The 71,098-nt window shown below is 46.1% G+C and overlaps 2 protein-coding genes and 1 long non-coding RNA gene across 3 annotated transcripts; 1 reads left to right on the forward strand and 2 right to left on the reverse strand.

Annotated features, from left to right (window-relative positions):
- Positions 1-3,950: 3,950 nt before the first annotated feature.
- Positions 3,951-38,194, reverse strand: LOC118526019 (uncharacterized). The gene is made up of 2 exons (XR_004912426.2): positions 37,979-38,194; positions 3,951-4,233 (listed from the first exon to the last, which is right to left on the reverse strand). It is a non-coding gene; the product is annotated as an uncharacterized LOC118526019 (long non-coding RNA).
- A 1,419-nt stretch (positions 38,195-39,613) lies between these two features.
- Positions 39,614-45,011, forward strand: DLX6 (distal-less homeobox 6). The gene is made up of 3 exons (XM_036076988.2): positions 39,614-40,248; positions 41,522-41,715; positions 43,566-45,011. Exons 1-3 carry the CDS (start codon positions 39,825-39,827, stop codon positions 43,815-43,817), a joined length of 870 nt encoding a protein of 289 aa, XP_035932881.1. The 5' UTR covers positions 39,614-39,824; the 3' UTR covers positions 43,818-45,011.
- A 9,349-nt stretch (positions 45,012-54,360) lies between these two features.
- DLX5 (distal-less homeobox 5) lies at positions 54,361-58,705 on the reverse strand. The gene is made up of 3 exons (XM_036076987.2): positions 58,149-58,705; positions 56,065-56,249; positions 54,361-55,035 (listed from the first exon to the last, which is right to left on the reverse strand). The coding sequence occupies exons 1-3, from the start codon at positions 58,501-58,503 to the stop codon at positions 54,706-54,708; spliced, it is 870 nt and encodes a 289-aa protein (XP_035932880.1). The 5' UTR covers positions 58,504-58,705; the 3' UTR covers positions 54,361-54,705.
- Positions 58,706-71,098: the final 12,393 nt, after the last annotated feature.

Consider the following 71,098-nt stretch of genomic DNA (forward strand, 5'->3'; position numbering starts at 1 on the left):
TTTGTGTTTTATTTTTGAAACTTCACAGGCTTCAGGGACTTCTCTTTTTCTTGATCTTCCTTTCTTCCTCCTGAAATCTCAGGATAATTAATTTTAACAAACTCTGGAAACATTCTTCTCTTTATTTTCTCTACTTTAGTGGCCTTCCTTACCTCCTCCTTTTCCAATGGATACCTTCTTATTCAAGTGTCTGACGGGAATGAATTCCCACCTTTGCACAGTCTCATCTTCACATTCTCTATCACTTTAATTTACTCCATACAGTCAGTCCCTGACCATATTTAACAATTTGTGTGGCTGCTGAAGTTCTCCCAGCCTGTGTTCCTGGCCTAGAAGGCAGCCATCTTGCTCCCACGATGCCCTTCAAATGCTGGCAAGAGAAGGGTATCCTGATCATCAACTTTATTAGTAGTAACACCAAGGGAATGGAAGTAAACATATTAATCAAGGGACAGCCTCATTGCATCATGCTAAAGGGAAGGATTGGGGCAGTTTCTCAAACTCTATCTCCCTATTGTACTCCTCTGCAGATCTGTGTTCATTTTTCAGGCTTATTGATTTTCCTATTCCATCACAAGTATGTTATGTGATGCCTTACACTGGGTTAAGGTTAGTAAATTGTAACCATTGAAACCTAGCATGCATTGCCATATGATTATGACTTCACTGTCATTCGAAGCTAGCCAAAGGATAGATCACTTGTGCAGTGGGAAATCCTGCTCATTAAATTACTAGTGGATTTCTCTGAGTTAATCCTTTCTTATATGATCCAAATCATCTACTCTTTTTTTCTAAAATATGACCCTCTTCCCCCCTCACTATTCTATTACAGTTCATACATAATGTCTCTGGAGGGTACAGTATAGTCTAATTTTCTTCATTATTTAATTTAGATCTTGTTAAGTGAGACAGGCATTCACTCATAAGAAGGAACATTTAAGTTTTGGCAAATAAGTTCATTAGTATTCAGAAAGCTTTGCACCCCTCATATTTAATAAACCTTTCCATTACAGAGTAAGAAACGCTGGAAAATAGTCAAACAAATTAGCAATGGAGCCACCAAGAGAGTACATTCAACCCTGATTCAGAGATGTCTCAGTTTATCAGTTTTCTGTCAATCATTAAACAACAAAGATAAAACATGCAATTATATACAAGGAGACAGAACTCCTAATTCTTTCATCCTAGCTGAAGCAGAAAAGTTTTAATTGCTTGGAAAAATAAGATTTTTATCTTCTCTCCAAAGGGATAAAGAAAACAAATGTAAATTGGCTTTGAGTCAATGGCTGGAGCTACAAAACCTCAGGTTACGCAAATGGGAGTTGGAACTACCAGCCCATCATCTGTAGTTTTTGTCCTTTACGAGAACCAGTATCCACATATTTGGAAATCTGAGATGGTCCACAGAATATTTTCTTTTCTGCTACAGCTCCTTTAACACATAAGGAAAAAAAAAAAAAGAATGTGACCTTTTCATTAGAATGTTTAGAGTCATGAAAATTTACTGATACCACTTCTGCTTAATGGGAGTAACACTCACTGAAATATTTGAATATGCTGTCAATTATTGCAGGGTCAACTTTCCACTTATGTGAGTTACCAAGCCCTTTATTTCTCTTCTAAGTCCTATCAGCCATCTGATATTGAGAAATATAAAATATATGTATTTAAAGAGGCCACCCGCCATAATGAATATATGAAGCACAGTATGCATGAAAGATGTCTATTTATTGAAAGAAGTTTTTTTAAAGCTTAGTAAGTAGTCACCTAGATTCTCCCCACCTGGGCAGAGTTGGTTGCAGGAGATGGGGTAGACAGTGGCTATCACTGTATGGAGGACTGTCCCTCTACAGATTTATCCCAAGAAGTAAATGATTGTCTCTTCCTTATATCTGGACATAGATCTTTTTATGGTAACCCTGGGCCTAAGTGAGTACCTAGATGTGGATATTAAGGCACCTCAAAATTGCTTGAGCAGAATGGGACCTCCGCCTATAACTGGTTGCCCTGGTAGGACCGACAGCACACTCCCCTGGGACATGGCTGATTCTCACCAAAAGAAAAGCTGGTAGATGAAAGGAAGGAGGGTTTTGTACCCTCTCCTGTGAAAGCTTCTGGACTGTGGGAAACTGTCAGGTTAACTTGTATCTCCAAACCTAGCACACACCTGGTACGTTTCACATGGTATATGCTCGGTGGAAGTGTGATCAGGGAAAGGAGAGGGAGAAAGGCACAGATGGGAGAAAGGGTACAGGAGGCTAGAGCCTCTGTGAGCTTTACGGGGAATTTTTCTAGAATCTGCTCAACTCCTAAGGGGAGAAGCAGATTCATTGTATCCTATAAGGTTGAGAAATACTCCTCCAAAAAAAAAAACCAGTCAAGTGATTATGGCAGATCTACCTGACCTAACAGCTTAAGAAAAGTTGAGTTAGAAACTGGCCAGTTGTCCAGTAGACTGGGGCCTGATGTTAGCATTTTTAGAGCTGGAAGGGATCTTGGATCACCTAAGAGGCCTCCAAGTGGAATGTGATATGACTTGCCCACAGTCACATAGCTCATTAGTATTAGAATAGAAATCTGGGTCTCAGAGTTCCCAGCCTAGCATTTTTCAGCCTGCAATTTCCCCACATAAAACAGAAGCAATAGCTGCTTCCCGAATTCTATCCCTTCATATTTCCTGACCCATGTCACTTGGTATCTCTCTCCCCCAGAAGCCCTAACTAAACCTAATCCCTTCCTCTGGCACCATGGGATTTTATACAGCTTGCTAGGGAAACAGTCTAGGCAGGTTCACAGAGCAGTTATAGAATGCAGATTTATAAGTCTTATAAATGCATGTTCACTAGGCTTGATTAAGGCCATAAGAATTGCTATACTAATTAGAATCTTGGACTCGAGAATATTTTTCTGTCCATTTGTTTGCTGTGGCCACTGCTCTTCACATCGAAGAGAAAGCTAGAATGTAAGCTCCACGATGTAGGAAACATGTTTATCTTATTTATTTATTTATTTATTTATTTATTTATTTAGAGCAAGTGAGCGAGCTCAGTGGGGGGCAGAGGGAAAGGGAGAAAGAGAATCCCAAGCAGGCTCCATGCTCAGTGCAGAGCCCGATGCAGGGCTTGATCTCACAACCCTGAGATCATGACATGAGCCAAAATCAAGAGTCAGATGCTCAACTGACTGAGCCACCCAGGTGCCCTGGAACCATGTCTATCTTACACCTAAGTCTCCAGTGTCCAGTAGGTACTTAACTATTTGTTGAATTTTTTAATATGACCACCAGTTCCATATTTCATGATTCTAAGAATGTTCCTTGACATCCTTATCTACAAATAATCAGTAATATTGCCCTTCAGCCAAATATTTTTAAAGATCTCAACTCTACCTAGTGTCTCCATTAATCAAATTAACTCAATACAGTCTGATCACCCCTCCCATAGGCAGGGAGTTCAAGCTCTATTTGACTTGATCTACTGTGTGTGTTAATCTTTACCCTCAAGTGAATGAAGACATACTAAGGACTAACATCCTAGAACTGGAAGATAGTCTATGACTATGTTCTCACTTTCAAGCCCTAGGGTGTGGAGAAATGTAGGCTAATAAATTGGTGTTTCCTTCAAACCACTACTTGCCAGATCTTTATTCAAGGACAGGCTGAGTTCTGTGTGGGGAAGAACCAAGCAGGAGGATCAGTGGGGTAGTCTGCCTACCCTCCATGGTCACAAACAATCCAGACGGGGCACCCAAATTATGTACCTCGGTAGGACAAAGAGCAGCCCTGTAGTAAAACATCCCCATGCTCCTCTACATTTGATTACGCCTTACTTTCTACCCCTAAGGAATTTATCAAACCATTCCTTCCAATTCCATACAGAATTCTCCCTAAAATAAGTGCTAGTATTATTTTCTTCTCTTTATATTTCCGTAGATGTTTTAGCACTCTATGGTTATTTTGGTGCCCTTCTAGGTTAGTCCTGCAAGCAGTTGTCCAGCTGGTCTGTCTTTAATCTGATCCTGATGGCAGCCATTACTTGAAATGAAGAAGGCAGTCTAGTTAGAAACTGCAGTTGATGTTCCTCCTCTCTCAGGGGATAGGTAGCCCATCTGGAAGGTCTTCTTGATGATGGTGTCTGGGGCCAGGATTCAGGAAATTCAGTGGCAGTGATGGGAAGCAATGTAGGAAAAGGTCATGCTCCTCTAAAGAAGTGCATTTTCCTTCTGTCTCAGCAACTGTAAAATTATAAATCAAAGATTAAAAAGTTAAGCCACTGCTCAAGTGAAGATCTTGGTAAATACACCACTTAAGCAAACCTGATGATGGATACATTGGCATCTAGATGAAGTCTGTGGTTTTCCAAACAATGGGGCAGAGACTACAGGGACATACAAAGTATGCCTAAGGATTCTCTATTTCTTCATTTATTTTGCTTTATCAAAGAAAGAGGAAAAACTGTAATTGCCATTAAATACAAGTGAATCTGCCTGCAGAAAGAATGTAGAATGAGTGGGCTTAGGAGGGACATACTAGGGAAAAAGGAAAGAGAGCCCACAGAATCCAAAAACAGCTGCTGTTTCTTCACAGCATTTCACGGAGCTGACTTGAATGGAGTTGTGATTCTGTGACCTAAGAGAGAGATGAATAAATAATAATATTTGGGGACAAATGATTTAAGACCCTATGAAAAATTAGAAGTACAGTCACCCAAGCCTTACTTGGTTCCTGGCATCCAAAATGACCGATTCTCACAGTCTTTAAGAAAATAAGACAGAATGATAAGAACCTCATGCAAAGACAGTCTAGATGAAGCATCACTAGTTTAGGGCGTCTCCACTAAAAGCATCACAGGAGATGCATTAGTGTGCCACTACATCCTCTCCTTTGCTGTACCACTCTGTCCCCTTCCTCAGGCTCCAGGAACCCAGTGTGCACGTGCCATTATCTACCCACTCAAATGCCTTTCATATGACAGAGACTAGCTTAAACCTAAGGTCTTCCAATTACTAGATCTGAATATTTCATACTAGAGTTTTAACACCTGGTGGCTTTAGCATTCCCATGGGCTATTTGCAATTTAAAATTACTTGTAATCTTAATTACTGGAATATGGGAAGAAGAAGAAGAAGAAGGGAAAGTGAGCAAGGAAATAGGAGGGGCTTCCTATACTTCTCATTTAATCTCAACACGATTCTACACCAACCATCAAAACTCCAAACGGTGGGCTTCAGCAACTTTCCCTCCATGTCACAAACGATCTGAACAGCTGCTAAACCCAGACTGAGAAAGTAGTTCTGTACTCAGAGCACATGAAGAGGATTCTTTAGAACTGATGTCTAAGCCTATAGAGAAGCCTCCTACAGATACCAGTGATCATGTCTGCAATCCAGGTATCTGCCCTGCTCCAAATCCCTCACTTGACAAGCAAACTAAAAGGTGAGTGGCTCACCCAGTGTCACATAGGGACTGACTGAAAGGTAGTCCCAGTCCACAGCCCAGCCCAAGTAAATCTTCATGAGCACAACACATTGTCTTTGCTCTAGACACGATGATCATGTTCTTCAAACTCTAAAGCAGTATTTGGGTAGTACCTGAGTAGTAATTTCCCCTTCCTGGACAACAGTCTGATTCAGTGGGTCCAGGGGAGGCACAGGAATGTTAACAGGTTCCCTGGGGGAGCCTGATTTGTGGGGTGTTGGAACCACCCCTATGCTTTGCTTATCACTCCTCCACTTATCAGCACCATGGAGCCAGCTGGAAGGTCCCCCTGACCTTCTGAGGGCATCCTCTGCTCTGAGGACATCCTCACAAGCCTGACTATCAAAGGGTTCTTGAAAATTAGGGCACAAGTCAGAGTCCTGAAGACAAACACCAGCAAATCCATGGAAACAGAAAGTGGATTAGTGGTTGCCAAGGGCTAGGGGGTAGGCTTGAGGGATGACAGCTAATGGGTATGGGGGTTGATGAAAACATTCTGGAATTAGTTGTGATGATTATACAACTTGGTGCAATCTGGATTATACGTTTTAGGAGAGTGAATTTTATGGTTTGCAAATTATATTTCAATTTTTGAAAAGCCCATATAGATGTGTGGGTACCGCATATCACATGCAGGTGGATCACCAGGTTCCCTGCGTCCTCACAACTATTGGGCGACGTCCCCTGGGCAACAGAGGCAAAATGTTGCCAGGGCAGCTGATGACTATAATGGCTACCATTTGCTGCATACTTCTTACGTGGCAGACACCTGTGATACTCAGCACATGGTTATCTCAAATGATAAAATCATAACCAAAGATGTGGATACCATTATTATACTGTTCTTGTTAACATTTTACAGATTATAAAATGGAGGTATAGTGAGGTTAAACAACTTGACTAGGCCCATAGCCAGTAAGTGACAAAAGTAATAGCTAGAAAGGTGTGGCTAAATAGGCACCAAAAGAATCTGCCCCAAATCATGTCCCTCATGATTCTGATATTCCCACTATTAGATTTTGGGAAAATAGAATAATAATAATAATAATAATAATAACATAGCTAGGATTTATTAATTCTTTCCATGTTCCAATCTTTCTGCTAAATTCTCTACATAGATTATCTCACATAATCTTCACAAAAACTCTGTGAGGTACATACTATCGTGGTGGAAGGTTAGGCAGAGAATCCTGACATAACTTGCCCGAGGCCACACAGCTAGCAAGCGATGGACTCAGGATTTGAACACAGACCCTACTGCTAAGCCACTTTGTCAGAGAGCCAAATTCAGGTGCCTGCAGGGTCCAGAATGATGAAAGAGTAAAGTAGGCCCCATATGTTTCTTAAAATACAAAATAGCATCTGCCCATCTTTTACTTATCCATAGAGATGTGGTACGATTTTCTCGTAATACTATAAGGCAAACAAAGCACAAGAGCAATGATAAATGACACTTTGCCTCAATGTTGAGGATACAAAACAGGGTGGCAAAAACTGGCAAATTGGAGAAAAGCCTATTTTCATCTAAAGGAGCAGCCACCATTCAACTCCCAACGCTCTGTTGCCAGGTGGGTATATGATGCAGTATTGCCATATTTTCTGAGAGAAACCAGAAAGATTTTTACATGAAATCTTTTGGTTTTAAAAAAAAATGGCAAAATGGGATGCCTGGGTGGCTCAGTCAGTTGAGCGTCTGACTCTTGGTTTCAGCTCAGGGTCATGGTTTCAGGATCATGGGATCAGGTCCTGTGTTTGACTCTGCGTGGAGCACAGAATCTGCTTGGGATTCTCTGCCTCTCCCTTTGCCCCTCCCCCCACTAGATGCGCTCTTTCTGTCTCTCTAAAATAAATGAATAAATAAAGTCTTTGGGGGAAAAAAAGGAAAAGGGAAAAAAGGTAGATATTATTAGTCCCACTTTATTATTTTTAAAAAAATCGCAAAGAATTCTGAAGCCTGAATTTGGTCTGTAGCATTTCACTCTCAACCTCTGTATATAGTAAATTGCCTCCTCAAGCAGTTCCATGTGACTGGAATTTAGGATTTGGGGTAAAAAGTGACAGGCAGAATCTGGAATGGTGAGGAGGGGCCATGGTATGAAGATTCTTGGTGCACACCTAAGGAAGGTAAATCTCATTCCACAGGCCAGGGAAAGCCAGAAGCTTTGTTGTTTTGTTCTGTTTTATTTAAGAAAAGAAAGACACCAGATCAGAAAGACATCCTGAGAATGATGTTAAGGGCATAATAGCTGGGAGAGAGAGCTAAGGCAGTGAGACTAAATGGGAGGTGACTATCAACCTCAGGGTAGTGGCAGTGGAAGCGAGAGAATGGACATAAGTCAATTAATAGCAGAGACCTTCCTTAGAAAATAATAGATCTGCTTATATCAAAAGAGCATATACACTCTATTATGTAGCAATGGCATCACTTGATAAAGAAAAGGCCATCATCATGAAGAGGGAGACATTAGCAAATAAGGAAGAAAGCTATGAGAAAAACAAGAGAGGGGTTTCAGGATACGACTTGTTTGAGGCTGGGTTTGGCATGTAAAAAAGGAAAGAAAATGTCCTTGGCTAGGGTAGGGAGGAGACAGCTTGAAAACTGCCTAAGAAAACAAAAAAGTGAATGAGAAAAATAAAAAGAACACATATAAGGAGGTCAGGTACTAAGATATTAAGAAGAAATATAAGAAACCAGGAGGGAAAAAAATAGTCAGGCAAGGACGAACAGTGCATGTCCCTAAAGTCCAGATTTAATGCAGATGAGAGAAACTGGGGAGAGCATTTTAAAAAGATGTTGTAATGAAGGCACCAAAGAGATTGCTTTAACAGAGACAGAACTCAAGAATAGAGACCACAATGGAGGTATTTATAAGGAGAAGAATAAAAAGATGTCCAAAATACGGAAAAGGATTTTAGCTATTGGAGACCAGAGGGAAAAGATGAGTTTTAGAGATGTCAGAAAGGAAAATATGACAGGATTTTGGAATATTCTCCGAGTGAAAATAAGGTCTATTCTGTAAAAAAATACAAAGTTCTCTCTCCACAAGTGCTTAAGAAGCAGCCCTGAGGACAGCCAAAGATAATACCAAAGCTGCATTCCGAGGGTATGAGGAGGAGAATGCAGTTACCAGAAAGTTCCTAAAGGGAAGGAAGCAAAGATTTTCATCTTGACCACGCTTGGTTTTCATTGGTTGTAACATCACACAGACCAGAATGAAGTATTCCACGGAAGCAACTTCAGAGGTAACCTTGTGATGGCGCAGAACACTCTGGGAGAACTACAATAGTTACAAAGGCAGAGGGAAAAGGAGGACCCTTTTCCATACACATGGACTAGGAATAAAAAGGACCAATTACAGTAACAAAAGATCTTATTTAAAAGCACAAAGTTGGGGGTGCCTGGCTGGCTCAGTCGGTGGAACTTGTGATGCTTGATCTTGGGGACTGTGAGTTTGAGCCCCATACGGGGTGTAGAGGTTACTTCAAAATAAAATCTTGAAAAAAAAAATAAAAGCACACAGTTGTACATTAAAAGAGAAGAAATACAAGTGAAGAGGAAGGAAGACTATTACAGTTAGGACAAGAAGGGGCTATCATTTAAGTGTATGTCATATAATATCTGGCAACTTAGTTACAGTATCCCATTTAAGTTCCTCATCAGATAGGCAAAGTTACTCCATTTTGCAGAAGAAAGTGTGGGAGTTATGTAAAATAATTACGTGGTAAAAAGTCACAAAGATAGTTAAGTTTTAGAGCCAACTCTTACTGGATTCTCAAGCTTAAGCATTTTCCACAATACCTCAGTCACTATGGGCCATCTTTCACCTGGATTTCTGCAAGAGCCTTCCTAACTAGTATGTCTCTCACCGCCTCCATCCTCCATCCAATATGTAGCCCAAGCAATAGATCAAAAATGCAAATTCCATTGTGGCACTGCCTGTTTAAAATCCCTTCAGTAAATTCCCTTTAGTCTTCAGTGGCATCCAGACCACCTAGCACTCCCTACAAAGGCCGTTCAAGGTCTGGCCCCACTCACCTCCCCAGCTTCATCTCAAGCTCCTCTCCTTGTAGGTGACAATTCAATGACTCTGAATATATATTTAAGTCCTTGGAATGCACCATGATCATTTTCACCTCCAGGGCTTGACACATTGTCCCTATGGGCTGGAGGAATCATCTCCCTGACCATCGAACCCCTCCCCTTGGCAGTCACCAAGGATGACTCCTGGGCAACAGTAGGACTCCTTTCTCACAAAAATTAACACACCTTATTGGAATTCTCTTTATCTGTTCTGAGATCCCCATACCCCCTCTACCATGAGCTACATGAGCAAAGATCCTGTTTCCATTTTGTTCACTCTTGATTCCACAACACCGAGCACGTGCACTGACATATCACAGGTGTTAAGTACCCATTCAGTTTTGAAATGGACAAATAAATCTGATGGGGTGAGAGCCATTACTGTTTACTAAGTGAAGCTGTATCAGTAGAGGCCAAACTCCTAGCTGACCCCAAAGCCCCTACTCTTGGCATCTGCAATTTACTGTCCATTGCTGAAGATTCTTTTCCAAATTCCAAAATTCAATTCCAATTCCAAAATTCCAAAAAATTCAACAACATTTTCTAGAACATAGGCTCTGTGTCCTTTCTGCACTCAGAGCCATAAATAATTCCAAGGACAAGACTTGCTTCTTGCCCTAAACAAGCTTATAGTCTAGTGGAAGAGCTTTCATTTTGTCAACATGTTGCAACTCACATTCTCTTTAAATTCTTTCAGAACTGAGCTGACAAGGGAACCTTGATAGTCTCTTAAGCATTTGGTAATAGGCAATTAACTCCTACAGGATAACAAGGGGCTTGAGAGCTGAAGCCAAATCTTACTCATCATTATCATCCTGGTGGTTAGCATAGTGCCTGGTATGTAACAATGGTTTTAAAACTGTCACCAAATGGGTGAAAGCAGAAACAAATGAATGAAGAAACAAGCAAACAAGTCAAGTCTTGGAATCTAGCTTTTTTTTTTTTTTTAAGATTTTTATTTATTTATTTGACAGAGAGAGACACAGCAAGAGAGGGAACACAAGCAGGGGGAGTGGGAGAGGAGAAGTAGGCTTCCCGAGGAGCAGGGAGCCCGATGCAGGGCTCGATCCCAGGACCCTGGGATCATGACCTGAGCTGAAGGCAGACGCTTAACGACTGAGCCACCCAGGCGCCCCAGGAATCTAGCTTTGGAATCTGGGTCAGAGTCTCAGCAGGAATTCTACTGTATCACTAAACAGATAAATGACTTGGTGACAGGTCCCTGTAGAGAAGAACGGGCCCATTAGACACACACATAATGGCCAAAATGAAGTCAGTGGAGCATGGGGGCAGGGAAAGAGAGGAGCAGGCTACTATTTTCAGTGGTTTTCCATTTTTCCATCACTGGACAGGTTCTCTTCCCTGTCCTCAGGTTTAGAGGGGAGACGCCTTGGGAGAGTCATACCCACGGAAGAGTATTGAGATGGCTTCACCTGGCTCTCTAGAGCCACAAACCTGCTCATTGAGACAGACTGGAGAGGTAGGTCAAAAGATAATAGGAAAATATATCAATAAATATAGTGTTCATCACATGTCTTCACTCCCTAGGAAGAAAACCCTTCAGTGACATTATTTAAAATGTGCATTAATAATCACCAACATGAATAAATATCTAACTGAAACAAAGATATTTGCTAGTTTCTATTCCTTTCAAAATTAGAACCAAAAATCTGTCCAGAAACAGCTATCAAAGAGCATCATTTTCACACACACACACACACACACACACACACACCTGAAATTTCCCCTACTGCCAACTTGTTAGTTATTTGAATAAACATTATTTCTGCCACATGCTTTAGCACCAAATAGTACCTTGTAGTCAGTTAAAAAACCTTTATCAAAGTTAGACTCTGGTATTATTTTGACACCAGACAGTCCTTTGCTTTTGTGTGGAATCACAGTGTTGCCTGAACAGTGTACGATTACGCCTTTGTGCAGACAATCAGCAGGTCATTAGCGTACCGTACAAATCACCTTGGACTCAGGATGGAACCCTGGGGACCTGAAGCTGCAATAGACTGCAGAGAAGACATGGTGTTGCTGACAGTTACCTCTGATGGCAGTTAAAAATGTATGATTGCAACCACATGACAGCTTAATACAACAGATCCCTGAGCTGTTCACATGGCACATTCTGATTAATGGTATCAGTAATCATTATGAATTTTTAAGTTTTGGTGGAGCGCTCCATTACATCCTACTATTAGAATACAAGACTAACAGGCCCTTTATGAAATTACCATATTTTATCATTATTTTACTGCTGCTGGTTTTACATTTTGGTGAACACGATCTGACCCATAACATATTCTGATGGGGCAGGGAGAGTCCTGCTGCACATTTGAAAGGCTCAAGAAGAAATTTTTGTATAAGAAAGTGAAAGTGACATGAACTGAAACTTGTTACGGGAACCAGAATTTGCCACTTTTACACACACACACACACACAGGCACATGCACACACACACACACACAGAGGATAAGGTCTATTTCCCTATATCCACATCTGGCAATGATGTGCACATAGTGAAAAGATTTCAGATTCCCTCCAGAAAGCCCTTAGGCTACAAGAAAAATCATCCTACATCTAATAAAGCCATCTGAGATATATCTCCCATATGGGAAAGCCCCATTCTGCTTTATTCCAACAAATTGGCCCTTGGATTCCTCTCGCAGCTGTTGCTGCTATTGTTGAAGATGTCCGGAGTCCTGGCAGTGAGCAGGATGCTGTGCACAACAGTCAGGGTCCCCACATCTCTGGGCTGTGTAAGAGTTAAGTGATATCACCTGTGACGAGTACTGAGCCCCAGGACAGTTAAAGGCCTGACTCAGGAGAAGTGCTCAGTAAATGGGGACGAAAAAAAAAATGTCTTAATTAGAATATTCTGAGAGTTTAGTCTCAAGAGAAAAATGGGAGTCAATTTCTAAATCAGATCACCACCAAGACAACAAGGATGCTAAAATAAGCAAACAAACAAATAATTTTTCCTTAGAATTTCCCCTTCAGGGATGCCTGGGTGGCTCAGTGTTAAGCATCTGCCTTCGACTCAGGTCATGATCCCAGAGTCTGGGATCGAGCCCCTCATCGGGCTCCCTGCTCAACAGAGAGCCTGCTTCTTCCTCTCCATCTGCCTGCCACTACGCCTGCGTTTTCTCTCTCCTTCCTGCTCTCTCTCTCTCTGACGAATAAATAAATAAAATCTTAAAAAAAAAAAAGAATTTCCCCTTCACTATTCTCCCCCAGTTTGGTCGAGCTCAGGAAACACTGGCATGTGCCCAGCACTGTCCTAGCATGGGAGGCGTGAAGACACACGTGGGCACTTGCTGGCTTCGGGCAACAGCCCCTCAGCTGGGGAAACGAGACACCTAGGAGTCTTTCAAAGCAGGGTCCTTTACATTGCAATAGCATTTTGAAAGTTTATTATACAAATAATATAATCCTGTGAAAGGAAAACATTTACTCTTCTTAATTTTTTAGCTCAATAATTTATTGAAATATAATTGACAAAATAAGTGTACCTCACGGTGATTTGCTATACATGTACATGATGAAAGGATCCCCCATCTACTTAACTAACACATCCATCACCTCACATATTTATCTTTTCTTTTGCTGAGAATTTGTATGTTTAATTATACAATACAGTGTTATCAACTATAGTCACCATGTTATACATTAAATCCTCAAAACTTACTAGTCTTATAGCTGGAAGTTTATACCCTTTTATTATCTTTCTGTATTTCCCTCATACTCATTATGATTAAAGTTAGTTGGCTTTTTCATATTTCCTACCTTATATATAAAATACACGTAGCAATCATCACACACACACACACACACACACACCCCAGTATCAGGAGATAATTCTAATCCTCTTAGTCTATCTGGATAGGTCCTCTGCAGGCACATGGCCAGACTTCCTCAACACGTTGAGTGGTTTAATATCATCACTGGTCTTGGGGGGGGGGGGGATTCCCCTCTCGGATCTTCCTTTCCAATTTTATCAAATTTCAGCAAATTCCTTTCTGTAGTTTAAATAAGACAGAAAGCCTTGCCAGCTCCATATTAACTCAGGACCATTTCCTGTTAACTTGGGATGGAGGGGCTCACCACCCCCTTCCTCTTCCTCTCTATCTTCCTTACTTTACTGTCTGATTTCCCTCTCTTTTTTCTCTGATCTTCTTCTGAAAAGTTCCCTTGTCCTATGTTCTAAAAAAGAATAGCAAAGAGAATGGAAGATAGGACTGGAAGGGTGAACAAAGATGAAAACAAGAATTTTGAGGTTCCCTTGGCTTTTTAACCTCAGGTTCTCTTTCTGTGGATAGCCAGAAGTGAAAAGACTAAAAAGGGCAAAAATGCTAGGAAGAGCGAGAACGTCAGAGAGATGCTAGAAGAGACTCTGCTGAAGGGAGGACTCATCTCAACTTCTTCCTTCTTCTAATCTCTTTTCACAGCTCCTCTGTGGTGCCCTTTACACTCCTGGTGGGATGGAACCCTTGGGAAGCTCAGAAGAGGTAGAAGGGACAAATGGCATAAAGTAAAATTCCACTTAAAAACCAAAAACCAAAACAAAACCAAAAAAACTTCCCCAGGGCCTCTAGATTCATTGCTCAAGTATTTTCCACTGCACCCCACCCACTCTCCCAGGCTAACACACACCACCAGCCACCCCACACCTGAACTTCTGGTTGAGCCAGAAGAGCACTGGAAGTTCGGGGGCAGGGCCAGAAACCCAGCACAGCCCCAGGCAGTGGGCTCAGCTGCCACCTTGACAGTGCTGGGAATGTACTGTCCCCAAAACACCCACCCCCTATCAGTAGAGAGAAGCAGCCAGGAATTTCAGAAGTGACTGGGATTGGCACCAGTGCTCACCCACCTTCCTGCTGGGCTCTAGTCTTGGCTACAAAAGAGGGTGCAAGACTATCCTGACCCTGTGTCCTAACTCCCAGTTAAACCAGAAGCTGTACATTCAGGGGAAGAGCCAGGAATGTGGCCGACCAGGTGTGGGGACATTACTGCCACAGTTTCCAACATGGCCCACAAGCAGAATCCAGGCCACACAGGTGTGTTTGTTGAACAGAAACATTCTGAGATTCTGTTTAAAAAGAAAATCTTCTGTTCCAGACTTTGAACAATAATGGCTGTCGTTTGTTGAGTGCTTACTATGTACGGGCTAACTCTCCATGTAATAGATCATTTAATTCTAATAATCCTATGCAGTAGATACTATAATTATCTCCCTTTTCCATACTAGGAAACAAGAATTTAGAAGAGTAGAGCAACTTGATTCAAGCTACTGAAGAGACAGATCCAGGATTCCATTCCAGGTAGATTTGACTCCAAAACCCGTATCTTTAAAAATATCTCATCATTTTCTCTTTCGTTATTGTTGAAGTATAGTTGACACATGATATTACATTAGTTTCATGTGTACAACATAGTGAGTCCACAATTCTATATGTTATGCTATGTTTACCACAAGTATAATTACCATCTGTCACCATACAATCCTATTACATTACCATTGACTATATTCCCTATGCTGTACTTTTCATCCCCCTGACTTATTCATTCCATGACTGGAAGTCTATACCTCCCACTCCCCTTCACCCATTTGCCCATCCCCTTCCCCATCTCCCCTCTGGCAACCACGAGTTTGTTCTCTGTATTTATGGGTCTGTTTCTGCTTTTGTTTGTTTATTCATTCGCAAAACCCACATTTTTAACCATCAAGCATAGAAAACCAAAATTCTACACCTTTGAGAACACTCTTCCTGGATGAGACTTTTAAGTCATTTTGACCTTGTTTTGTTAGAGGAACAGATTTCAGTAGCCAGACAGCACATAGTTTTCCTCTATCTGACAATGTGCCTGAGGACAGCAGTAGATTCTAGAAATCAGATAAATGAGCATCAGAGATAATCTACTCACGAAACAGAACTTGGAGGAATATGTGGGTGGAAATGTGAATTCTGGGTTCAGTCTGGCTCAGAGTTGATTTGTCTCAAAGTTAAAGTATTTCCGTTGTCTTTCAGCAGCCGCTAATATAGAAAGACAGCTCTGCCGTGAGCTTTAGTTACAGTTCTAAATACACAGGCAACATCCTAATACCTGATATATTCAGGAGGTCCCTGAAGAACAAGCACTTTACTCACCAATTTCTTAACTTTCCAAGCCACATTTTTAGGAGAGATACTGACTGACCAACACCAAGGAGAAGCATAATCAAGTGCTGGGAAATGTTCTAGAAACTTCCTGAAGAAAACAGTAGATGCAATAAAGGAAGAAGAAGTCAACACTGCCTTTATATCCAGTGGCCCCTCACTCTTAAGGAGCACCCTTATGATTTACAGCAGTTTCAGCAATAAATGTAAATGATAATTTAACATAATTATAAAATAAACATGTTGAGATAGTATTCCCCCTTCCACAGAGGCCTTAAGAATTCTCATGATGATGACTTTGGGAGCACTAGGACTATTTATAAAAGATTCTAGTCAGCCCAAACTACTATTAATACTTCCCTTCCCAGTACCTGTGAACTCCCAGGAGGCTCCTATTTGTATATTTGTGGTTATCAAGGGAGATCCCACTTCTGTAAGAAAAGAATGACAGCAAGAAGCTTCCCCACTCCCTCAAGCCCTTCCAACTCAATTGTTTGGGATTGCTCTTTTGTAGTGAAGTAGGAGCTAACAGCAGGTATTCCTTTCCTCACCCCTTTCTAACCCACCTGCTCCAAGGAAGAAGGATGTCCTTCAAGAAAAATAGTCACACAAAATGCAGAATTGGCCTACCTCAATCTCCATCCAAAATACAGAGGCCTGAGATCATATACAATAGCTCCAGTCCTACATGGTAAGCCAACTCCCTATGCGATATAATTTAGAACAAATCAAAAGATTCTAAGATATATACCCCCCCACTACTTTCATTCAGTCATTCAGTCAACCATTATTTATTGAGCACCTGCTGTGTGGGGGTTTCTAGAAGATGGAAATACAATGGTCATAGGATTGCCAGATTTAGCAAATAAAAATCTTGTATGTGATCTGGCAACTCTAAATGGTCAGCAAGAGACCATGCCTGTCCACAAGGACCTTACAATCTAGTGCTCTATGCATTCCGTAAGAATTTTTAAATCTGTTAACACCTTAGCAAAAACGGTTTTATCCGACTAGCTGCAAAGTACACAACCTGAGGGAGTAATACACAGAAATAAGTTTTGAAGGAAAGAGTAAGGTCCGAGGCAAGGCGAGCATCAGTCGAATGTCACAGAGGAATAACAATGATTGACCCAGGACCATGCAAGAGCTCTGGGCCCCTAGTTGGGTGGCAGGGGGGTGGGGGTGGGATTGTCAAGTAAAGGGATCCAAATGAAGAAATTATTGCTGAGAACTCAACTTGCTTCACCTGCATTCCAAATTAGTGACAAGTTAGCCAAAAATGTTGTCAAGGTTGGTAAACATCTCAATTAGACCTGAACAGAGCATCTAGTGGAATCTCATGCCAACTTATGGTTTGGGGTGGAAACCATACAAAATGTGGTGGTTTTATAGGGTTTGAACCTGAAAGCAAGCAAAATGTGGTGGTTTGAGCTATGTTTTTCTTGGAGTATTTTAGGTACTCAGGCATAAAAATTCACAGTCAGGCTTGGGAGGTCCGATCTAAAACAATAAAAAGTTTTCACACTATCCTTTCAGCAACCACAAGGAATAGGCTTCCAAGAGAAGTTGTAGACTCATGTTTGAAAATATGGTTGATAGGTGGACCAGTTAGGCCATGTTAATGTGGCAAAAAGTGATTTTGATATTTGGAGGGAGGAAAAAAAGGCTGTCTTTTTCTGGACCAATATTATCTACACAGGAAAAAGAAAAAAGGGATTTTTATGCATGTTATTGCGTTAATCATAAAACTAGTAAAAGATTAGTTCCATTGCCAGAAATTTCTTGCTGTGAGGAACTCCATAGATTGAGTCTGGAGTGAGAGTGAGAGGAGTAAAAGAATTCGTATTGTTTTACATGTCAGTTATTAAAGCCACTTCAAAGCCTTCATGGAAAGATGTGGGGCATATATTAATAGGAAGAGCCACAGAAGAAGTGGCAGAAATGGAAAGATCCATTTGCACAGCAAACTTTACCACTTCCCTTACTAGATATTTACCGTTTCCTAATCTTAGGATCCCATACTCCATATTGTCTTATGCCAGTTGCAGAATACAAATTCCTGTCTCTCCATTCCTTCCCTTTCCTTGACCTTCTTTGTCTGAGTGGGGAACTGAAATACCTCATGGGAACATGTAAGTGCTGGGTTAGAGCTGTACTGGGCTTTGAATAATATAGATTCTATGATAGCATAGGAGTGCTCTGCCTAGGTACAAGAAAATAGACTGCATGACCTTTCCCAAGATCTTCTTGCAGTTTCTGTGAGGCCCATTCTCTGGACGTGCAACCAAATCGAAATATTTACTTCATTCTTTAGTACAAAGAATATGTTTCTTCATCATCAATGGAAATTCTATTGTTCTCACAATGAAGTGGAATTTTTTTTTAAATTTTGTATTGCTCTGTTTTATTTTCAAGGGGGCTAGAGGAACGATTACAAAATCAATTATGATTTACAGCAGTAGAACAGTAGGAATCGGGGCACCTGGGTGGCTCAGCTGTTGGGCATCTGCCTTCGGCTCGGGTCATGATCCCAGGGTCCTGGGATCGAGCCTCGCATTGGGCTCCCTGCTCCATGGGAAGCCTGCTTCTCCCTCTCCCACTCCCCCTGCTTGTGTTCCTGCTCTCGCTAACTCTCTCTCCGTCAAATAAATAAATAAAATCCTTAAAAAAAGAAAAGAGGGGGCGCCTTGGTGGCTCAGTCGTTACGCGTCTGCCTTCGGCTCAGGTCATGATCCCAGGGTCCCGGGATCGAGCCCCGCATCGGGCTCCCTGCTCAGTGGGAAGCCTGCTTCTCCCTCTGCCACCCCCCCTGCTTGTGTTCCCTCTCTCGCTGTGTCTCTCTCTGTCAAATAAATAAATAAAATTAAAAAAAAAAAAAAAGAACAGTAGGAATCATCGTTATTATCACTTAACTCATATATATATATTAAATTGTTCCAGGAAAATCTGGATAATTTGAACCTTGTACCTTTGAAACATTTGATAATTCCAAGATGGGGAACTGGCTTAACTTTTCCTTTGGTGGAAGTGAGAGTTTACAAATCTAATTAAGTGAGGTTTGCAGGGGGTGATTAATCTTAAGAAAACAAACTGCTTTCAAACACTCCAGTAATAACTGTTTCTGACAATTAATGAAACAATTGCAAAGAATCCTGGCCTACTCATTAAAGCAGAGCCCGTTATGAGGTCTTGGCCACAGAGTATTGGTTGCTGGCTTATGTAAACATATTATATGGTAGGTTACATACGATATTCTATAATTCTGGCATATCATGGTTTATACTGATCTTCCCTCAAATTAGCCTGCCATATGAAGGTTTCCCTGTATTTTTATTCCAAAGTTGTATGAACCCAAGATAACAGCGAAACAAGCCTAAGTGGTCTTGAATATACTTATGATCCATGCAATCTCTGTTAATGACTTTTTCGTATACATATGTCCTTTAAACCAGTGGCATAATTGGATTAATTGGAAGCCCACTTGGCCAGCACACGGGGATAGTTGAAACCTAACTATTAACACTCGTATAGATCATCTAAATCACTATCCAAGGAATACGCATAAGCCATATGTAGAACAGTATGGTCAAATGTCTACGGATTTGACAGGTAGCCCAGCTTGTTCATGAGCTCTTCATTTAAATTGGGAAACTCACTGAAGATATTTTGTCCTGAAAATACCAACAATTCCTTACAGAGCCCACAATCAAAACTCTTTATAACGTTACTTATGGGATGGATAAGTCCCTTTTAGTACTCTCCTTGAGGCATACTAAGTAGAGAAAACTAAATGTAGAAGAATCCATCTAATTACAACTGATTTATAAATGCAAACAAAACAGAAAGACTGAATATTTATTCATCCAGAATACATATATTGAATATTTACTACCCATCAGGCTCAGTTATAAGCTCTGAGAAAGGAAGATAAATAATACATGGCACTTAGGACAGCTTATCATCAAATTAGGGAGACAGATAACAATGACAAAAAAAAAATATGACAAAAACCCTACAAAATACTAGAAAAGCAATAAGCAGTGGGTACTATGGAGTCATAAGGACAGACACCTAATTTCAAGCATCAGAGAAGACTTCCCGGGGTGGTATTACTTGAGCAGAGCTGGAGAGGTGAGAAGTTAGCCAGGCGGGCAATGAGCCAGGGAGGGCTTTCTAGAATAAGGGGATGGCATATGCAGAAGGAGGAACCAAAAGGCTTTGTTAAGCATTATATTAATGTTAATGGTAAGCATTAGCTAGTATTTTTTGATCACTTATTTTTCACAAAGCACCTTACTATAAGCCTTTTACAGGCATTTATCTCATTTAATTCCACTATTACCAAATAGGTCAGTTCAAATTGTCATTCCAATTGTCCAAAAAGAAAACTGAGACACAGAGAAGAAAAACAATTTGTTCAAGATTCTGCAGCAATCTGACTCAAGAACCCAAGGTCCTCACCCCTAAGCTCTGAGCCTCCCCAGGTATGCCAAACTGTGGAGCTTATCTTTGCTCTATAGGCAATGGGGAGCCCCTAAAAACTTTAGGTGAATCCCCTTAAAGTAAGCCCAACTTTTTTTTTTTTTTTTTTTTTTTTTTTTTAGAAAAAGACCCCCATTGTTTGCCAGGTGTTTTTTTTGTTTTGTTTTTGTTTTTGTGTTTTTAATCCTTTGGTCCAATACCTTGATTACTTTCTGGTTAAATTTGATTTACAACTTGAGAAAAAGAACAGTGACTTAAGAAAGCCCTTTGTGCATGTGAATTATAACCCCTAGAATCAGGACAAGCAGAGATGGGAATTGCTGTCTATCACTCTGATAAGTCATAAAGAAACCAATGTGGGTTGTCATGCCATGCATACATGGTAGAATCCTTCATTTATACCTACTTTCATGGAGACAGGGTCAGATTGTGAAATCTGAATACTTTAAATTCAGAATACTTCTTCAGTATTCTTTGCCTTATAATTGATGGTTTTTAAAGGGCAAGATTTGCTTAGAACCACGGTTAAGATAGTAGAGTGGAACTATAGTGATCTAAAATGATCTAATTTTCTAGAAAATTACTACTTTCTACAAGCTGCATAAACTTTAATTAAAAAGACAAGGAGGCCTATTCTCTCTCCTTACACACATGCGACACACTAGGCTCTTGGGATCCTGGTAAAAGGAAAAGAGCAGATTGAAGAGATTAGAATTTTTAGCAAAACTCTAAAGCTAATTAAGATGTAATGCTTATTTCCATCGTTAAGACCAACATGTATCCAACATTTGTTGCTTTTCTAGACAGAAAATATTTTTTATTTCAAAATATGTATAAAGTTAGCTTATAAAATGAACTGTAGAAGCAGGTTAAGTCACAAGTAAAACAACACACAAATTAGCTCATATGAACATGACAATAACGTTTTTCAGTTAAATATCCCCAAAATGAGCATTCCTAAGAGGTTTAATGCAATGTTTTACGTATCTATATCCATTAAAATATCCCCAAACATCCTATAAAGAAATATTTTGGCAGCTTCCACTACAAAGTCTCCAGATTTTAATGGTAGCATATTTAGAGGAAAAGGGAGGCCACTAAGGTGAAAACAGAGACTGAGTCTGAAAATAACCTCAGCAATTCACAGGATAGGATCTATGGCCAAGAAAGGTCTCTCTGCCTAAGTCATCACTCATGGGGTATTTTTTCCCTTCACCTGCTTTCTCTCTTTGCTCTCTTCCTTCCTGTATGCTCTCTTTCCATGGTAGTCCGCCTTCCAGGCAGTGCTCCCAAACTCATCTAAAATCACTTTAAAAGGACATGTTTGATGCAAAGCAGCTTAATGTACTTTGTCCAACATGTAGAAGCATTTGGGTAGCCTCAGTGTCAGTGTGAATTGGGCTCCATGGAGGCTGGCCCACTGAGATTAAATGAAAATCAACTTTAATAGGGATGATGTGAAGCAGAAGAGCATTTTTTTTTTAAACAAATTCAGATATGTGCATGTATTCCTCCCGTTCAACAAGTTCTGAAAAAAGCTGGTGGCAGCTACAGCTTCACAAGCAGCTTCTTGCAATCTAATGTTGATGCACTGACAGAAAATTGAGAAATGAGGGGAAGGATGTGTACACAGCACAAATGTTTATGATTATGTACACATCACTTATGTGGAGTATGTGGCCCAGCTATACTAACTATACTACCTGATTAACTGTATGTATGCATAAGGAGGTGGCTTGAAAAGCACTGTAGGATGTGTGTGTGTGTGCGAGCAGAGTGAAGTACTGTATTGTGTGTGTAAATATCAGGTCGTATAAAATAAAATACCCTATAGTTGTTTGTTTAGGGGCACACTGGGGTTGAGTGAGCATTATAACAATCATTTCTTTCAAAACCACAAAAACATCACACTTTTTAGTTTTAATAAAGTCTAGTTTCTGGCAGTTCTTTTATCACATCTGTCATCTCCTAAGCTTTGCTTAGCCAAAGCACTCAGACTTGAATTTTGAAATTGTCAATATAGGCCTTCTAATCTTTAAGTCTTAAATTATCTAAGCAGATTAACTACTATTATTCTATGCCTACAGGATGCGGGGGTAAAGAAAGGCAGAGGAAATATATAACTTCTTTTCAGGCAATTAAGTTCCTGTGGAGGTTGTGTTTGGGGCACGTATTTGGAAAATGGTCCAATGTATTTATGCAAATAACCAGGTAGACAAGATGAGGACATGAACTCCAGTATCTACATCTGTAAGACCAAAGAAAAGGGGGGGGGGGCTCCATGTAAGATATTTCATCCTCCAGCTTTTAAATAAAAAGTTATTTATAGTTCATATTGACACCTTCCAGTTTGCCAACTGGCAATGGATGTTCTGAAGCCAAGAAAAGATATCTTGGAGAAACAAACACGCACACAAAGAAAAGCAAAAAAAGAAAAAAGGGGGAGGGGGCTCCTTTTCACAGCAGCATCTATCTGTGGTGACCTGATTTGTGCTGTGATCTCCCTTTGGAGATCAAAGCAGGATTAATGTGATTCTTTACTGTTTGCACTGCACATCTCAAAGCTCTGGAGATGTAAGAAATAACTACAAATGCAGCCCTGGGACACAGGGGAAACGGAATATGAATGTGGTGGGTTAATAGTCCAAAGGCTAACTATGAAAAGTTATTTGGGATTTGGGAGGCAATGCAGAATTTAAAGTACTTGGTATTTTTAAGCACCTTGGCTTTCTCTTTTCTCATTTTCTGGGGTGAGGCTTTTGGCTCGTTGATGAGGCCAGCACTGAATGTCATATTAATAAGTCTCCACAATGACCTTCTAGCTCATTTGGTATGTTTTGCAGCTGCTAGTACACATAAAAAAAAAAAAAAAAAAAGGGAACCCTGCAGCATGTTTTCACACTAAAGCACTTTCACGTTACAACCAGGCATTTACGCAGAGGATTTAAAAGAAGGGAAAATCTTCTAAAATATCAAAATGTTGAGCTTTTGTGTTTTCACCGCGTGTGACATTCCTGGATGCCGGAACCCCTAAAGAGTGAGTGTTTCTGCAGCCTTTCAGAGGTGCTCGTTCTTTTGTTGAGAAAAAAGGCAAGTCCTATATTCCTGGGATCTCAGAAAGTGAAGGAAAAATCACTTCTATTTTTAATGCTTAGTGTATACACCTCTTGGAGGGGTAGAAAAAGCTCCCCTCCGCCAAACTTGACTGTGATTTCAGCTGCATTACCTAGAAGAGGGCGCGCCAGAGTGTAGCTCAACCTGCAGTTTTTAGGGACTCGGAACTGCCAAGGAGAACCGGATTGCGGGGGTGGGGGGCGGAGGTTCTCTCCGTCCGGGACGTGATCCCACGGTCTCCACTCTTGGTTTACACAATTCCACCCCAAACTCACCTTTTCCACAACTCTGCACGCCTGGCCACACAAAGACACCCGCACAAGAAGTCCCAGTCCCGACAGCCCATTCACCCCCGTGAGCCCTGCTTTTTCCTGAGAGCACCTTCGCCTTGTTGGCTCTTCCAAGTTCCTTTAGGTCAGCGCTCGAAGACCATTTTTTTCCTTTCACCACTTCCCTTTCACCCTCCAAACCCAGCCACGCTACGTGGCCAAAGCCCGGGAAGTGACTGGAGAAGAAGACTCGGCAGAATAGACCCCGGGATAAAGGTCTAGATAGGACCCGACTCGGGGTCCTTCCCGCGCGCATCCCCGCCCTGACACCCAAGGAGGTTCCACCTCCTTTTGCGTAACGTCCATTACGCCCGTCCGGTGCGGAACGGTGGGGAGCTTGAAGTCAGGCTCCTTCCAGGGCAAGGGGTGCGGGGCTGGGGTCCCCTCTGCTGCAGTCCCCGCAGCCCCGCCCCAGCGCTCCAGCCTTCGCCTCTGCGTCCTGGCGGCGCCGGACTCCCGCTGCCCGCCCCCAAGCTCCTACCTGGAGGGGGAATTCAATGAGGAACCTGGTGAATTGCCTCAACTGGAAAAGCAGCCTGCTGGTGAAGCTTTTTGTCCTGAACACAATTCCCAGGGCCAAGATAAGGAAGGGGAGGAATCTCCTTCAGTGCCTAAACACGCTACACTCACCTCCAGTTGTTTTAATCACAACAAACACTGGCAAAGTGGACTTTCCTAGGCGTTTCCTTGCTTTATTTAGCTAGATCTGACGGTGTTGATAATTGTTTTCTCATTATCATGCTAATTTGTTTTTTTTTTTTTCAAAGATTTTATTTATTTATTTGACAGAGAGAGAGACAGCTAGAGAGGGAACACAAGCAGGGGGAGTGGGAGAGGGAGAAGCAGGCTTCCCGCTGAGCAGGGAGCCCGATGCGGGGCTCGATCCCAGGACCCTGGGATCATGACCTGAGCCGAAGGCAGACGCTTAACGACTGAGCCACCCAGGCGCCCTATCATGCTAATTTGTTAACAAGGACATTTTCATTTGAGTAAAGATTGTTCGGGAATGGTAACTAGGAATCCTGGCTGGCTGAGGGAATTGCCCGAAAATTCTACTGGAAAAGTCCGGACATCAGTACCAACTCACCCTCCGCCTCTCACTCTCTGTTTTTACAGTATTATTCTCTCTGCAGCCCCGGTCTGCACAGCGGTGGCCTATCACTCGCAAACCATCCTGTAGCTAAAAGGATAGTAGTTAGGGACTCACAATTCATTTTTAAAATGTTGTTTGAAAAGATTGCAGGGTGTTTTTTTTTTCCCGAAGCTTAAAGTACCAGCTGAAATCTCAAATACAATTAGTCGCAGCATTTTAAGACTTTATATTGCTGAAAATTTTCTAACCGCGGTATCTGACTTTGAAACAAAACGTTCGAGTTAGATAGAATTCAGTAAAAGTTATTTAGTTATTAAAACGCAGTGGGAGTCCTACAAGTTTTACAGTTTCTGTCAAGACATTGCTAATGTTTATGTACATATTCTCATGGGCTGTTTTTTAAATTCTCATTTTTAAAATTTCATATTTTGAACATGATTCCTTAAGTTCCTATTAATATATGATCTCTTTAAGCAGAAAATCGAAATTCTAAGGAAGGGAAGTGCAGGCTCCAGCCTCTTCTTTTCACATCGATTAGAAGTTCGGTGCACCAACTCTTCTGACTGGTATTTGCTAACTTAGAAAACTTTAAAGGTAAATTTGGAAAATTAACTTGAGAGAAGCCCATAACAAAGGGTGACTTTTATCAATTTTTTGGGAGGGGAGGGTGCTTAAATCAGTTAAGACCTACAGGGTAATTAAACTATACGACATTCTGAAATATATAACATGGGGGAGGGCTTTAAAAATGATCCCATCTAACAATTCCTATATCTACACGAGTAAGAAGCCCGTAACTACCAACAGCTAGCATTGCTTGCAAATTATATTCGATTGAAACTCTGCTGAAAGAGTGTATCTTCCATTGTATTTTGGAATGTGTGAAGGTATGTATGTACGGGATATATGTATATATAATCCTTATACTTTATATATGTTTAGACATGCATTCTTTTTAATGTTTATGTGGTTAGTCACTTTAAGAACATCAAAATAAATTGTACGTTGGCTTACACTATCTCCCAAGTATTCCCAAACACTGATGAACAAAAATCTTTATATCGGAAATGAAGAGCTACCCATTTAAAGGAAAGAATGGAAAGGGGAACTCGATTTATTCTCATTTGTTTATCGCTAGACGTCCCCCCCCCCCACAAATTCATTTGAATAGCTTTCAAGCCGGAAAATGGAAATGTGGCTCCTGCCCTCTATTTCAGCGGCAAGCAGCAGCGTCCTGGCAACAGCGCAATTTTCTATCATCAAGGATAAATGGCATCGAACAGAACATTCTGATAAAAAAAAAGAAAGAAAGAAAGAAAAAAAGCTTCAGCCCAAGGAGCCCATGATTGCTGGCCTTCCTGTCTGTCATCCCTTTACAAAATCCTCTCCGCAAACCTGAGCGGCATGCTGTCAGAGCTAATAACGTCTTCTGAAGGGGGTGGGGGGGGTGCATAGTCTTCCCTGCACAATGTTCCCATTTATTAAATCGAGTGCTTATTTTAAAATTGCAAATATCTTTGTTTGGTTCACTGCAAATTAAAACCAAGATGCAGGAAGTTACATGGTGCAACAATTATTTGTGTCATATCAAAGAATCAAACGGCTATCTCGCCCTTCTTTGGGCTGAGGTCGGATGAGGGGGAAGGGGGAATCTGGGGGAATCCAGGGCAAGAGGGTTTTTGGTGGAAAAATACAAATCTGTTCGCCCTGCAGGTAAGCTGAGAGTAATTGAAAGCCGGAGGAGCGGTGCCCGCTTCTGCCAGGGAGAACGAGCTCACTGCGATTCCGGGAGCGCGTGTGGGCGCGGTCCTCCGCGCGACGCCGCACGCGGGTCGGCCAGAGCTCTGAGCACAGTCACGGAGCTTTCCCGCGGGAGGCTTTGAACGTAATGGTGGCTATTTCTCGCCCACTGAGATCCCTTTCCAGAAAAGGCCATTCTGTTCCAAGGAGCTGGATCCCTGGGGTCCCCGTGCCCGCATAGGGGGTCTTGGAGAGGTTTAGAGGACACCCCTGCAGGCGTTCCCTGAGTCACGCGCTTCTCGCGAGAGGTGGGGGCTCGGAGCGGTAGAGCCGCAGCCCACACGCACGCAGGCGGGCTCGCAGGTGCTGCCCTTGAGCTTCTTAGCGGCCCGGACTGGTGCCTGGGGGTGTGCGGTCCAGCTTGACTGGTGACTGGCTCTAGTGCCCATCAAGTTCTTGGTCCATCAGCGCTCCTGCACTTTGGACGGAAACCCACATGGCGGGGGGTGGGGGTGGAATGGGGGTGGAGACGGTCGAAGCCGAAAGGAATGGGGAGCGGCGATGTTGACACTCTTCCTGTCAGACCAACCGCTAGGGAATTTTCTCTTTGAGAGGGAGAGATGAGGGAGGGGACCTAAAATGAAGAGAGAATCAGATCTTAATATCCTTTAAAGTTGGCCTTTGCAAAGAAAAAAGAATAATGGAGAGGTATGTAAAGGACCCTAGAATAAGGGGAGACCCTAACAGGTAGAAGCGGTAGACCGAAGTCTGGATATCAGAGATTGGGGCGTGCGGGGCGGGGCGGACGGGGACGGGTAATCAGCTTGGTTTGTAAGGAGTTCTGGCGGCTGAGAACGGTGGGAGGAGAGGAATGATGGGGAAACCTTTGTTTAATGAGGAAACCTAATTATTGCGCATCTGGAAGTCTTGGTCCCAACTAAGAGAAGAAGGCGGGTACTCCCGCCACCCCCCCCATGCAGTGCGCATGCCCCAGCCTTCGGATTTGCATGATAAGGCTCACACGTGAGCCAACGGTGGCAGAGCCTGGGCCCTGCCTTGGCAGCCAATAGAATCCCGATCTCAACTGCGCCTCCGGGTCACATTGACATCTCGGTTCCCCCACAATAGGCCTTTAAAACCCACTTTAAAAATAAAAAGGGTATTTTAATATCGATTCTCGCCTTGGCACGCTAGATTTCTGTGGGAAATAGACACATTTTAGAACTACAAATACATTTACTACAAGCAAGGGTTAAAGTATTCAGAATTTAAGAGAAAGTTAGAAGACAGGAGAAAGGAGTCTGTTCAAAGAACACTGGCGGGAAGTCAAGAAATCCTGGGACTGCTGCCTTCAGAGCCCTCAGATTTGCCCGACGTTGACTCTCTCGAGCCTTTTCTGTCACATGAAAATCCCACCTACTTTATTGGCCGAATGAGCCTCAGAAACAGAAACATTACCTGTTTCTGTACAAGCCTGGCTTGGGAAGACAACCCCAAACCCAACTCCTTCCCCACTCCCATCGCCAGCCCCCACGCTTGCCTGGGAGATGGGAAGCTAGAACTCCTGCATGCCATCCTTCTCCCTTTCCCAGACACCAAAGTGGTCTGTGTACTGATGTCCATGTGTTAGCTCCCACATCTGCGAAATGGGGCTAATTATAGAAGGGCAGAGGGAACTAGAAAGGTAAAGAAGTGACATAAATCTCCTCCCTGTCTGGGCCTCCCTCACCTCCACCCAAGCTCTGAGGCTGGAATCGATGAGGTTGATTCTCTGGGGCTGCAGAAGGGGTGGGCCAGCTGGGAAATATTACCTATCTTGCCCCTTCTGCACACCAACACTGCTGCCTGCCCTCTCTGCAGCACCCTCCTGACAGTTACCAACCACCCTGTATTCTTCCCACCATGTATCCCTGCCAGAATTACTGCCCACAAATGGGCCTCCAACACCCCTGAGAGCGCTCCTGTCTGTGACAGGAAAACTGCTTGTTCCTATCACTGAAATAAAACAGGTGGGGATCATTATGTGCAGTTCCTCTCCCCTTTTGTGTAATTCACAAGTCTCCAACATAGGATTAGGCTTCAAATGCATTGGGTCAGGTACATACTTTTTAGTGCTCAGCTCAAACAATGGTAAAACCATTCCAGCCGTGCCTCTGTTTGTCTCTTAGGTCTTTCTTTCTCATCCTCCAGGCCTACAATCATCACATAACTTTTTTTTTTTTTTTTTTTTTTTTTTTTTGAGAGTGTGAACCAGAGTCCCACCCCAACCAACCCTCCAAACTGCAAGGCGCTAGAGTGACTTCAAGGTCTGACTTTTTCACCTAAGATCAATATTATTTGACCAATAAGTATTAAGTTGGCATACTGGTAAGCATTTAGGTGCCATCATCCATGTCTATTTTCTGAGATACTCACTGAAACCAGAAATGTCAGTTGGTAGTCCCTGTAAAGAGCAAAAAACTTTATCACGATTGTGTATGGGGATTGTCTTTGCAAAAATGAAGCTTTCTCCTAAGCTGGCCCAATAAAACCAAGAGGCTTCAAGATGGGATAGCCATGTTGTTTACAATCCTTCTTGAACATTAGATTTTAGGCTTTTTCTTATAATTGACTTATCTTTGTGCTTATGGAAAATAAGGGTGCATTTGAAAGGAACTATAGACCTAAAAGAAAGTCCATCAGCCCACCAATAATTTTCACTGTCCTCAGTTGAAACAAAATCCTCCTTCCCTGTCTTGGGAGGGACTGCAATAAAAGGTTTTTCTTCTTGAGCATGTTGAGTAAAATTGAACCAACATAAGTCTCAAATTCATGTCCCAACTTCTTTCTTGAGACAGGTTTCAGATCAGCCATGAGTCTAACTTCAATGACAACTCACTGTCACCTCTAAGAGAAGAAAAGACCAGCAGGCTGGAGGTCAGGAGGGAAACACCGAGTTGTAGACCCAGGACAATGACCTGGAACCCTGCCTGGGCCACAGCTTCAGCCTCTGGAGTTGCAGTTTACAGGCATCCTCAGCTCTAACCCAGACTATCTTACAGTCACTTTGTCTACCATCAGTGTGTACCTTAGGGTACCTATTGGCTCCTGCCCTCCCAACAGACACTGTTGGCTGTTAGCACCCTGTGCCAGTAGGGCTTGCTGGTAAACCAGCTGAGCTAGGAGCATGTCCTTCCCACGTGGGGCTGTACCACTCTTAATTAAGTTGGGACTGGTCAATTTATGGGGAAATGGCAAAGGAGGGTAAGGAGGAAGATTATTGAGACTACAAAAATGCAATTGACACTGAAGGCTTACGGAAGCCAACACTACCTCCTCCGTGAGGACTCTGAGGGAGATGCCCCATAGATCAGCTGGAGCAGGACAAACCTACCCCTTCCTGTTTTGGGTCATCAGAAATGGAGATTTGGCCGGGTGTGGGGGGGTGGGGAGGATTCCCTTTTCTCTAGCAGGTCAGTCCGGGAGGCGAGGGGGCTTGGGACTCTCAATTCCACTGAGACTTCTTGAGGCGCCTTGACTCCAGGTCTGCCCCTGCCTACTCCCCGGTGTAGTCTCCGGGGTCTGGGACCACTCCCATCCCACAACCCCCACCACCATTATCCGGCAGGGGTTATTCTAAGGACACTGAGGGTGCTCCAGGAAGCTTTCCCCTATCTCCTCAAGACCAGGCAGCGAAACCAAGCCAGTCCGCAGGAGAGCGGCTTAGCGTGAGAGGCTCTGGACCAAGCCCAGGACTCTGGAGCCCTCGGGCCCTTGGGGAGGTAGCGAGCAGATCGAGCGCGCGCTGCTCTGGCTGGCGTTTTCAAACAACATGGATTACAGGCTGCATCTTGAATATGAATTAGCCTTCTGCGCTGGTGTGAATTCGCTTTGAAACTCAACTTGTCAAAGTATGGTTTTAATTAAACGTCTTCGGCCCGAAAGATTACATGTTTTGTAAAATACATCCTAGCATGAAATTTACTTCCACAATCTGAAATTAGATTTCTTGTAAATGTTTTCATTAAAAAAAAAGAAATAGGAAGGGTGTGTGTGTGTGAGAATGGAGCAGTTCATACTCGCGGCGTTCTTTTAAAACGTCCTGCCAAGCCGGCCAGGCGCCCGCCAGGTCCCGGGCCGGCCCGCCAGCCCCGGCCGGGACACGGAAGAGACAGCGCGCCCAGGACGCGCGAGTAACCCGAACCCGCCCGGGCAGGCGCGGCCCGCGCAGCTCGTGCAGTTGGAGACAATTCAGCAGACAGACAAGTTAATCCCGCACTGATTTGTTTCGGATCCCTCTGCAGGACGCCAGATACCCCCTTCGGCTGCTGCTACAGACACCTGCCTCCTTCCCCACCCCGGACCGCTGCGTCGGTCCCAGCAAAGACAGTGAAGAGGCGCTGGGTGCAGGATGGCCTCAACACCATTCAAGACAACACTTCATCTCGAAATTTAAAGTTCACCTCTAAGAATTCCTGGCTAATATTTACAACAACAGCAATGTTGATCGATAGCCGTCCTAACAGACTGTCCCAAACTGCTCCAACCCAACCTCAAAGCTTCTCTAGACGGGAAGGACCCCCGGGGGGTTCTCTATAACCTACCTGGGGGCATCTATCACTGGTGTAGCCCTCAGAGAAAAAGGACCCTGTTTCCCTGCCTGGGGGCGGGGAAGGTGCCTGCGCACGCTGCGTCTTTCTATTCAGTACAGAATTAAGAGCTGGGTCCCTGTGGAATTCTCTTTTCCTAACTACTCTCCGAGGAACCCGCCAATTCTGGCGGGATTTGCTGGATTCTAGTAAAACTTGGCTCACATGCGGTGGGGTGTGATGGGGAGGAGGAGGGAGGGAGGCGCATCTCCTCTCTTCTAGATAATTGGGACCCAAGAAACGAGGAGGGGGTGGCGCGGTAGGGAGAGTTATTTACCGCCCTCCACCTGAAATAAGCAAGACCAATAACGCGCTTCGCTTTTCGCCCTGTTTACTCCATCCCCATTCAATGATTGGCAAAGCAGGCCCCGAAGGCAAAGGCAATAATTGCTCCGCGCTCTCCTTACTAGGGATGTGTGTAGGCATTTGAAGTGTACTAAAAATAAACGAAGGAGCGAGAAAATGAAAAGGGGACAGAGTGACAATTTGCGGCAATTAAAGCGTCTGCGCATGTTGCCAGAGGAGCAGGGACCCACAGCAGTTTTTGTTTTCTCAGGCCTGATGATATGACTAACTCGTTAGGGAATTTTCGTCCCAGGTTGTGTGTGTGTGTGCAGGCGCGCGCGCTTTGTTAAGTCCTTGGGGGAAGGAGGCAACTGGGACCATTTCTGCGCCCCTGAAAACCGGGTTATTCTCGGGAAAGTGCGGGGTCCAGCTCCCTCAGCCCTCCCTCCTCCACCCATCCCCCACCCGCACTCCTGCAGGTCTGCTGTGAGAGCTTCTCCGTTAGCACTCGGCCGCCACTTCTTCTAGGAACTTTGGCGCAAGTTTTCAGCTCTAAGGTGTCTAACCTTAAAGGGGAAACGCTTAATAATACTAACGTTTATTTCACAACCACTGAGATGCAAAGGATAAGGGGTGGGAAGGGAGAAAAAGGGGGGCGGCAAGCCAAATCAAAGCTTGGGAGACATTTTGACAGCGCGCTTGAAATATTACTCTTAATTTTTGGAAGACTTTCAAGAAGTGAAAGGGGAATGGGGGTGGGGGTGAGTGGAAAGAACGACAACTTTCTTCTGTCACTCCAGCGTCCAAACAGGGAGGGCTCCAACCTCTGCCACACGCGGGAACACGCAGTGGGAAATTGCTTCAAGATACAGCAGGGCTCTCTTCTTTCCCGGGACCCTACCTGAGCCGCGAACTTCGCGAAAGGGTGGGGAGGAGGAGTCCCGGGTGTCAAAAGTCTGCAGAACCCCGGAACCGGCGATCAGAGGGGTAACCGCAGGCCCTGAGCTGCGTCTGGGCCTGGCTCGGGCCTCCCAGGTGGAGCCCAAACTGGCACCCCGTGTCGATCAGCCCCCGCCCCCGCCCCCACCTCCACCTCCCCCATCCCACCCCAGTCTCGGGCCTCGGAAGGGGGAGGGGGCGACACTGGGCAGCCACCGCTAAAGTCCAGCTCGGGCTGGCTTCAATGAAAGCTGGCAAATCCAGCAAGTCTCGCAGAAATTTTCTTCGACCCTAATTCAATTTTAGAGCGGATTTTTACTATTAAAAACGCTGCCGAGCAACACACTGAATTAATCTGACTGTACGGTTTTAATTACAGTGAGGGTTTCTCTACAAATCTGTACAAGACAGTGGCTGGCTCTTGGAGGATCTCTGCCTCCTGAATTCCATTATCCGGCCCCCCGTTCCCCGCAGACAGCGGCGCGTGGGAGCCAGCTGCGGACGCGGGCGTTCCTGTCGCCCTCGGCTGCTGCCCGCCCTCCCGGCTCCTGCCCTCCCCCGTCCTTTCTTTCACCCCAGCCCCAAAGAGAGCCCTGGACGCCTGCCTGTCTGTTTGGGACTGCTGCACTGAAATCCTGAAACACTATGCTCGCTTTTTAACTCTTGGGCCCAAGACCTTTGAGCCTCCAGAGGCTCGTTCTTAAAAGGATTCATTTGTCGGGGGAGGGTGACCTCCTTTGTAATTTTTAAAGGGTCCTCCTCCTTCGGCTTTGCAGCTGTTAGAGGGAGCGACGTGATGCCCTAGGTGTTTGAGGGGAAAGCAGGCTAAGGGGTGAGGAGGAGATGGGGAGAAAGGTCTAGTGGAGAGCACTGACCCTGGGCGCTAGGTATTTGAGTCCAGCCAGCCCCCAGCCCCGTGAGCAGAGCGGGCTGCTTGTGTCAGACTTGGGTTTATTAGCTGTGCAACTAACATCATGGGGCAGCGGTCTCTAGAGAATTCGATGGAGAAGAAAATGAAGAGTGGTACTCTCCAAATGAAGCAGATGCACACTCATTCTCTCTTGTTCACTCTCTTGTAGCTCTCTTCAATTCCCTTTGTATGTTCCCTGCTTCTCGACTCTCTCTGTCTCCCTCTCCACAAAGCATGTGGGAAGAAAAATGGCAAACTCAAATATGAACCCAAATATGTATCCAAAATGGACACAACTCTCAGTGAGTATTTAAAGAAGCAAAGGCTTTGAGCTCGGTGGGGCAGGGAGCCTCACTTGGCAGAGACGGAGGGGACTCTCTGCACAAAATTACTGAAGCCTACAGAAGAATACTATTTCATTCCCCTGGGTAGGATGGAAAGGGGGCTTTCTTTCTCCTACAGTTGTGTAAGAAAGGATTTGCTCTGAACAAAAGAAAAGAGAAAGGGCACAGATGAGAGAATGGGTTCAAACAAACAAATAAACAACCCCCTCATGTCTAAGAGCTTTCCAATAGGTTGCCCCCTAAGGAAAGTTCTGCTAAAAATCTAATAAATTACCTTTCCCTTTATTGGGAGGTTATAAAATAAAGGGGATATGAAGTGCCTATGAATAGGCATGAATATGAAAATCACAAGGTAGTCAGGTACAACTAGAGAGAGCTCTAATGAGAAATGGTTTTGATTTCTTTTTCTGTTGTAACAAGAGAAGCTTCTAAGAGTTCACATGATAGCAAGAGGATGTTTTCCACCCCAGGTTTTCCTCAAGAGCTGTCCTAAGCCCTGGCTCTCCCTTCATGTTGAGGCGTTTGCTGTGACTTTGTTATGTTACTGCTGATGAAGGGATGAAGAAATTAAAACAGAGGATGCTTCGAGGCATTTAGGAAGAGGCTTGGCCAGCTATATTAACTCCTTATTATCCTAAAAATAGTCTGCCATTTCCTGTTGCTGCTTGTTCCTGGCCTCTCCAGGGCCGCACTGATCCTCCAATGGTCAGGAGGTCCTAGTTTCCAAAGACGGGCTTGATTAAAGCTGACTTCTAACACCCTATCCATCCCCTTTTGCCCTGCTACATTTCCCAGCAGGGCAAATATGGGGGGGGGGGGTGTCAGCCTTGGTTTATCCAACAGGTTAAAAAGATAAATACCACTACTTATTTTTGTGTTAATCTAAATGTTTAAACACTATTGAGTTCTTTTTTTTTTTTCCCCTGGACTGACAGAAAGAAGAATATCTGTGTATTAGGGAGTGGAGTCCTATGCTTGATAAAAGAGAAAGAAATGGGGGGGGGAGGGAAGGAAGGGAGGAAGGGAGGGAGAGAGGGAGGGAGGGAAGATTTCTGTGTACAGTCCCCAAACTGAGGGTGGTAGAAACATGTGTTGTTTTGCCTCTTGAATCTGTTGTAGGCCCAGCATATTGGCTCCCTCTGTTACGAAAGCTTTGGATGCTCTCACAGTCTGGGAATGGGGTCCAGGAGAGGCAAAGGTGTTGAATTTGAGAACCTGGTTGGCTTTGCTTTTGTAACTTCCCTGGAGCCCAAGTTTGAAAAGACCTAGAGCAGGAGCCTCTAGGCTAGAACATGTTTAATTAATATTCTCCAAATTGAACAGTCTACAAAAAGTCTGTGAAGCTCCCAGTGAGCATCACTGACCCCGGTGGGCCAGTGCCATCCATGTTGGAGCATCCTAGTCACCTGTTCTTGGGACTCTGGACTGGAGAGATGAGGCAGATGTTGTTTCCAGACTTTAGTGACCTTTTTTCTGGGTGTGGAGTAAACAGGGCCCACTCTTTAGCTCGCTTTTGGGGAGCCTGGGAGGGGAGGGTGTTAATATGGACATTATGTTTTGTAACTAGAGAAAATAATGTCACAATCTTAGTGCTTTCTTGCATAGTCTGATACTCTTGCCTACCCCTGAACATAACATCACTGACTTGGGCTAAGAAAGGGAAAGAGGCAGCTCTCTTGCTCCACTCCCAAGCTTTCCCAGGTGTGTGGGTTGGGGAAGGGAAAAGAGTGCCTGGGTTTCCAGGATATAAAGCACCCTTTCCCTACACAAGTACACAAACAGAATTTTACAATGAATGGGGAAAAGACTAGCAGGAATTTTTTTCCACCAATGTCTCCGCTTGAGAAGGGGGTTCTTAGCATGGCTATGTAAATCAATACCGAGTTATTTCTTTGAATTCAAAGGCTATTTATTGAGGTCTAATTTCCTTAGAATTAAGGTGATAACTGAGCCCAACTTAGCAACCAAACCCTACCAGGCCCTGCCCAGGTTGAATGCACCTCTACAGGGCGCAGAGGCTGCAAACCCTCGTCAGCACCCAACCCATTCCCTGGTCAAAAGGAGCGGGCTAACACCCCTCCAGGGATAAAACAGCAGGGGAATTTCCGTCGCAGAGACCCCATCCCTCCCACAGCGGCCTTTGGCGCCTTGACCCACACGGCCTTATATTGACGATCGTTATTTTTCTCTAAATAACATTGACAGCTAGAATACAAGCCCCCAAACCTCGACTCCTGTAAAAGCAAAAAGCAGTTTAGGCCTCAAAGTCGGCCTTCTAACACTCCTTAGTGAATATGACCCTCACCTATTACAGGATCTAAAAGAGCATTCGGCCTTCTACTCCTCCAGATTGCCGGCTTGACTTCTATTTTGAATGATAAAGACGGCGCGGGACTGGCCTGCCCACCTCCTCCCACCTCCAAGGGCTGGCCGGGGATCCCCAGCCGGCAAGACAAAGAGGTAGGAGCCAGGGCCCGGCGGGCGGCTGGAGCCCCCGAAGCGTGCGCCTTCGCTGTGAGGCCCTGAAGAATCCGAGGGTTCTTGCCTCTCACAAGCGCCGGAGGTGCGCGCTGGACTAGAACAAACTAGGGGTGACTCGCCTCGGCTCATGACCGCCGCCCACGACACGGGGCGAAGGACTCGGCAGCCGAGATGCAGGGTTCAGCGGGAGAGAAACGCCTGCGGGGAGCGGCCCCTGCGGCACACAGCCACCGCGCACCGAACTCCTCGAGCGGAGGAGGCTGGTGGCAGAGGCCACACGTGGCAGCCACTCGCTGCGCGCCACCTTGGCACACTGTGTGGGGCCGGACTAGCTCTCTGGCCGGCTATTCCCGGGACCGGCCCGAAAGCCGGACGCTCAAGCAGTGGGGGATTCTATCCAGCCACTCGCACGGAGAACTCAACCAAGGCGGGAGGGACCCCTCGCCCGCTCCGCTCCGCTCCCCAGCCCCTGACTGACTGAGCTCAGTCTGGCTCAGCAGGACCTTGCCCATTGGCGACAACTGCTACCTCGGTGTAGCTGCACACTTGCTCCTCTGGAACACAGCGCTAGGGGTTTGTCCTCTAATGGGAGTGGGATGAGAACCCTGCAGCTACAACCCCGACAATTCCAGCCCTTCAGGCTTTCTTGGGAATTAACAAGGGGGGGGAACCCATTGCAAATAGGGGCTGCTGAGCCCTGGATCTGGTGTTCAGTGCGGGGACCTTCTCCGGTCCCGCCACGACCCCCACCCGCTCCGGGTGCGGCCAGAGTTGGGGAAGCCAGCGAGGAAAGCGGTGCACCTGCGAGCATAAAGAGAGAAACAGAGACATGCACGGGGTTGGGGGGCGGGGGGAGAGAAACGCCTTCACCGTGTTAACAGCAAGCTGCAGGGTATAAAGCAATAAAACTGCCACGTCTACCTGCTAGCTTTGAGGACATTACAAACAAGCTCGGCGCGAAGCCCGGGTGCACCGAGAGCCCGCTGGGGAAGGGGGGGGGACCTTTTCTTCTTCTGACTTCCCCTCTGCCCCCCCATACACACACCCTACACACATGTCCCCCTTACCCAGCCCACCTTTCATTTTCCTTGAAGCTTTTTTTGTTGTTGTTTTAATTCACTGCCGATTTGTAAACGCGTGGATCGGGTTACTGGTTCGCGTGTTAAAGTGCACCTCTTGTTAAAAGAAGGGGAACAAGGCACGCCACTTAAAAATGAATTCAGAGTTACTGAACCGGCTCCCGAGGCTCAAGAAGTTAAGCGCGGCGGGCTGGGGAAGGGAGGGGAGAGGAGAGTAATACGCTGTTGCCCTGAGAACCCTGGAGAAAACCCACGGGCAGCGAGCTTCAGGTTCTGTGATAAAAGGGAGGAAGGAAGGAAAGAAAAAGAAAAAGGCAAACTAGCCTGGCGACGCCTGGAGACCCCGGGCTGGGAGCTGGGAAAATCAATTAGCATAAGCCGCCGCTGCAGAGCTTCGCACAGTATGTAAATAGAGTCCAAGCGGCTATTTCTGCAGCCACCTTTCCTGGAGTTCCGGGGGCGAGCGGAACCAATAAACTGTCCATTTCTCGGGTTCCTTAGGTCGCATAACTTACGGAGTCCAAGAGAACAGGGTGCATACAAGTCCCAGTAGTTTCCCCAAAGAAAGACCCAGACTCGTCCCTGCAACCTCTAGACACGTTGACCTGGAGATGTTAGATTGTACATTTCTCCGTGTGGTCAGAGGCTTGGGTCTAGTCGCGGACTGAACGCTGGCGCCGAGCCCATGGGGGTCTGCAGGTCGTGCCCACCCAGTCCCGACCCACTGACGGTGCAGACTTCCTGCGCCTCCCCGCAGTCCCTGGACCCGACTCCTGGCGCGGCCCCGGCCTGCCCTCTTCGGCGCCTGGTCCCGGGTCCGGCTCTCCTACCTGGTGGCCGGGCCTGAGCTGCGCTCCAGGACTCCGCTGTCTCTGCTGGCTGTCTGGATCTGAGTGGGTCTGGAGACTAGAGGGAGAAAGGCTAGATCCGCAGCCCTGGGCTGCTCTGAACTTAATGTCTTTCCCCAGTCCATCTTTGAAAGAGAAGTGGTTCTACCACCTGGATGTGCGGATATAAATCCCCTTGCAAATAATAAATGGATTAATAATAACAAGGTATGAAGTTCTTTTTATAGAAAAAAAGGAGAGAATTGAAACTAAATGCGGCAGTTAGACATCCATTTTGATAAGAGGATAATTGAGGCGACACTGGTGTATAATTAGAGGATAATTTATGCTATATCCACTTTTATTCCACCTCCCAAAATAAACCCAGTCCATAATCATTACAGGCAAATTGTTCTGAATTTTATAGCAGCAATTTGAACAAAGTACTGCAGTTAATCATGGGAGATTTTTGTGTATTCCTGATTAGAACCCTAATTGCCTCCTTCCAGAAAGTAAAAATAACTGTAAAACGACTCTATTTTTATCATTAACAATGTTGACAATAAAATAAAATCAATTGGAATTGTAATCGAGAGACAAATTTAGGACGAAGGCACTTTTACTTGGGTAGTTTATATTGTAATCAAGATTTGCCAAACCACTAACCGCATGTATCATTTGCATATATTTGAAAGCATTACAGTAGCTTCTGTTTTCAATAGGAAAAAATGCATTACTGTCAGTCCTCCAACGATTCGCTTTCAGAACAGGCTGCTGCGTTCTGGGGGGAAAAATATTCTCCCCCTTTCTTGTTCAATATATAGGAACTACGGCCTGAAACGTCAGGAACCCCGCCAAAACAGGGTCTGATTTTTCTTTTTCTTTTTCTTTACACCCCCCCCCCAACCAAGGGATGGGGCCCAGGTGTGGGGGTCTTCTTCCCTCTGTGGTTTCAATAAAGTACGTCTAGAAAAATACACGGTGACAGGGCGCTCCCGCGGGACTACACTGGGACTGAGGGAGGGGGCTGTGGAGAGGAGGTCAAGGGAGGGGGGCCTCGCTTTAAATGCAGAGGGCACTGCTTCTGAGAACAGGCAGCCTGCTGGGGTGCAAGGGGACTGCGAGAGAGCGGCCTCCGGCCGGGCTGTTCCAAGGCTGCGGTACTGGGACCTGAGGCTCCGGGTTCGGGGGCGCGATCTGCGGCGGGAGGCGTCGGCGGCCCGCCGGGCGGAGGCACCTCCCTCCCCGGCAGGCCTGCGCGCGGAGCCGCGCGGCCCCCGGTTGCAGCTCGAGGCTGGGATTGGAGTTGCCGAAGGTAGGCGAAGAACTCGGCGAGCCGCGCGCACACCAGTAGAAGCCGTGCGCCTGTGACGTCAGCGGGCGACTGACCAATGGGGAGGCGCTGCCCTTTGGAGACAAACCATTCGACTCGTGGCGTCTGCATCAAGTCTGAAAGCAGACGCGCAACTTTCGCAGAATCCACCTTAAAATCTCTGCCTTAAACTGCACCAGCCCCCAAAAAATCCAAGGGGGGAAAGAAGGGGGGGAGAGCAGATTCCCCCCTCCCCCCTCTCCTCTCCCATCCCTCCCCCTTCCTCCTCCCTTTGAGTTAACAAGGCCCTGCTCACTATATCTCTTTATATTAAAATATATATATATTAGAGAAGAGCGAGGGAGAGGGCGAACCACCTCCACCCCCTCTTTTAAAATTTTTTATTATTATTATTATTTTTTTTTTTGCAAGAATCCCAAGAGCTAAGGTGGCTGCAGAGGGGACAGCGGCGCGAGCCAAGTGGGGGGAGGGTGGAGGAAACCCGGGAGAAGGCTTTCTCCAGCCCCCAAAGTTTTGATGATGACCATGACTACGATGGCTGACGGCTTGGAAGGCCAGGACTCGTCCAAATCCGCCTTCATGGAGTTCGGGCAGCAGCAGCAGCAGCAGCAGCAGCAGCAGCAGCAGCAACAGCAGCCGCCGCCGCCGCCGCCGCCGCCGCCACAGCCGCACTCGCAGCAGAGCTCCCCGGCCATGGCAGGCGCGCATTACCCTCTGCACTGCCTGCACTCGGCGGCGGCGGCGGCGGCGGCGGCCGGCTCGCACCACCACCACCACCAGCACCACCACCACGGCTCGCCCTACGCGTCGGGCGGCGGCAACTCCTACAACCACCGCTCGCTCGCCGCCTACCCGTACATGAGCCACTCGCAGCACAGCCCTTACCTCCAGTCCTACCACAACAGCAGCGCGGCCGCCCAGACGCGAGGGGACGACACAGGTGAGAGGCCGCTGGGGCAGCTCGCTTCTCCCGCCTCCCGCCTCCCCGGCTGCCCCCCACCCCGCCCGCCCCGCGCACTTCCTCACCGCCCGGGCCTCCGCCGGCCCCCTCCCCCAGGCGGCCCGGCGCGCCCCCGGCCAGGCCTCGTGCGCGCCCGCTCGCCTGGCGCCTGCCTGCCGGCCTCCGCCCAGCCGGGCCCCTTCTCGCCGCCGCCGACCCTCGGCTTCCTCGCGGCGCGGCCCGCCTCGCTCGCTGGTCTGCGGCGCGCCACTCGAGCCGCGCCTCCGGCTCCGCGCTGGCTTCGCTCTACGAGTTGGTCCGCACTGCGCGCCCCGGCTCGCTGGGTCTGTGCGCCCTTAGCCTCCCTCCTCCCCTCCGGGCTGTGACCGGCGTTTGGCAGGACTGGGGACATTTCTGGGCCGGAACTGGGGAGCGTGTTTTGCTCCCCAACACAGTTTGGGCGGCCAGTGGCCTACTTTGCGGGTGGCGCTCGGTGCGCTTCGGTGACCCGAAGGGAAGCTGACGTTGCCTCTAGCTCTGGTTAAGCTGGTGACAATTGGGCTCTTTGCTGCGGGCTTTTAGATGTCCCCCACCCCCCACCCCTGACCAGGCCCCCCTCCCTCTGGGTTTTCGATCCAGTGTTGGCTGCGCCTTTGTTCCCAGAGGCGAAGCAAAGGGCCGCGGGCGGACGGTTCTCAGCCCCCGAGGGGTTCAAAGTTGCCAGGCGATGCTCAGCCCGTTCCCGAGCTGGTCTGAGCGGCTGGTTGTGTTTTGTTTGGGGTTTCGGTGCCTCTCAGAATCATTTCGAACACGCCGAGGGTCTTGATGCACCGGGCTTGGAGCTAGTGACATCAAGTCAACTGGCCGCATCAACATCAGGGTGGCTCACGCACAGCCTAAGGCACTGTAAAGCCAGGCCGCGGGCCCCCCGCTCTGCGGCGAGGGCAACCGCCCCGCAGCGCCGCGCGCCACCGAGAGCGGCCGGCGCCGCCTCCGCTGCGGCAGAGCGAGGCTGTTGGCCCCGGGGTCCAGGGCGCTCCCGCGGTCCAGTCCCCGCACTTTATTAGGGCCGGAGTTAGGGTCGGGAAGACGCTTTCGCCCCCACAGGAAGCACCTGGTCACTGTGAACCCAGAGAGGTCAGGGTGGCGTGGGGACGCTTTGAAGAAATCCTTTCTGGGCTTTGGGGAGACCCAGCGCAGGCCAGGCCAAGCTCCGGGAGGCTGCGGCAGTGGGCCTCACGGGTGACTGCTCCTCTCTATTTTCTGCTTGCAGATCAACAAAAAACCACAGTGATTGAAAACGGGGAAATCCGGTTCAATGGAAAAGGGAAAAAGATTCGGAAGCCTCGGACCATTTATTCCAGCCTGCAGCTCCAGGCTTTAAACCATCGCTTTCAGCAAACTCAGTACCTGGCCCTTCCCGAGAGAGCTGAACTGGCAGCTTCCTTAGGACTGACACAAACACAGGTAATTCCCGAGAAGCCCAGGTATCCCTGAAGTGCTGACCCTGCTTACAGATCGGGCAGGGAGTGCATCAGGAGGAATTCTGGGCCTAGTCAACTAAGGACGGAAGGAGCTTATTGACAAATCCCTTTGCTCCATTACGCACTTTCCGGGACAACACGGTTTGGAATAAGTGACCTGGTCAATGCTGGATTGGATTTGCACACCCTCCCAACCCTCGGCGACCCCACCCCAGCCTAGTGTCCTTTGGTGACCAAACTCATAAATTAATCGAGGCCTATTCCAGAGCAGAACAACAAGAAAGAGAACAAACATGTAGGAGGAAAAGATGTTCAGACCAGGAGGCAGAATAAGACCTATGTTTCTTAAGGATCCATTTGTGGGTCCTGGGACTTAATAAGGATTTCAACTCATTGACATAGAATTATGAAATGAAATGTTGGGGGGGGGGCAGCCAATGGGTATAGGCTCCAAGAAGATTTAGTAAAGGGACCAAGGTGCAAACTATCCGTCATAGGGTAGGCGAGGTGGCTTTTTCTGAAGATAGCCCTGTGCTCAATGTTTTAAATCATCCTGGGGGACTGGCTGGTGCAGGCTGAGGTACATCCCTGGAGTACAGGACTTGGGAGCAATGGCAGAGTTGGAGATCAAAGAAGAATGCTCACCAAATTACAGCAGGTGAAGCCTCAGTTAAGTACAGTTGCTGAATTCTCCTGTCCCACTAATTTGAAAGACATATGGGGCATTTTAGACTTCACAGGAAGGGGCTTAAGTAGGTATATTAGGACCCTGGTCATAAAGCCAGGCTGCAATCACCTGTGGTTTTTGTCCTTGTCAATTAACTTAGCTGCATGGGTTGGTAGGCCTCATGTGAGGTGGATGATCTTCAGCATGGGGACTCCAGGGTTTATGAGACTCTTGCTGGTAGGTGATTGTGTGGTGCCTTAGAACGGATGCCCCTTAAGCTCTTCTTTTCAATTCAGCCTGCTTTCTCTTGCCATATTGCCACTGGAAATATTTGGGGTTTGATGTGAATGGATTCCTGCTACTCAGTAACTTGTATTCTTCTTGGAAAAGCAGCTTCGTATGGCTAAGGAATTTTAAAGGTGAAAGAAGCGGCACCATAGAATTTCCTTCTTCAAATAAAGTCGATCTGGGATGTTAGCTTAGATATGCTCCCATCCCAGAGTCCTGATTCGCATTTAATTTTCAGGAGCCCTTTGACTTTTAGCTACTGCACTAACACTCATGTCAGGACAATTTGACTAAAGCAACATACAAAGTAGGGAAGTAGGGAGGCATCATCCCTATTCCCTACAGGACTATGAGGCTATATTTCCTTCAGGAGAAAGATGCTCCATGCACGTGCAATATATGCAGAGGTATATTCAAGGCATTTGGTTATAAATGTACAGTCTTTTCTCTGTTCACAGTCATTTGCTCACTGTACATGCATAGAGATGCCAGGTTTGGGGGTTAGTAAATACAAAAACAGACTATCAGAGGAAGTGTGTTCAACTGGCTTTCACCTGCAAAGTTCTCTGTTTAAAGATCCTCCTTCTGACTTTAAACCTGGCTATCTTATTCACCTTCCTTCTTATTTATACTGCTGTTTTAAACCCAGGCTTTCATCCAACTGAAGAAAGAGTTGCAACGACTTCAGGTATCCAGACAAGATACCTGGTAAATTGGGTCGGGGTGGGGGACAGGAGGCTAGAAAGAGCTGGAGGAAGGCGGGGAGTTGGCATTTGTGGTTTTGTTTTGTTCTTTGGATATTGCTTCCACAGCCTCAAATAGAGGCACCGGCTCGATGTTTTCCCACGCCTAATGATCACTGCTGCATTTCGTTCCAGGTGAAGATATGGTTTCAGAACAAACGCTCTAAGTTTAAGAAATTGCTGAAGCAGGGCAGTAACCCGCATGAGAGCGACCCTCTCCCGGGCTCAGCGGCCCTGTCGCCGCGCTCGCCGGCGCTGCCTCCAGTGTGGGACGTTTCTGCCTCAGCTAAGGGCGTCAGTATGCCCCCCAACAGCTACATGCCCGGCTATTCGCATTGGTACTCCTCTCCACACCAGGACACGATGCAGAGACCGCAGATGATGTGAGTTGTCTGGGGGAAATTGATACCCTAGGGAAACGTCTGAACAAGGCAAGGAGTCATCCAGGACCTGCTTGCATCTGCCAAACCCAGCCAAAGGAGCAGGCTCCGGAGGACTCTTCCGGGTAGCAAGACAGTCTGGGCGCTTGCTCGCTCTCTTGCTCTCTCTCTCTCTCCTCTCCTCTTTCTTTTCTTTTCTTTTCTTTTCTTTTCTTTTCTTTTCTTTTCTTTTCCTTCCCTCATCTGCTTTTTCCTTTGAGCAGCCTCAGTAACTGATCTTGCATTCTAGGGAGAGAGCCAGAGAGAGAGAGCCAGAGAGAGAGAGCCAGAGACTGGTTTCTATGCCAGCGCTCCTGAAACCCCTCACTGCAAGGACATTTTCCCTTACCCTTTGGGATCCAGGCTCTGAGCCTCCTCTTCTCTTTGGGAGGATCCATCAAAACGACTTTTTTTAACAGACATTTCCCCCACCAGAAGAATCTGCGCAAACATGGCAGCGTTTTTACTTGTTTAATGAGCTTAAGACATTACATGATGAAAAAGAAGCATTTTGGGCTCCTGCATTTTTATTTACCAATCCCAGACTGACAAAAAAAGAAAAAGAAAAAAAAAAAAACAAGAAAATGAAAAGAGAAAGCAAGCAAAAGAAAAAACCCTCACATAACAGTCCTTCTCTAAAGAAAAAGGAAAAATCAGCTGTAAGATTAGAACATTGCCACAAAGGGAACGCTGCATGTTTTATCAAAATGCAATGAGCAAGAATGATGATGTTTAAAAACAACAACAACAACAAAACCAAACCACTCTTTCCCTACCCCACCCCCAAACCCTGAACTGGAATCAGGAAAGACAGAAGAAACAACCAAAATCACCATTCTATTGCTTTGATACCTTTACTAGGTGAATTGGTGGCATTCACTAAGCTAATAGGGACGTTTATATTGAGAAACATTTCTGTATATATTGTTGAATTTTAGTTGTACATATACTTTGTATGGTTTTGTCTTCTTTCATATATGGAGTAAAAGCCACAAAATGCTGGGAGTGTCCTGTATATTTCTCTCTGTGTGTCTCTATCTCACCACCCCCTCCTCCTTCCCTCCCAGTATATTTTCTATCACTCTTAAAAGAATTCCTATTTCCTAATATGGGAAGCCCTATATATAAACATCAAGTGCCTGCAAAGATGTCTGTTTGCAGCACAAGCCTTTGTCTTAAAGTACTCTAACATTAAACATGGATGTTTTCTCAGCTTCCTCTAATATTATATTTTTATTGTAATTTCTACACATTTATTTATTTAAAAAAAACATTAGAATGATCTATCCCCAGGTTAACCTCTAGACATCCAGTAGTTCCCAGTGCTGAAACCGAGTGTTCTCCTTTTCCTTTCCTCAGCCAAAATAATACAGCTGTATTTGTCTTTGTTTGGAAGCAGTTTTTTTTTTTTTAAACAAGAGCAAAGAATACAAGAAAAAACACACAAAGTAAATGCACAATTATAACTACTTAATGTTTACACCTTTTGCGAGCTAGCTAGGTAGGAAAATGCATGATCCTGGATGAAATACATCCTTCCGATCTTGTGGAAAGCACAGAAATAATGAAAATGAAAAGCCCTTTCGTCATACAAGCAGGAAGCCCCATACTGCGAGAATTAATGGCTACAGACCTGGGCATCCTTCAAATTATGAACCTTGAAACCACTGAGCCATTTATCAGAAGTCAATAGAGATACTCAGAGTGCTCCATATAATGACAGCGACATACAGTCGTGCAAAAGGACAGTCACTATAATTAGACACAAAGCAAAGACTACTTACCAATATACCCGTTCCTTTTTTTGTTGAGCAACTTCCACGCTCAGTCAGTCTCAGAATGGTTTAAAACCGATCAGTCTTGTCATTTTCTAGCATTCGCATTGTTACATTAGGAAAAATGTTTTCTTTTCTTTTTTCCCCCTTCCTACTGTGAAACTTTGGGTTCGTAGCTCCCCAGGATCAATTCTGAACAAAGCCTCCAGCTGCAGTGCCATCCAATTTGAAGCAGACATTGGGGACAATTTAAGGTTTTTATCCACAAGAAGGTTTTTTTCCATTCTCTTAAATGCAGCCATAATTAGAGTAATTTTTCATGTAGCCCGCTGATTACAGCGTTTTTACCGTCAAAGATAATTACCTGTAATTTTCTTCCACTTTTAATACTAAAAAGCCATCTTTATTTAGATTCAGGAACAGGAAAGGCGAAACAAAAGAGGGAAATTATTCTGTTATTCATACACAAATTGCAGAGACGTAGGACCTAAAATTGAAAATTAACCAAAATTATAATGCTGAAAAGAATGGAAGAGGCTGCAGAAGTACAGCTGGTAGTGGGGCTTTGCTGAATTATTCAAATTACGTTAGAGAAAAAGCTACCATACATCGAAACCAACACTAATTTTTCTTAAAAAAAAAAAAACTACCAGACGCATGCCAAACCACTGTGAGTGCATGGAATTCTGAAACCCAGCAAATGCATTTTAACACATTGGAGGTGTTGTCATGATGCGCCTATAACGATCTCTCTATCTCTTAACTTGAGCTTAATTAAACAAGAAATTCTGCGAAGGGGTCCTCCCAAGAACTATCCTTGGAACTGGGCTTCCTCTGGGTCCTCTGAACCTAAAGGGTTAACATCTTCGCTCTTTAGAAAGTATTGACCCCATAGTAAACTGATGAGAGAGAGAGAGAGAGATTGAGAGAGGGAGAGAGACTGGTAGGAGGGGCGTGGGTAAAAGGCATCGCCCAGTTGCGGTGCCTACAACGCCTCCCCACGTTCGAACTTCCCCGGAGTTGGCGTTCTAGAGCCTCGTTCTGACCGTATTTTCCAGGTAAAAAAAGAACGAGAGAACAATAGCTGCGGGGGTGAGGGGAAGGGGGGAAATTTCTTCTCGGCGTCAATAAGCATCTCATTATCTTTTGACACAATTTAGTCCAAAGGTTCCCGCCACCAGAGAAAGGCCTTTCTGTACAGGGGTGAGGGAGCCAGAGACTTCTCAGGATCCTGCACTTAACAGCTCTAGCTGCTTCCAGTGTCTACAGGGTCAGGAAACAGCGTCATCTATAGATAGAACAGCACCGCTTCTTGCGGGAGTCTTCCTTGGTGCGTTCCTAAATCGGACTGGCTCCTGGGCTACACAGCTCGGTTCTGTGTCTCAGCCAATCATGCCCCTCCAACCCCAAGGTCGCAGCGTTCGGGCCCCGCGGGCAATAGCTGTACGAACCGCATCCCGCCCCTCCCCCTCCTTCCCTCCCCCATCAGCTGGAGGCAAAGGCCTAGCAAAGCAACCCTGAAGGGTTTCAGGGGCCAGTTATTCCGGAAACTTTCTCCCAAGTGGAGGAAAATGTCGACGGGGCTATGCAGTCGAGAGATGCAGACTACACCTGCCTGCCGTTGCAAATGCCCGCGTACCTGTGATACTAAAGGAGCGTTGTGCCGAGCTCCGTTTGCTCTCTCGATGCCCCACAACTTAAAATCATCCGCACATGTAAAGATCTTAAATTCGCCTAGGACTAGCTTTGAGTAACAATTTCCAAATAGATTTTAGCTTGGAATCTCCAGCCGGCTCCCTCCACACCTTACAGAAACCTGGTCTTTTTCGCATTCTCCAGTCACGAGCTGCACCAAATACATCAATAGCACAGAAAGCAAAAAAGACATACCGAGTTCTTAAGGATCCCAATCTCACCCGAATCCTTTTACTCACCAGAACGACAACGCTTTTACTGTTAAAGGGGGATAAAAGGTCAGAATTGAAAAATCTATAAAGCAAAGTTGCAGTCTATAATAAATCACAACAGCAACACATATAGCTTGGAAAGTGTGAGAAGAGAAATATGAACTGTGCCTTGAAGTATGGAAGAAATAAAAACTTACCACCAGTGAATATCTCTTAAGCAATGATCAGGGTCTAGAAATCTATACTGAACAGAAGCAGAGGAGAATATTTGTCTGAGTCTCAGGGCAGAAGCTCTTTCTCTATATTCTTGGTTGAGTGAGCACATCCAGGTGTGAAATTGTTTGCACACCCCAGCACCTCTTATATTGCCAGCAAAATTAGCTGTTATTACTGTCACTGTTTAGTGATGGTTAGCGTGATACAAAAAAAAAAAAAAAAAAAAACTGCTGTAATCAAGACCTGGCGCATCTTTGCAAATTACAGATAATTGTAAACGTCCAGATTATGATAATAGCATCCTAATCCAGCCTGCAATATAATTATTACAGAGTGTTACATCTGAAACTGTCCAGTAGGGCTAATTCAGCCATTATTTAGACCCTATTTTTGCACTGCAAATGGGTTGCTGAGTTGAAAATGTACGATTGTAATTTTACAGGGCACTCAATGAGTAATGGTATAGGAAGAGGAAAATACAAAAGTGAAATGTGAACAGTAGCGATCAAATCAAACCCTGAAGGACAAAAGGCTGTTTGATTCATATGGAAAAAGAAGAGCGGGAATTAAGAAAATAGCAAATCAGTGGTCTGAAGCATTAAGTGTACAAATCTCCAATATGTGTAGGGCTGATGTGTTTGCAAGGGCTGCTGCATGTGCTTCTGCCTGGAGTCTGAAATAATTTTTCTTTTTTTCTTTCTTTCTTTCTTTCTTTCTTTCTTTCTTTCTTTCTTTCTTTCTTTCTTTCTTCCTTCCTTCCTTCCTTCCTTCCTTCCTTCCTTCCTTCCTTCCTTCCTTCCTTCCTTCCTTCCTTCTTTCCTTTCTATGCCTCCTGTCTTTGTTTTCCCTCTCTGCTAACGCATTTCCTTGCTTAGAAAAGAAAAGTGCCCTTCCCCCAAGCAAAGAACATTTGACAGTTTCACCATTGTTTCCACCAAGGCTGCCTCAGAGTGTGCCTGTCACTTGTTTATGAACATTTGCTTAAATGAGTTTGCAGTCTCTCTTGTCATCAGAGCAAAATGCCCTGGGTGCTTGTAAGTGTTCCTGAGCTCCATCTCCATTCTCTTTCACAGCGAACAAGTCATTGAGAGTCCTGAAGGATATTAGCCGAAAACGTATTAATTGCTGCTAATTAAATAAAGCTGACTGGGAAGCTGTCTCCTCCACTCGGCTAGGCTGACTATTGGCTTTAATCCTATCATTAACTTTTATTAATTAACACCCCGCATATAAACTAGTCCAGCTGCTTCTATTGCTATAAGTCACTGATGTGTTTCTTTCTAGATTCCAGAAAGTCCAGTATTTTTGATAAAGGACTGTTTCTGCTCCCAGACATGGTTGTAAAAGAGCAAGGTCAGTCTCTTTAAAATATGGAAGGACCCTAGAGAAAGGGAGTCAGAGTTAGAGCAAGAGTCTGGAGGGAGGCTGGGGTACTCTGCTGGTCCCAGAGAGAAAGTGAACCTTGGGTTCTAGCTGTTGCTTCCAGGAGGGTTAGCCCTGCCCTGGCTGAAATTTTTGGAGTCTAGTTCTGGTTCCTGGTGTGTGTGTGTGTGGGGGGGGGATGTCCTGGTCAGATACCTAAAACCCTTATATCCCCAGACCTCAATTTTCCACCATGACTACAGAGAATTTCCTGGGCATCTTTTTCAGGCTCAGAACAGTATGTGATGATTCTCCCTTCTCCCAACACCTCATAGACCTGGGAGCTGCCCAACCAGGGCCATCCCTCAAGGTGGCAAGCAGGCTTCCTGGCTCCTATGACTTTAAGGGCAGTAATGAAATGTTCCCTGTTTAGTGATCCCTGTTTATAGATGAAAGTTGAGTCCATATCCTGCCTCTTCCCCGACCCCTATATCCCACCTTGCAAGTGGTTAAGTGGCAGAAATAGTCCTTGGATGACAGTAAGCTTCCAGTGGCAGATTTCTGTCTTCTCACCTTTGCAAGAAAAAAAGAATGTTTAAAAAAAAATCATAGCTTGGGAACTGTTTATCGCCCTTCACCCCCACCCACTTCTTTTTTTAAAAAAATACACTAGACTGTATGGTGGAGATAGAATCATTACTGAAACTTGGAGGTTGTGTGTGTGTGTGTGTGTGTAATGATGTTATAAAGCCGTTTTTTTCCTTCCTGTGGGAAAGGTCGAAACGTGTGGTATTTCACGGTTCTATATAAATCTTGGTTTAGCATGTGGAACAGACTCAATGATACATGCACTTTTGGCAGAGACTCCTCCGGACCCCCCTAAATCAGAAGTAAATACGAAGTCCCAACGAACAAAAGAACAGAAATATTAATTGCTGCAAAACAAGACTCTCATCTCCTTTAAAAACAGATTCATGTAAATTCCCCTGGTTCCTATCTTCACTGTTAGAGCTCGACCTATAAAACAGGTTATTGCATTTCAGCTGGCAACCCTGGATGATTGAAGGGGAAGGCTCCCCCCGCCCCTCCGCAGTAGATGCTATGTATACTTTCTGCCCTGTACAACAGGGGGACCTAAAGCTTGTCAGATGCCAAAGAACGCGCGGGGGGGGCGGGGGGGCGGTGGTGGTGGTGCGGCAGGGCTGCGTAGAAAAATCTTTAGCCAATCCCACATGTGCTACCGCTATTTGGGCTGTTTTCGAGGCCCAGAGTTCGCTGTGCGTCTGAAAAAACCGAGTACAGTATGCAAGGACGGAAGGCAACCTGGGAACGAGAGCTGAGGGCGGGAGCGAGCCACAGCGCCCCCTCCCCAACCTCACGCGAGGCGGAAACCTCCACCCAGCCGCTGTGGGAGGGGGGGTGCTTAAGGATGGAGGAGGGGGGTGACCGCAGGCGGATCCGCCATCGTGGCGCGCTTCCCAGAGGTGCCGGAGGGCGTCTGTCCTCAGGGCGTGCCTCTGGAGAGGGCTGGAGAGCTCCGGGTTGGCGAGATCCCAGTGGCCAGTGGGAGGCGCGCGATCCAAGGGCTTGCGGGGATGAGGCGGGGAGGGTGGTGGTTGGGTAGCCCTAAAGGTCCTCTCCTCGAATAAAAGGGAGCGCTGACGGAGGCCGGGGGGTCAGGGGGCAATGTTCCAGGAGGCATCCCTTGAGCTTCGTGCGGGGGAGTTGAGGAGACCCAGTGGTGTCAGGCCGGAGTAAGCTGTTGGGCGCGCCGGGAGGAGGCGAGCCCCGCCAGGCCTTGGCGCGCTGTGGGCGACTCCCGGGACGGGGCGGCCAGGACGCCGAGAGCCGTGGGGCGTCCGGTGGGATCAAAGGAGCCAAGGGAGGGCAGCCGCCGTGTCTGGGATTGTGGGACACGGGGCGGGAGAGAAAGGATTGGTATGGGCGGGGAGATCCTGGCCTGGCCGATGTCCCCAGAAGGGGGTGTGTGCGTGTGTTTGGTGTGCGGGTCAACACGCTCCTGCCCGAGGCCGAGACCTGGGCGGATCTGAGTGTGGGTTGACAGGCTCCCGGGTGGGTGCCCCAACGGGACGAGGGAGGGAGAGAGAGAGAGAGGTCTGCGGGTTCCTCTGTGTGTGTGTCTCAGGCCCTGTGGCTCAGCACTGGAGCCGCCTGGCACCCACAGGAATGCGGCTTCTCTCGGCTCCCCAGGCCGCCCCCTGTTCCACAAGGAGGTGGCCGCCAGGAAAAAAAGGGGGGAAAAAGGGCAGAAATCTGCCTAACCCAACACGAGCTTCAAACAAAGACCAATTTATCTGATCTTTTACAGGAGGGCCCAGGAGGCGGGCAGGGCACCAAGGAACCGCACCGGCTCTGCCGGCAAGCCCCGGACCTCCTGGGCTTTGTGAGGAGGTCTGAAAATAGGGTGGAGGCTTGGGAGTATGGTGGGGGATGGTGAAGAGGCCCACGGTAAAGAAAATTAAGTTTTGGGGTGGGCTTAACATCTTGGAAACACTAGATTGAAAGCTAGGCAAGTGGGGACCGGAAGGGGCAAACGGAGACCCAGCAGAGTGGTGTCAGACAGACTGCAAATATGCTGGGGAGTAGTACACGTTTATATTAGATACACGAATAAACAATGGAGAGAAAGAGGGAAGGTGGGAGGAAGGGCAAGGGAGAGAAACATCACACAGATATTTTTAGACTTTGTTGAAGATCTGTTATTTTTACATCCTTGGGCGCAGGACTGCAGGGAGTTAAATTCTCCTGGGAGAATCCCCATGGTGCCAGGGAAAACCCGCTGCAGAATGGTTTGCCAGAATATTTTTGTCCACGGCTCTCAGACCAAGTTAAAAAACAACAACAACAACAAAAAACCAAAAAACCGCGCGAGAGAAGAGACCATTGCGAGGGGAAGAAGTGAGGTTAGCAGGAATCCTGAAACCGAGTCTGTCCGCGCGGCGTGATGACCAGTGTCCTTAACAACAGGCAGCGTCAAGGCTGGGGGTGGGAAGGGCGGTCATGAAAGAAGAGCGTCTCTCTCCTTTCCCGGTAAAAATCCGAACTCGCCCTTCCTTCAGCTGGACCCCGTCCGGTGACTGGGGGTGGTAGAGAAGGGATCCCCTTTTCAAAGCCAGGAATGGAGGTGGGGAGATGACAGGGACGGCTGGAAAAATATCTGCCCTCTGCGTGTGCAGAAAGCTGAAGAGCATGTTCCAAGCGCATTCCTGCAACTCTCAGGCGGCCAGGGGATGGGAAATGTTAGAGGCGTCCAGTGGGTGCGCCCCCGCCAGCTCGCCAAACGCGCAGCGGGGGGCGCAGGGTGTCTCGAAGCCGGATTCCCCAGATATAAAGCGCTGGCTTCAGTCGGTGTAAAGGAAACTCCCCAAATCTTTACAAGCGAAGAAAGAAAAGCAGAAAGTAGATCCCTCCACTTTTCCCCTACGGTCTTCCCATTCTGTCAGTGAAAAAAAAAAAAATTGGGGGGGTTCGCATGGCTTGTCTCGGAGCGCGTCGCCACCCGGAACTTCTTGCGAGAAAGGAGGGGCTGGAGGTGAATCGAGAAGAGGAAAGCTGCGACCGGAGAAGCGGCCGCTTGCGCTTTGCGCGGGGGTGGGGGTGGGGGTGGGGGGAGGAGGGGTCCAGAGCCCAGGCCCGACCGTGTGCTGCCCCGGGGCCTGGCAGGGTGCGCCAAGGACCAGAGAAATCCTCCCCCCCCCCGCCCCCCAGGCCCAAGCCTTTAGGAGCGGGCTGGCTAGAAAGGAAGGGAATCGGGAGAATGGGGAGGAGGGGAAGGGAGAGGGAGAGAGGAGAAAGAGCGAACACACTGGTAAATTCCCCTCCGGGCACGCAGCGTGTCTTTTCAGGTCTAGTTTCCCAACCCTGGAAGAACCTTCTCAGAAATCCTCAGATGACAGGATGTAATTTTTTATGTGCTAATCTCCAATCCCCCCCCAACTTAAGAAGACTCTTTTGTCACATTTATTGCTGCCGACTTCCTAGCTGTAAAATATATCTCACGCATCTTGTAATTTCCAACATAGGATTTCCCTTGGTGTCCCAAGGAAACAGAGTCAGGTGCACTAAACGACAATCAAAGAGATGTCCACAAGTCAGGCCCGAGAGCGTAGCTCTGGACCAGGCTGTAGCTCTGGTCACAGTGTTGATATCTATGTGCAGGGGCGCAGGGAGAAGGATGGGACATAGGCCAAGGTTGCTGCAAGTCCTTCCTCTCTGCCCCAGAGAAGGCTTCACAAAGCAGAGATCCCTACAAACATTCAATTTCCCATCCTTTGGAACCACTTTGCCACTCTTTTAGGTAAAAGCAAAGCAGAAAGACCTCCTTCCTGAAAAAACCAGAGTGGTAAAGAGGATGGAGGGGAAAAAAATATATAATATTATCTCACACAAGATGAAATCAAAACCGAGCCCAAACGCTTTCATTCCTGTCCTCCACCCCACAATTCCCTCTCTTGGCAGGAGAAGGAATGCCCCCTACCCATCATGCCTTGCTTGCCCAACTGATTTTGGTTTATCATCCAAGTCCTGTGATCCTTTCCTCTCTCCAAAAGACCTCCAATAAATTTATAATCATATACCAAGGAGTCCGAGACACTACAATTTGCCATGCTGCAAACATTTCAGATTTTTAAAAAAATGTAATGGGAAGGAAAATTTTCTTCTTTTTCTTCTTCCTCCTCCTCTACTTCTTTTTATTCCTCTTCTTCTCCTCATCTCTGGAAGCTCCTATTTGAAGGGAGTGTAATTTGTCTAATTGCTCTGCCAATACACAGAGGTTGTTGGGAGTGGGGGGAGAGTTGTCCACGATAATTGCTTTGAGCTTAGAATTTGGAGCGGTTATTGATGGATTTCTGCGGCTTTTTTACTCACACACAGGGCGGGAGGACCGGATTTAGATTCCAGCATTACTTTCTACCTGAAACAATCTGGGGTTAAACTTAAAATTATCTAAATGTTTTTGTGGTTAGGCCCCCCCCCCAAAAAAAAACCAACCCTAAATATATATTTTATGGCGGTACTATAAACAGGCCACATATGTATATAGACACATAAAGTACAGCATCCAACACACAGGTGTACAGTTTTGCATCCATGCAGCCCCCAATTTCTGTTTTCCTTTTTGCCCTATTGGATCTCTGCAGAGCTTGTCTTCCTTTAATTGCCTGCATAAAACGTCAGTAGCCCATTATAAGGCGGGCAAAAGGAGTATTTTTTAGAAACATTTGGCTTTCATGGTCGAAATAATTTTATTTATCCAGAATATACAGTTTAATTCCTCTATCTACACTTATTTACATGGTTAAAATAACATTGAAAAAAAGTCTTTGAAAAGTTGAGGTCATAGATTTCAAGGCACCATTGATAGTGTCCACAGTTGCGCAAAAAAGTTCGTCTGTAAAAAAAGGGGGGACGGGGGTCCTTTGAAATGCAATAACTTACATGCAAAAAAGCTTTACACATGAATCTTTTTTGTTTCCGTTTTCCAAACTTCCCCAAATGAATTCCTTTCTTTATGATTTTCTAAAACAGCAAAACACAGCAGTCCCAAAAAAGAGAGCAAGAGAAAGCCGCCTGTCTAATAGAGCGTCCCGGAGGCCAGCGCCAGCGGGTGCTGTAAGGAGCCAGGCGGCGGCAGGTGGGAATTGATCGAGCTGGCTGCGCTCGGGTACCAGGAAGCCGAGTTCTCCAGGTAGCTGGACGCGGGGGACTGGTTGGAGGTCGGAGGGTGGGCATGAGGGTGGTGGCCAAGCGAGCGGGACGAGCCCTGGGGCTCCCACACCGCCGGAGACTGCGGCGAGTTACACGCCATAGGGTCGCTGGAGCTGGGGCTGTGCTCCGGGGGCATCTCCCCGTTTTTCATGATCTTCTTGATCTTGGATCTTTTGTTCTGAAACCAGATTTTCACCTGGGTGGGGGAACAAAGGCACACGTTACCGGGTCACTCAGAGGCCGCCCGCGCCTTCCCCAGAGCGGCGACTGGAGGCATCTTGGGCCCCCAGGTGGCGCGGACCTGGCGTCTCCCCGCAGCTCGCGGCCTAAGGTCAGGAGGACACCCTGACCGGCCAGGCCCTCACCGGCCCCTGCGAGGGCAGGACTCCGAGGCTTTAGTGTCTTGTTTGGGCTGGGGGAGGAGGGCGCGAGTGTCCCGGGCGGCGCGCGCCCACGTGCAGGCCTGCGCAGGGCGCACGAAACGCGGCGCAGCGAGCGTCTCCAAAACAATGGCCGAGCGCCGCGCGCGGGGGTTTGGGGCTGGCCGAGCGCGCGCCGGTGTGGAGGGAAAGGAGCATTGTCCCAATCTCCCGCCCGACTCCCTGCACTCCCTCCTCAGCTTCCAAAGGTCAGAATGCGCCTGCAGCTCTGGGCGGCGTTCGAACATTCTATTTTTTTTTTTTTTCTTATAGGCCCCAGCAGGGCTGGAGAGGGAGTGAAGGGAATGGGACGACCCAGGGATGATTGCCCTGCACAGCAGCGCCCCCCACTTCGCGACCCTCAGGCTGCTACGGCCTAAAGCTGCGCAGGAACAGGGCGTGACCCTTCAGCGTTCCAGCCGGAGGCGACCTTCGCAGCCCGAGACCACCGCGAGGCCGCCGGGCCCTGCTCTCCCCGAAAGGCTCTGCGTTGTGCAGAGAACCAATTTCTCCAGGCTTCGAGAGTGTCCTAGAAATGACCCTCCCCTTGTTTCCAATCTAGGAAACTGGCCCCTCGCCCCTGGAGGCCCGAAGCGGGGGATGAACGGCGTCTCCATCCCCAGCCCCACCGTCGCACGGCGGCGACACCCGGCCTGACTCATGGAGGTAAGGGCGCGGGATCGGTGTCTTTCTGTGAGTTTCCCGCGGTGCTCTCCGATCGGTTCCAGCCGGTCGGGACGGAACCGCGCGGCCCAGCCTGCCTTGCAGCCGAGGCGGGGCTCGGGCCGCACCGCCGCCGGATTTACCTGTGTTTGCGTCAGTCCCAGCGAGGCGGCCAGCTCGGCGCGTTCCGGCAGGGCGAGGTACTGAGTCTTCTGAAACCTTCTCTGCAATGCGGCCAGCTGAAAGCTGGAATAAATAGTCCTGGGTTTACGAACTTTCTTTGGTTTGCCATTCACCATCCTCACCTCGGGCTCGGCCACTTCTTTCTCTAAATAATCAAAATAGACCCGGTTAGAGTTTGTCCGCAGACAGTGTTTCTTTTGCAGAACCCTCAGATACAGTCCTTGAGTTTTGTTTTGTTTTGTTTTACCCACGCAGTCTTCAGTCTCTTTCACCATATCACCTCCTTTGCTTAACAAGACCCAGAGAAATATGCCCCTCCCCCAAGTCATGGAAAAGCCAGGTAGTTTGATTAATTCCCTACTTAGTTCATTCAGGTTATGGTGGGCTTGTGCAAAGCTCTTTGTACAGCACAGCTCCCTTGGCGTCTGGGATTTAGCCCTTGCAGCAGTTCCTGCTTCACCCTCACTTGTTTTTACGCCCACCCTGTGCTCACCCCCGTTTCTGGGGCGAGCTTGGCCAGACCCTCCTGGGGCTTCAAGGGGGAGGCTCTGGGCCGTGACACCACCCCCCGCCCCCACTGTCGGCGTCTGTTCGGGCGCCCGCAGAGACCAGACGCATGGGCAGGGAAGACGCTAACCGAGGTCTCCAAAGTTCAAAGACCCACAAGCAAACTATGCTCCTTCAATTCAGCAGCAAGAGGTCCAGGCCGCTGCAGACAGAGGGCCGATTATGCAGCCCCCATAATCTCCCTGCAGATCTGCGAGGGCACAGATGTGTCTGGTTTCTTTTACAAATAGACTTAATAAGTTCTTGGCCAAAAGGAAAAAAAAAATCTTTCACTTATGCACGAAATACAGAGACACTGAAAGGAATGAAGACATACCATCCCCTAGGTTCTCTTTTAAAATTTATCAAGAGTCACACATTGAAAAGGACTCCGTGGTAGGGTGTTTTCGTAGGAAAGGGGCGGCAGGTCAGGACGAATTTCTCAAAGCCGTGAATATAGACGGGGAAGAGGACTTTCTGAATGCGTGCTTTACAAACATACCCTGGGGCCACAAGTCCCCTTTCCGAAAAGTACCACCTTATCAAATCTACCCATCTCTGGAAGGGGTGGAGAACCTCTCCGCGGTGCGTGTGTGTGTGTGTGTGTGCGCGCGCGCGCGCGCGCGCGCGCCGGTGTGTGGCAAACTCCTGGGAGAGGAAGGGTGGAGAATGAGGGCTGTGGTCTCGGTTCTGCCAAAGAAGGGGATGCTAATATTAGCAGGATTATTAATGTGCTAGTGGGAAGAGATCAAACCTGACCAGCAAAACCTCTCCAAGGAGACCTCATGCCTCTCTTTTACCGCCCAAGCTCACTGGCCCTCTTAAACTCTCCAACTAAGTTTCAAGGAGGGCGAAAAGAGAGGAGGTGGGGAAGAGGAAGACAAAATTTAGGCACCCCTCAGCAACCCTCCTCCACCCTTAAATGGCTTTTTGTTTCTGGAAATGCCCTGGATAAACCGCAAGGCTCTCCGCGCGTTCTTCCTCTGGCGGGCTCCAGCTCCTCAGCCCTCCACCCCCACCCAGCGCGCCCGGGACACCGACACCACGCTGGCTCGTGGCTGCTCTCAGACTAATCCCGACAGAATCTTTGAGGCAGCCTTCCACTCCCACTCGCACCAACGGAGCACGCTCACCAAAAATTCCAACAACTAACCTCCCCTTTATTACGCAAACGCCACTCAGGCCGCTTGAGTCTTTCTTCTCTCCACCCCTACGCCCTTTTCAGCCTAGTTGGCTTTCAGACCAGGCAAGTTGGGAATCCAGAGACTTGAGGGCCCCCCACCCCCAGGTGCCCCAGGGGAGGATTCTTCCAAGAATCCCTAAAATGCTGGCCTTAGAGAACGTCCCTCGGGTGCAGAGTCCAGGCCCCCCTCCCTTCTGCCGGGTGCGCCCCCACGCTAGTGGTTGGCTCGGACCCCCAGTCTCCCAGCCCACCTCGCCGCTCCAGGATCCGGGCTCCCCCGTATCTGCCCCCATCCCGCGCCCCCTCCCCCCTTACCTGGCTGGCTGGTGGCGCTCGGGACGCGGTTGTAGGCGCCGCCGTACTGGTGGTAGGGGCTGGCGTAGCTGTAGTCGGCGTAAGCTTTGGCGGGGTAGCTGCCGGCGGAGCCGTTCACGCCGTGGTACTGGTACTGGTAGGGGTTGAGCGCTTTGCCGTAGGAAGCCGAGGTAGGAGAGCAGTAGCCGTGTGGGGCTCCCCCCGTGGGACTGTAGTAGTCGGAATCGGTGGCCGACGACTCGGGCAAAGTTGGCGATTCCTGAGACGGATGGTGCATGGCTGCGGACGTCTGGAACGGAGCTTGGAAGTCGCCGGATCGGATGCTGGGGACCCTTCTGTCAAACACTCCTGTCATCGCTCACAGGCGGCGGCTGTCCTTGCTGCTGTGGCGGCGGCTGCTGCCCGAGTTGGCTGTGGGGCTGCTCTGGTCTAAGCAGACATGGCTGTGGGAGCGAGAGAGGAGGAGGAGGAGGAGGAGAAGGAGGAGGAGGAGGAGGAGGAGAGAAGGCGGCGGCGGCGGCGGCGAGGAGGAGGCTGGGAGTCGTGGAGGCTCTGTCTCCGGCGGGCTGACTGATGGCTGAGGCGCAGCACAGCCTTGGTTAAATCCTTAATTGCGCGCTTACGCACAGCGGGGTGGATCGGGTTCCATTGGCCAGGGCCTCGGGAGCAGCAGCAACACCCTAACTCGTCCAACTAGTTTTAGCACAACAAAGCATTGCTTAAAAAAGAGAGAGAGAGAGAGAAAAAATGGAGGTGGGGGGGGGGGGAGTGTGTGTGTGTGTGTGTGTTCGCGCGCGCGCGCGTGTGTTGTTGTTGCTTGTTGGGGGAGGGGGTCTCAATCTGTTTTCAGTGAATACCAAAGACAACGCAGAAGCCCCAACATCCAGCTCAGTAATATCTGGAGACAATGTGTTCCAATCAGCGGCCTCGGAAAGTGCACATATTTGGGGGGTGAGGTGGGCGTCGGTCTTTCCTTGTTCCCCACTTTCCTACCCCTGTGGCTTGCGGGGGGGGGGGCGGTGGTGGTGGTGTGGAACTGAACATTGATATTGAAATGAGGAATCAAAGCAGGGAATGGGAGGAGGGAGCAGGGATGTAGGACCCAAAGCGAGAAGGAAACGAGAACAATATTCTTAGTGGGGTGCTGGGAGCCAAGTTGTAACTTACCCGTATTGAAAATTTGTGATTTTGGGAATGACACAAATTTGCAGCAAGCACTTCTTTAGCACGAGATGAGTACTTCTCAGACAAGGGCTGGATAAGGATGCTCAAGAATGCACGCTGCCCATTCAGCTTTTAATGGCAGAGAATTCCTGCAACCCTAAATCTCTACAATCCCTTAAAAATATCATTGTCACCAGCACAAAGAACTTAATGATGCCCAAACTGCTGGTCCCCAAGAAGAACAGGCAGCCCACATTTTGTTCAGTATTCTTGTCTGTGTGGATGCCATTGGAATAGAGGGTCCATAACTGTGTTCAGTGGCCAGATACTCCTGCAGAAGTGAATGGTTCACTTGTGATCTGTCATTCCTCCGGGACGGAATGGGGAAACCCTAAGAAGACTAGAGGGTAGACAGGGACAAAAACTCTCTGGGGAAGTTGCGTGAAGCCCATGAATTGCCCCCTCCTAGCTCCATAGACGTGGCACCCGAATGCCTGCCTTTCCATTTCTCAAGTCCCAGTTTCTGTATCCCTCCCTTTATTTCCTGCAGCAAACACACCTTAGCTCATGTGCAAAGGGCATAAAGGCTCAGTAATCAAACACTTGGAACTCGAGGTTCAGAGTTTGCTTTTCATGACACGTCACTCTTGCTGTAGTGGTGATCCAGCTGGGAGTTTAGAAATTTAACATAAGTCAAACTACCACCTCCCTTTCCACTCCCCTCAAATAGGCAACCGCAGGAGCTGGATCCTGATTTGGGCCCTCCCAGCATCCCCCTCCAGGGAATCTGAGACCCAGAACCTGGGATTTCCACCCGACAACTAGGGTGGGCTGGTTGGGCCTCTCATTCCCTCGCCTACCCACTCTCAACCAAAGAAAAGTGTCCACATTAGTTATGTCTAGCGCTAGTTTAGCTTTACCTTGGCCATGGAGCTACTCTGACCCAAAACAGGCCGGCAGGGAGAGCCAGGGATCTGGAACCCGGAGCGGGATGCCAGCCTAGCTTGGGAACTGCAAATCAGTGTAGCCATTCGTGTGCCAACTGCCTGCCTCTCTGGGCTGGGTGCAGGGGAACCACAGCTATTGCTGCACTGCCCTTTGGGGACAATTTCAGGGCAGGAGTGCATAGGGAAGGGGAGGTGTGTGTCACGGGGTTCCCCCGCCCCCATCTCCAACCCGGCCCAAGCCTCCTGCTTTAGGCCTGTGCAGCCCTGAACTTCTCTGACATAGTCGCCCAGGTAAACAGAGCCTTGGCTGTCCACTCACCCTCATCTCATGGGGTCGATTTGGGCACCACTCTTCACCCTCTAGATTTAAATTGTGAAGAATTACAGGGCGTTGGGAAAGCGGGAAAGCGGTGCCAGTCCCATTGGGCTTCCAGTCCTGGTCTCTGCTCTGGAGAAGTTCTTGGCGCCCATCGAGTCACCTTAGACACATCCTGCCATTTAATTACATGAATCGCTTCCCTAGAGCAATGCTAGGGACGCTTCAAAGCACCTCCTGGCAAAGGGGAGTGGTGGAGGGAGCTGGGCTGCCTTAGCTGGTCCAGCACTCCCCCACTTTTTATTTGTTATAGGTTTAAAAGTTACTACACGAAGGGAAATAAGGGCAATAGGGCTATGCTCCCAACGGTTATGTCCTTAGACCTTGCTGAGAAGGCGGATTTCAACTAGTATGGGATTGGAAAGGGCAGAATTTGGACACAATTTAGAAGTTAGGGATCTGGTCAGGAACACAATGTTACAATGTTAAGTTAGTTTAGACCTTGTTCAATTTCACTTTTCCCTTGTCAAAAAAAAAAAAAAAAAAAAAGACATTCTCATATTTTATCCAAGACAAGAAGGAACGGGGCGGTGGGGAAGGATTTAACGTCTTTGTTTCAGTTCCTAAAGTGTTGGTCCTCAGGGCAGACTACAGCCACTTGTGCAAGGAAAGGCTGCGGCTGTGTGAGACCTCCAAATCTGGGGGTGCCTCTGAAGGTCCATAGCCTCAGTTTTCTTGATTTTGTTCTGCTTCTTTTCTAGCTGGACCCCATTTCCCCCTACCCTTTCCTTATAGGCATCGGGAGGGAGTGGGCGCTCCACGTTGAAAGGAGCCTGATCACAGTCTAGTCCCATTTCACTTAACCTCATAGTCATTGTGGCTCTTTGCACGAACGGCACCCGGGCATGGCTCCCGCTTCGGATCCACACTCTGGGTGCGCACGCTCTGGGCCTCTCGATTGTCGGGGCAACTTTTGCCGGTACTGTGGGTGGTTCTGACACCAAGGCCTGGAACTTCGTTTTCAGGCCAGCGGGCCGGACGCTGTTGCCTCTTTCAAAACCCACCGACAGGCCCGGTCGTGGAGAAACAGCCCCAAGGCATCAAAATTATCCAGAAGTGCTCTCCCCACTGCGACACGTAGGAAGAATGTGAGTAATTTCATCTCCCGGTAGCCGAAATTTACATGGGGCAAAGAGGGGCAGGAGTGGGGGGCGGGCAGGACCCTAAGAGAAGTGCAAGTCTTTACCACGAGCGCCACCCAGTGTCCGCAAGAAACGGCGCGCTGATGGCAAACGTTTCCCAAGCCCAGAGTCACTGGCTGGACAACGCCGGCTGGTCTTTGGGGTTCGAGTACACTAGTACGTGGCTTTCCTTCTTTCCGCTTCCAGCAGATCTTTCTTTCCACTCCACTCCCTTTTGTTCCTTTCCTTGACTCCTTATATATTCATACTCTTCCTCCTTCCACCGGATCACCATTTTCTGGGATTCAGGACAAAATCAGGAGATTTGGGGGGAGTAACAGGCTGTGTTCAATCTGCTGACCTAGAGTGACTGGGACTAGTCCAGGGAGAACCTTATTTCCTGGACAGTTCTGAAGAAGCAGGCCCTCCTCTAACTAGATGAGATGCTGGAGAGGCTGCTGGTGATTCACTACTCTCATGAACTGGAAAGATAGTGCCACTGAGTTTGCGGGAGGAGTGCCTTGGAAAGGGGTGGGAAAGATAATTTTAATAGCCACATTAAACTCAGTTTTCTCCCCCTGGCCCATCTGGAAATCTATTTACTCATAGGCATGTGAAAAGCAGAACATCCTTTCATTTGGGCTTGAAGCTCCGACAAATCAGTGCATCTGAAAATATTTAATTTATGTATTTAAGGTCGTTTTAATATGGAAACTGTTTTTTTTTAAATTTATTTAAAATGTTGTGCACATCAATCAGATGCGCATAATTCAGGTAGATAAAGGACCCCATAGTATGATATTAGCATGATATATACAAACTTGATACAAACAGTGCTTTTTGACTTTAGAATTTTTATCGGACTACCTGTCTTTTAAAAGTCCCATTTTTAGGCTGAGGTTTATTTTACTTTTTATTTGCAATGCTTTACCCATTACTTTTCTTTATCTGTCCAGTGAAAAATGCTCTCAGAGCAGTTCGCTCTTATTATGTCTTTACTGATCATGATCCATCTAGAGTACTTTCCAATCTCAGAAATCTCAAACACACACAAAACTGGTTATGTCATACATTTCATGGAGATAGATCTGAGTAATTTTATTTACAGTGGAGCTTCACTTTTTCTCTGAGTTAGGGCTCTAAGACCATTTAATAACTTAAGGTAACAGCCCTGAAATATTCAGTTTGATGTTTGTTTAGAAGAGATACATTTCTACGAACTGGGATGAGGTGAAAAGACAGGAATGATTGTTTCAAAAGTGGTGAAGGCTTTCAAAAATATCACAAGTTGTTGGTCATTGGTTTTGGCAACTCAGCTGAATGGCCTTTGTGTCTCCCAACAGAGAGCTGGGCACACGAGCTTGGGACTGACATTCACAGGTGGTTCATCCTCTGAGTGAGCAAAACTGTTTAATTCCTCACCTAAGTTTAAAGTTCTTCCCATGTATTCATGAGGCTGAACTAACCAGGCCCAAGCTAAAATGCTTTGAAGCCCTTATAAATTGACAATGAGCTCACCCAGGGAGGGAGGTGAGGGAAAGAGTATGGGAGGTGATGGAAAGGATAAGTAGAAAGCAAGATTCCTCCCATGCTGAAATTAATTACAGTACCCCTTTGTCCTCAAGAAAAATGTGTTTGGAGTTCAAGAGTGTCTCTACCAAAGTAATCTCAAAGGATTCACTAGCAAACACTTATAGAAATATTCTGAATAAATTAAAAATCCCTGTAGGGGGAAACTATTTTCCACTTAATTCCAACCTAATAGGATTTCTGTTTATTTCCAAATGATAGTGCAGATCATAGACTTCTGCACATTTTATTTTTATAATTAAGACATTAAAATGTTTATTCATTTAACTTAAACATAACTGGCTAGGAAAAGACCTTAAGTATCCACTCAAATCTATTCTCTATGAGACGAATTTAACATACCACAGCTGAAAACACTTCAAGTTCATCTAAGTAGGAAGTAAATGGGATTATATTATTATATGTCTTTGCAAACTGAATTGAGTCATATTCTTCATCCTAAACTCAGATTTCATCTTCTTGAAAGGAAGGTTTGGCTGTGATACTATTTACAAAACCTTTATTCTTCTTAAAGATATATAAATATTCCAATTAAAAAAATACCCCTTGTGGAGTTAAAAGAAAAGTAATCGGCAGACAGGAATTCAGAGCAATGATCCAAACTCTGGCAAGGAAATAGCAAGAGTGAAGCTTAAGTCATCTTTAATAACATCCTAATTCCAAGATCAATTTAGAATTTTAAAGTTCATTGATCCTAAGCCACTATATTTTTATGATCTGACAATACCATAGGCAAAGATGTAAAAAACCACTTCTAAAGTCAAATCCATTCAGATTATTCAAACACCGTGAGCTGGGTAAAACTTGGTGCATAACATACGTGCACATGGACAGATAGTATAATTTTATAGAGGTTTTTGTGCTCTCTCTTAATTATATTATTTTAATAGTTTAAAACAAACAGCAAGAAAATGCAAACATCTTTATCTGCAGCTGTGTTTACTACCTTATACCTTTTATAAAGAAAAAGCTTCTTAAACAGGCAACCCCAACCCGAGATGAGAGGTTTCCCTGCTGTGGTACATGGCATAATCAGCCGAAGGCACGGTGCCCACCTGGACTTGCATCCCTCTGTGCTCCCACAGAAGAAAATTAAGGCAACAGAAAGGAAAAGTCAATAGCTTTCCAAGTGAAGTGTAGCTGACACAGCAATGGAGTCACTTTTATTTTTTTTAAGATTTTATTTATTTATTTGACAGAGAGAGACACAGCGAGAGAGGGAACACAAGCAAGGGGAGTGGGAGAGGGAGAAGCAGGCTTCCCGTGGAGCAGGGACCCCATGTGGGGCTTGATCCCAGGACCCTGGGATCATGACCCGAGCTGAAGGCAGAGGCTTAACCACTCAGCCACCCAGGCGCCCCAATAATGGAGTAACTTCCAAAAGTTGTGGGCAGAAAAGAGACATTACTCTGCCATCCAGAATCTTAGTTATGGTCAACCTGTTTAGCCCACGGGCATTTAAGTCAAATTTTGCTTTTGTAACATTAAGTCTTCAGTTTTATTTCACTGTTTCAACATGGTCTCTATAGGCCCTTGGATGGTGCATTTAGCCAAGTGTTATATGAACATATACATTCATGTAATTTATTGCTCCATCCTGGTTTACAGTTTTGGGTATGTGACTTCATACACTAACAACAGTTTGAGTGCACTTTCACAGTTTTAACCCCGATGGATGTATGCATTTCAGTTGGTTACTTAGGAAGTCAGGGGACACTTTGGTTGCTGTTGTAACTTTTTGCAGGCAATGTATTATGTGTCTGCATGCACTATGGTGAGTCTAAAATGGGATAGGGGCAGCCAAAATGGGTGAAGGGGATCAAAAGGTACAAACTTACAGTTATAAAATAAGTAAGTCATGGAGATGTGATGTATAGCACGGTGACTGCAGTTAATAATGTTGTATTGCATATTTGAAGGTCGCTAGAGGGTAGATCTTAAACATTCTCATGACAAGAAGAAAAACCTTTGTAACTATATATGGGGGCAGATGTCAACTAGACTTAGTGTGATCATTTGACAATATATACAAATATCGATTCATTATGTTGTACACTTGAAACTAATATAGTGTTATATGTCAATTATACTGCAACAAGAAAAGTAAAATAAATGGGGTTTAGAGATAGTTGGGATTTTTCTTATAAGTTCCAGGAATCCCTGGAAATAGAGAGGAAAAAGATCATTCTGTTTATGAAACTCTGGACTTCAGCTAGCTGCACAGAATATATTCAGACATTGCATTAAATCCTCTCCTAGGAAAAACAAGTGAAGGTGGAAATCAACAAATTAAATAAACGAAGAACGATACAGGTGAGTGTAGCTGCGTTCATACATGGGAAACTGAAAATATCCCACGGACATACCATTCTTTCTCTACGCTTTGTTATTTGAGTCTCTCTTGGCTGCAGGGGTGTCCTGTCTTACAGCTTTTTCATACTTGCCGTTTAAGAGTTGCAGACACTTCATAGAAATCACCATGCTAGGTCTCTGATAGGTAATCTACATGGTAAACTTGGAGAGGCTAGGGAGAAATTTTTAGCATTGAGAAAAAGAAGTGAACCAATCATCTTTGTACAGTGAAAGTGTTTTTTAAAAAGATTTTATTTATTTATTTGTTTGAGAGAGAAAGAGAGAACAGGCGGAGGGGCAGAGGGAGAGAGAGAGAGAGGGAGAGAAGCCTTGATCTCAGGACCCTGAGATCATGACCTGAGCCGAAATCAAGAGTCAGATGCTTAACTGACTGAGCCACCCAGGTGCCCCTGGTGATAGTATCTTTAATAGAAGCCAGTGAATTAGGTGTGAAACTGGGAGAAAAAAAGTATTCAGTAATTAAAATCATCTGGTACAATTTCTCTAACTTATGAGAGCAATGGAAAAGATTGGCAGAGAAATAGGTGGAAGACACGAAAGCAAAAAGATCAAAACAGCCAGGCATCAAGAACCATCCTGTTCTCTCCGAATTAGAATCATCATTGGGGTGGCATTTAGGAAAAAAGCACTTGTCTACCCAAGGTTTGTCTTTTGGGAATACTTCCCGGAGAAGTTGGAATCTATGAGATAGAAGGTGCTGATGACTGTTCTTTTCTTTTGACTTTCTTTTAGTAAGGTCATTAAAATCCTAATGTGGCCCTAAATATCACACTTCAGGAAAAAAGTGCTCGAAGTTTTTCTAATATATTGCTGGGCTCCATTCTTCATAGTGTTATAGCAAACATTTGGCATGTCTTGCAAATTTTATGGACCTTTAAATGGTTTTTTCCCAAAGGGATGTCATACATAATTCACTTTACTTTCATAGTAGCCTAAAGAAGTAGCTATGTCAGGTTGTTATGGGTGGTCTTCAACTTTTATATATTTGCCTTTCATTTAACTTGGACTTGCTCATATTCCATGTTGGCACTCCTACCCCACCCTTTATTGGTGGTCGCGAGCCATGATGTGGTAGCACTGCATGCCAGCCTCTGCCGTTGGGAGTAAAGCACCTGGCCTTCGAGGGCTGACGTGAACGTTGCCAAGTGAGTGTCCCTTTCATGCCACACCATGCCCAGGAACATCCGGGCATCGAATTGCTGGCCCAGGCAGGGCTCCCATCCCTCCCTGCCTGGCCTGTTTCCTCTTTTCCTCCTACCACCATCCTTGCAATCCTTACCCTCTCTGTGGGCACTGAGTTTGCCTAAGTTTCTATAGGTCCCTGTCGGTTGGTGGGCACCTCCCATGCCCGTGAAAGACAAGCTACCACCTCCTCTGTGCTCCAGGTGGTTGGGCCAGAGGGAGAGAGCACCAGTAGGAACCATAGTTAGGGACCTTATATTTGTTTATCTCTTTAGAAATAAATAACCACTTTCGAATACGTGTATTTTGGATAAAAGGTACTCCTTGAATAACTGTTTTTAAAATTTTATTTATTTATTTTTATTTATTTTTAAAGATTTTATTTATTTTTTGACAGCGAGAGAGAGAACACAAGCAGGGGGGAGTGGGAGAGGGAGAAGCAGGCTTCCCGCTGAGCAGGGAGCCTGATGCGGGGCTCCATCCCAGGACCCTGGGATCATGACCTGAGCCGAAGGCAGACCCTCAACCAACTGAGCCACTCAGGCACCCCCTTGAATATCTATTTGACAGATTAATAAACTAAAGCCCAAAGAGTCCACTTTCATAATAATAATACTGGACTTTGCTTAGAGTTTTAAACTTAAAAAAAAAAAACAAAAACCAACCAGAGGGCTCTCATATAATTTAATATTTACCTGTACAGTAGGCTTGAGAGGAAAGCAAGGCCAGGAGAAATCTGCCTTCCTAACTTCCTGTTTGGCATACACTACATTGTAAGACTGTACTACTACCTAAGACTAGTAAAAATTTCCCATGCTTGAAATGCTTTCTGTATACACACGCGCACGTGCGCGCACGCACACACACACAGGTGGTCATAGACTGAAGCAAATTTGCTACTCTTTTAATATAAAAAATAACATCCATGAGACATTACCTCTGTACTAACTGCTTTGTGTGTATTATTTTATTTCATCTCTACAACAGCCCATAAGGAGGTGCCATTGTTAATCCATTTGTACTGAGGAATGTGAGACAGAGAGGATAAGAAATTTAATTATGTTCCCACAGTTAGTAAGTTTATTGCATGGGGAAATCTCCAAAACCAGAAATCCTTTACCCTGTGGAAAATAAAAACAGTTGTGGCTTTAGATACCAGAATACCATTTCTGTTGCTGTTCTCCTTTCCTTTGTATTCTTTCTCTAAAGACACAGGCAATAATTCTTTTAGTTGTAATGGTTTGTTTGTGTCAACAATTTCCTTTTCCTTTAATGAATCACGCTTTTCTTTAGGATCCAGTTGCTGGATATTAGCATCCGCAACTTAGGAAATTGAATTGAGATATGAGGTATATCTGGGGGTAGGGAGAATTTTTAGCATTGGAGCCAGAAAATTCAGGTTAAGTTGCTCTCATAGAAAGCTTAATTCCATAACTTACGTTAAATGTCAATGAGCAGTTGGTGACTGGAGCTAACTAATGGCAAACCCACATAAAACTGAGCCAGAGATCCTATTCTACTGTTTGCCTCCGTTTATTCCTTTCTCCCACCCCACGTTCACATAGGTATCTCACACATCCATCTATAGACAATTCCTGCAAAATTTTCAGCTTATCAAAGTTATGTGTAGGGTGACTATATATTGTATCATTCAAACCAGGACATTTTTGAAAGTGAAGAGAGTATGGTAATAATTACCCTACCATAACAGGAATAAGCTGGAATGCTTCTGGCCAAACCTTGATTTTATGGTATATTTCTAACACTCCTCAAATTCTCTCAGGAGGCCATCCTGGGAAGTTCTGTCCAGTAGCGTGGCATCATGGGAATTTGCATGGTAGGGAGAGCAGAGGTTTTCTAGATGCCTTGGGTCTGAGCTTCTCGGCCTGGCGCCAGGAGGTTAGGGATGGTCAGGACCACTTTCTGTAGTAATGTAGGTTGTGTACTGCACAAGGGTGCCATGATGAAAGGAAAATGGGAACTGAAATCCAGCCTGCACCTTACTTGCCCAGGCATGTGTCCAGGCAAGAGGCTGTATCTACCTCAAGAAAAGTGCATCTGTTTCTAATTCACACAAACTCACTAGACTCTAACTCTAACTCACTCCACAGACTTGTGGATTCCCTGAGTACAACAGAGTTCAGTCCTTTGTCTAACTTTTCTTACGTGTTGACTCTAAATCCCTTATTTCATTTTGATTATTATCTTTTTAATAGTCCTGGAAGAAATCACTCCTCTATATTTTTAAAAATGCTTAATCTGAATCCCTCACATAATAGAAAACTTCAGAGAACTGAAACCCAAGGCGCCCAAATGCACAAAAGTATACTGAAAGGCTTTGTTTTCTTTTCAGCTTGGACCTTCCTAAGGCTTTTCAAAATCTGGTATATAGAGGGGATAAATGCCGTACCTCAACTGACCATTTATCAAGGGCTGTATTCCTTGTGTTCTGTGAGGTGTGCCATGTGTAACAAAGACATTTCTCTCACTGCCAAGGTTTCTTCAAAAAGTGAAACATGGAGAACTGTTACCTTTCACAAAACTTTTAAAATGTACTCCCTGCCCTTGCAAAAGATATGACGATCTGGTGCAATTAATGTTGGACCACTGACCCCAAGAACAATGAATGTTTCAAACACAAATTGCTTTTGAGAATCAGAGTCCTATTCTGGGCTTGAAGATATTCATGTAGGAAATTAACAGAGAATTTTAATAAAAACTCTTTGGATAAAGAAAATTAGATGAGCAGTGCCAGTTTGTCTTTTAAGTTGCTTGAGCACATCTGTCATAACAGACATTGCTCCAGATTGTGGAACCCTTTCCTTCTAACATCTTTTAATGGTAGTAGAACTTACAACGCCATAATTTCCTTTCATTTTTGACAGTGTTATACTATCTTTATAGACTTACACTGACAGCATTTCATCTTGACATCATTAGATCATCTCACCTGACTTTTGCATGGCGCACATCATTGCCGTATGGTGATGGCGCTACACAATTACCGTGAAATGAATAGGGTATTAACATGATCACTGAAAAAAAGTTAGCACATACGGATATAGTATTCTGCATTTGAAAGCATTTTATAGCTATTAATTAGTCTGCCCAACGCTCCTGGGATCCCACTGAAACTTACTATTCTTTTTTTTTCACCAAGTAGGATAATGAAAGAGACTGACTTTCGTTAGACAATATATACAGGACCAGGTAGTGGCTGAACTTTTCTTAACTTCTTTGACTTTTTTAAGCCTAAAAAAAAGTTGGATATAAAGATGTATGGTAACTAGTCACTGTCTTGAAAGGCTAGGCATGTAAGAAAATTTCATTTCATTTAGGAATCCCACTTTTCCTCTCATCTACATGATTATCAGGGCAATTAATGAGAATCAGTTCTTCTAGGTTTTGTGAATGTTGGTCTTATATATAATCTGGGCTTATTTAAAGGTTTCATTTAACAAGATGGCATTGATTTGGTCTGAGAAAAATCACTTAGGTTTTAATCACTACTCAGGAAATCGTGTGATTAAAAATTAAGTAATTTTTCTTTTTTAAAAAAATTTTTATTAACATATAATGTATTATTTGTTTCAGGGGTGCAGGTCTGTGATTCATCAGTCTTACACAATTCACAGTGCTCACCATAGCACATACCCTCCCCAATGTCCATCACCCAGCCACCCCATCCCTCCCACCCCCCACCACTCCAGCAACCCTCAGTTTGTTTCCTGAGATTAAGAGTCTCTTATGGTTTGTGTCCCTCTCTGGTTTCATTTTGTTTCATTTTTCCCTCCCTTCCCCTATGATCCTCTGTCTTGTTTCTCAAATTCCTTGTATCAGTGAGATCATGCTATAAAATCAACTCTAGGACCATAGAAATCTTGATAATGGAAAATTATCAATAGTTCCTTCATATTTTTTCTAAAATATCTAATAATGATAATGCCTGACCAATGACATCCCAGATATGAGAGTTTATGTGTTATCTGGGTAGGAGATGGTGGGCCAATTATCTTTTCCTTAGTCCCATAATTCACCCTCATTTGCAGTTTTAAGGTAGTGGTATACATTGGTTGTATGAATTAGTCAAAAATTTTATACACTTTCTGAGCCTCATTTTCTCGTTTGTGTAATTATGAACAAAATGTTTATTGTAAAGATTGTCACGACGGTAAGATGAGATGCTGGGGGCACCTG

Source organism: Halichoerus grypus, chromosome 12 (assembly GCF_964656455.1).
Source record: "Halichoerus grypus chromosome 12, mHalGry1.hap1.1, whole genome shotgun sequence".
NCBI classification, from domain to species: domain Eukaryota; kingdom Metazoa; phylum Chordata; class Mammalia; order Carnivora; family Phocidae; genus Halichoerus; species Halichoerus grypus.

Excerpts from the sequence above, each read along its gene's own strand:
- DLX6 (XM_036076988.2), top strand. The coding sequence starts at position 39,825 with ATGATGACCATGACTACGATGGCTGACGGCTTGGAAGGCCAGGACTCG. Across the intron at positions 40,249-41,521 it reads GACGCGAGGGGACGACACAG|ATCAACAAAAAACCACAGTG; the intron begins GTGAGAGGCCGC and ends TTCTGCTTGCAG. Across the intron at positions 41,716-43,565 it reads TAGGACTGACACAAACACAG|GTGAAGATATGGTTTCAGAA; the intron begins GTAATTCCCGAG and ends ATTTCGTTCCAG.
- DLX5 (XM_036076987.2), bottom strand. The coding sequence starts at position 58,503 with ATGACAGGAGTGTTTGACAGAAGGGTCCCCAGCATCCGATCCGGCGAC. Across the intron at positions 56,250-58,148 it reads GAGCGCCACCAGCCAGCCAG|AGAAAGAAGTGGCCGAGCCC; the intron begins GTAAGGGGGGAG and ends TTGATTATTTAG. Across the intron at positions 55,036-56,064 it reads TGGGACTGACGCAAACACAG|GTGAAAATCTGGTTTCAGAA; the intron begins GTAAATCCGGCG and ends TCCCCCACCCAG.